General features: G+C 42.8%; 1 protein-coding gene and 1 pseudogene across 1 annotated transcript; one reads left to right on the top strand and one right to left on the bottom strand.

Moving 5' to 3' along the window:
• Positions 1-22,032: 22,032 nt before the first annotated feature.
• LOC144615243 (integrin beta-3-like) lies at positions 22,033-45,617 on the bottom strand. The gene is made up of 9 exons (XM_078442127.2): positions 45,524-45,617; positions 45,009-45,098; positions 44,171-44,305; positions 42,295-42,724; positions 36,119-36,341; positions 34,854-34,954; positions 32,313-32,432; positions 26,485-26,651; positions 22,033-25,151 (listed from the first exon to the last, which is right to left on the bottom strand). The coding sequence occupies exons 1-9, from the start codon at positions 45,596-45,598 to the stop codon at positions 25,086-25,088; spliced, it is 1,407 nt and encodes a 468-aa protein (XP_078298253.1). The 5' UTR covers positions 45,599-45,617; the 3' UTR covers positions 22,033-25,085.
• On the top strand, positions 33,229-33,383 carry LOC144615244 (U2 spliceosomal RNA; annotated as a pseudogene).
• Positions 45,618-69,386: the final 23,769 nt, after the last annotated feature.

The following is a 69,386-nucleotide window of genomic DNA, read 5'->3' as shown; positions in this document are numbered from 1 at the left end:
AATTATTTTGGCGGGGCGCCTGGGTGGCTCAGTCGGTTGGGCGGCTGACTCCGGCTCAGGTCATGATCTCGTGGTCCGTGAGTTCGAGCCCCGCGTCGGGCTCTGTGCTGACAGCTCAGAGCCTGGAGCCTGTTTCAGATTCTGTGTCTCCCTCTCTCTCTGACCCTCCCCCGTTCATGCTCTGTCTCTCTCTGTCTCAAAAATAAATAAATGTAAAAAAAAAATTTTTTTTAGAAATTATTTCGGCAACTTAATCCCTAATTCAGGACATCCATGTGAGTGATTTACAGAAAAGTTCTTCAGCAAGATATTCACGCAAGATATATATGAGATGCCGACATCTGGGTGATACATCCTATTTGAATGGCATAATGGTTTCAAACGCTGTAGTATAATCACATTTAAGGCCATAGTTACTCTGTTCCCAAATCCTTGAGATTCTGTTTGAGGGGAGCTCTAAAAGGCTTGTGTCCTCTCCTATGTCCACAACTGTGGCAGTGCTCTGATGAAATTTGCTCTCCAAATTTCAAATAAGGGGTCAGAGCCAAGGGTCAGGACTTCAGGAAAAGCCCCAGAAATCCCCTGCAGTCAAAAGCAGTTTTTGAGTTTCACATTTCCCAAAGGATGATAGAGCTAATGCCAAAGTCTTCCAAATTCTGCTGGTTGCTTTACATTATGGCTACAGTGGCTATGTCACCCTTGAACTTTAATCTCCACATACTTGAATTAAATCCTGCAGCTCGTCTGCAGTACTGGCATCTGTGATCTCTTCACAGGGTCTGTATTCCACAGCTATTTTACCACTTTCTGAAATAAAGTGAATAAGGATTGGAAAAAAAAAAAAAAAAAAAAGAGGGCGCCTGGATGGCTCAGTCAGTTAAGCGTCTGACTTCAGCTTAGGTCATGATCTCATGGTTCATGAGTTCAAGCCCCATACTGGGGTCTCTGCTGTAAGCACTAGAGCCCACTTCAGATCCTCTGTCCCCCTCTCTCCGCCTCTCCCCTGCTTACTCTCTCAAAAATCAACATTTAAAAAATAAAGTTAACAAGATCAATTCAGAATTTTCCTTGTTCTAAAACTAGCTGTATACAATGATAGCACCCAATAACTAGACATTCTTTTTATTTATAAAAGCAGAAAATAAAAGCATTTCCCTAGAAGTTTTCTCATCTCACACTTCAGTTTTTAATCATAACTATGTGTGAAAAAATACACATGAAGTTAACAACTGTGTGGTTCAAAAACGCTATCATCTTAAGAGATAGGAACTAAGGAATAATGACACAGGAAGTTAAAACTATGGAAACAACAATGTTCAAAATCAGATGACTAGACAGTAAGGCATTAGGTAGAGGTCAGTGTGAGTTCTGGAATAGAGACCATGGACTATAGCTGATACTTCATGTTAGAAACAAGGCAAGTGTCTACTCCCCGGAAACAAAATCCCACCAGATACGATGAACAATGCTTTGGAGGGAGGGGGAGGGGGAGGGGGAGGGAGAGAATGCGCTTGGACAGTTTATTGGCAGAAATGGCCCATGTCCCTTATAGACAATACAATTCCCCTTAAGGCAAAGTACAGCTACAACATTTTGATCGTGTACAAGGGATACCATAGCATGTTAGGGAGAGGTCAGCAACCCAAAGGTTTAGTTTGGTTCTTAAAGGTTGTTACTCAGAATTGACAGCTAATGGAGATTCTACCTGATGACCAGGGAAGTCAACTTTCACTGCAAGAGCTGTCCAGGCTGGAAGCCTGAGACCAATCCAGGGTCAACTCTTATGGGCAAATAAGGCCTCTGAAACTTAGCTAGGATTTCTCAGTCTCTAAGCCTGCAAGACTGTGAAGCGGCGAGGGTGGGGTGGGGGGGGGCAATTGTTTGGGGACTCGTTACTAATTATAAAATTCCCTTGGAGCACAGCCTGTAACATTCACACCATCGTAGAACTCAATAGAGAACACAATCGATGCTATTCAATAGCCTGACCACTTTCAAGGTTCACAAAAATATAGCTGACCCTAATATAAGAATCATATTCATGGCACAAAAACAGACACATAGACCAATGGAATAGAATAGAGACCCCAGAACTAGACCCACAAACGTATGGCCAACTCATCTTTGACAAAGCAGGAAAGAACATCCAATGGAAAAAAGACAGTCTCTTTAACAAATGGTGCTGGGAGAACTGGACAGCAACATGCAGAAGGTTGAAACTAGACCACTTTCTCACACCATTCACAAAAATAAACTCAAAATGGATAAAGGACCTGAATGTGAGACAGGAAACCACCAAAACCCTAGAGGAGAAAGCAGGAAAAGACCTCTCTGACCTCAGCCGTAGCAATCTCTTACTCGACACATCCCCAAAGGCAAGGGAATTAAAAGCAAAAGTGAACTACTGGGGCCTTATGAAGATAAAAAGCTTCTGCACAGCAAAGGAAACAACCAACAAAACTAAAAGGCAACCAACGGAATGGGAAAAGATATGTGCAAATGACATATCGGACAAAGGGCTAGTATCCAAAATCTATAAAGAGCTCACCAAACTCCACACCCGAAAAACAAATAACCCAGTGAAGAAATGGGCAGAAAACATGAATAGACACTTCTCTAAAGAAGACATCCGGATGGCCAACAGGCACATGAAAAGATGTTCAACGTCGCTCCTTATCAGGGAAATACAAATCAAAACCACACTCGGATATCACCTCACGCCAGTCAGAGTGGCCAAAATGAAGAAATCAGGAGACTATAGATGCTGGAGAGGATGTGGAGAAACGGGAACCCTCTTGCACTGTTGGTGGGAATGCAAATTGGTGCAGCCGCTCTGGAAAGCAGTGTGGAGGTTCCTCAGAAAATTAAAAATAGACCTACCCTATGACCCAGCACTAGCACTGCTAGGAATTTACCCAAGGGATACAGGAGTACTGATGCATAGGGGCACTTGTACCCCAATGTTGATAGCAGCACTCTCAACAATAGCCAAATTATGGAAAGAGCCTAAATGTCCATCAACTGATGAATGGAGAAAGAAATTGTGGTTTATATACACAATGGAATACTACGTGGCAATGAGAAAGAATGAAATATGGCCCTTTGTAGCAACGTGGATGGAACTGGAGAGTGTGATGCTAAGTGAAATAAGCCATACAGAGAAAGACAGATACCATATGGTTTCACTCTTATGTGGATCCTGAGAGACTTAACAGAAACCCATCGGGGAGGGGAAGGAAAAAAAAAAAAAAGAGGTTAGAGTGGGAGAGAGCCAAAGCATAAGAGACTGTTAAAAACTGAGACCAAACTGAGGGTTGATGGGGGGTGGGAGGGAGGGTAGGGTGGGTGATGGGTATTGAGGAGGGCACCTTTTGGGATGAGCACTGGGTGTTGTATGGAAACCAATTTGACAATAAATTTCATATTAATTTTTTTTTTAATTTTTAAAGTTGTATTTATTTATTTTTAAGATTTTAAGTTGATTTATTTATTTTGAGAGAGAGAGAGAATGAATGGAGGAAGGGCAGAGAGAGAGGGGGACAGAGGATCCAAAGTGGGCTCTGTGCTGACAGCAGAGAGTCTGATGTGGGGCTCGAACTCACAAACTGTGAGATCATGACCTTAGTTGAAGTCAGATGCCGTATGAACTGAGCCATCCAGGTGCCCCTTAATTTTTAAAAAAACTTTATTTAAATCCAAGTTAGTTAACATATAATGTAATAATGGTTTCAGGAGTGGAATTTAGTGATTCATCACTTACATATTACTCTCAGTGCTCATCCCAACAAGTGCCCTCCTTAATGCCCATCACCCATTTAGCCCATCCCCTGCCCACCTCCCTCCATCAACCCTCATTTTGTTTTCTGCCATTAAGAGTCTTTTATGCTTTGCTTCCCGCTCTCTTAAGAATCTTTTATGGGGGCACCTGGGTGGTGGTTAAGTGTCTGACTTCAGCTCAGGTCATGATCTCAAGGTCCATGGGTTCACCCATGTCCGGCTCTGTGCTGACAGCTCAGAGCCTGGAGTCTGCTTCAGATTCTGTGTCTCCCTCTCTTTCTGCCCCTCCCCTGCTCACATTCTGTCTTTCTCTCTCTCAAAAATAAATAAACAATAAAAACTTTTTTTTAAAAGAATCTTTTTATGATTTGCCTCCCTCTCTGTTTCTATCTTATTTTTTCCTTCCCTTCCCCTATGTTCACATGCTTTGTGTCTTAGATTCCACATATGAGTGAAATCCTATGATATTTATCTTTCTCTGACTTATTTTCCTTAGTATAATACACTGTATCTCCATCCACGTTGTTGCAAGTGGCAGAATATCATTCTTTTTGATTGCTGAATAGTATTCCATTGCATATATATTTTGCATTTTCTTTATCTATTCATCAGTCGCTGGACCTTTGGGCTCTTTCCATAATTTGGCTATTGTTGACAGTACTGCTAAAAACATTGGGGTGCACGTGCCCCTTTGAATCAGCATTTTTGTATCCTTTTGGTAAATACCTAGTAGTGCAGTTGTATCATAGGGTAGTTCTATTTTTAATTTTTTGAGCAAACTCTACACTGTTTTCCAAAGTGGCTGCACAAGTTTGCATTCCCACCGACAGCACAAAAGTGTTCCCCTTTCTCTGCAATGTCACTAACATCTGTTGTTTCCTGAATTGTTAATGTTAGCCATTCTGACAGGCGTGAGGTGGTATCTCAGTGTGATTTTGATTTGTATTTCTGTGATGATAAGTGATGTTGAGCATCTTTTCATGTGTCTGTTAGCCATCTTCATTGGAAGCCATGTCTTCATTGGGTAAGTATCTGTTCATGTCTTTTGCCCATTTCTTCACTGAGTTGATAAGTTGAGTTTGATAAGTTCTTTATAGATTTTTAGGAGCTGGTTCTTTTAAAAGATCAGCAAAATTGATAAACTAGCCAGACTCATCATCAAAAGAGAGAGAGAGAGAGAGAGAGAGAGAGAGAGAAAGGACTCAAACAAACAAAATCACCAGTGAAAGAAGAGAAATAACAAACACCACCACATAAATACAATTATAAGAGAATATTAGAAAAAACTATACACCGACAAATTAGACAACTGAAAAGAAATGGATAAATTCCTAGAAATATATAACCTACCAAAATGGAAGCAGGAGGAAATAGAAAATTTGAAGTGAATGATTACCAGCAAGGAGATTAAATCAGTAACTAAAAAACTCTCAACAAACAAGAGACCAGGATCAGATGGCTTCACAGGTGAATCTTATCAAACATTTAAAGAATAGTTAATGCCTATTCTACTCCAACTATTCCAAAAATAGAAGAAGGAAAAATTCCAAATTCATTTTATTAGGTGAGTATCACCTTGATACTAAAACCGGATAAAGACACCACTGCCAATATTTCTGATAAACATAGATGCAAAAATCTTGAACAAAATACTAGCAAACAGAACCCAACAATACTTTTAAAAAATCATTCACCATGATCAAGTGGGATTTATTCCTAGGATGTAAGGGTGGTTCAGTATTCGCAAATCAATCAACGTCATACATCACATCAACAAACGAAAGGATAAAAACCATATGATCATCTCACTAGATGCAGAAAAAGAATTTGATAAAGTACAACATCCATTCATGACACAAGCCCTCAACAAAGTAGTTTTAGAGGGAACACACCTCAACATAATAAAGGTCACATATGAAAAATCCATGGCTAACAAAGACAAGGATGTCCATTCTCACCACTTTTATTCAACATAGTACTGGAAGTCATAGCCACAGCAATTAGACAACATAAAGAAATAAAAGGCATCCAAATTGGTAAGGAAGAAGTAAAACTCACTATTTGCAAATGACATGATACTCTATATAGAAAACCCCGGAGCCTTGTAGTTTTTCATTGCTGAGGAGACCCCAGGAAAGACAGTGTGCAAGCTAATTTTGAGCTGCCTCTTTTTGTAGTCTTAAGAGAGCAGAGCACCTGTTGTCTGACTATTACCCTCTATGTTTCTGTAGACAAGTCTTATCTATACTCCTCACCATGGCTCAGCTCCAGACACGCTTCTTCATGCTTGTCTGGATTTGTTCAAAATCTCCAGACACTCTTTTGAACAACTTTTTTTTTTTTTTTTTTTTTTGGATGGGGGTGGCCAGGGTCTGCAGTCTTTTCATTACTAGCAGATATTGTTCTTGATTCAGAGATATCCACATAGCATTTGCCACAGGTGCTTATCTTTACTTCATCTGTTGATGTACAGAGATTCTTTTTTTTTTAAAGTTATTTATTTTGAGAGAGAGAAAGAGCAAGTGGGAAATGGGCAGAGAGAGAGGGAGAGAGAATCCCAGGCAGGCTCTGCACCATCAGCACGGAGCCTGAGATGGGGCTTGAACTCCTGAATCCTGAGATCATGACCTGAGCCAAAATCAAGGGTCAGACGCTTAGCCCGCTGAGCCAGCCAGGTGCCCAAGAGACTATGATACATAGTTACTTCTAAATTACAAGATTGTCATATAGTCTTCTTGTTGAAAAAGTCTTTGAACTAGAATAGGAATTATTCTTGTAATAAGAGCTTTGCAATACCAGTATATGGATGTTTGTTGTTACCCAAACAGTTGTATATTTTTCTAAATTTGTAGACTGAACATTGATTTCTTTTTGTATAAATCTAATAATTAAGTCATTGTTCTTAAGTTGAAGATGTAAGTGATTCAGATTTCAGATTTTTAAAAAGTAAAAATCCAAATAACTAGTGAGAGAATTCTTTCAGAAGTATTTTAGTTAATAAATGCAGGAAGAATGAAGAATTTTTACCATTTTGCAACTCCAAGTGAAATAATGGGTTTAAGTAGTGATTATCAATAGCTGCTAAAAACTATTAATTAGGTAAAAGGCTGACAGAGAATATTATGATGGATGGGATCAGAATGACATCATCAGAGTCCAGATGTAGATTTTCACATCATATAGAAAGAGATACAAAAAAAAAAAAAAAAAACAAAACAAAAAAACAAACAAAAACAAAAAACAAAAAAAAAAGAAAGAGATATAAGCTAATGCACTTCCTCATGTGATGCAATATGAAGCACATGATACTAGGTGTAAATATTCTTTCTGGGGAAAAAAAGCAAACCTGAAATCTAATCAAGTGTTTAGGTCTGCCTAGTGTACAGAATGTGTAGGTGGTAGAGGAACATTTAAAGAACTCCCTGGAGGGCTGCCTGTGTGGCTCAGTTGATTGAGTGTCTGACTTTGGATCAGGTCATGATCTCACAGTTCATGGGTTCAAGCCCCACATCAGGCTCTGTGCTCACAGCTTGGAGCCTGGAGCCTGGAGCCTGCTTCGGAGCCTGTGTCTCCCACTCTCTCTGCTCCTGCCCCACTTGTGCTGTCTCTCTCTCTCTCTCTCTCTCTCTCAACAATAAATAAAACACTTAAAAAAATTTGAGGAACACCCTGGAGATATAATCAATGAAATCTAGAATGTAAGAAATATTAGAACAGATGACCCAGTTTCTTTAATAAATGAATGGCAAGAAAAAAGGGAGGGGGAACTGTTAAAGTTTAAATAAAACATACTAATAAAAAAGAAAACCCTAAAGACTTCACCAAAAACTACTACAACTGATAAATGAATTCAGTAAAGTCACAGGATACAAATCAATATTCAGAAATCTGTTGTATTTCTATACACTAATGATTAAGTAGTAGAAAGAAAAATGAAGAAAACAATCCCATTTACAACTACACCAAAAATAACAAAATACCTAGGAATAAACCTAATCAAAGAGGTGAAAGACCTCTACTCTGAAAACTGTAAAACACTGATGAAAGAAATTGAAGAAAACACAAATGAATGAAAAGACATTCCATGCTCATGGATTGAGAGAACAAATATTCTTAAAATGTTTATACTACCCAAAGCAACCTGTACATTATTGTAATCCTTATCAAAATACCAACACATTTTTTAACTAGAAAAAAACCCTAAAATTTATATGGAACCACAAGAGACCCCAAATAGCCAAAGCAATTTTGAAAAAGAAAAGCAAAGCTGGAGGTATCACAATTCTGGACTTCAGGTTATATTACAAAGCCAGAGTAATCAAAACAGTATGGTACTGGCACAAAAAGACACATAGATCAATGTAACAGAATAGAAAACCCAGAAATAGAAGGTTCCGGAAGATGGCGGCGTAGGAGGATGCTGGGCTCACCGCGCGTCCTGCTGATCACTTAGATTCCGCCTACACCTGCCTAAAGAACCCAGAAAACCGCCAGAGGATTAGCAGAACGGAGTCTCCGGAGCCAAGCGCAGACGAGAGGCCCACGGAAGAGGGTAGGAAGGGCGGCAAGGCGGGGCGCGCTCCACGGACTGGCGGGAGGGAGCTGGGGTGGAGGGGCGGCTCGCCAGCCAAGCAGAGCCCCCGAGTCTGGCTGGCAAAAGCGGAGGGGCCGGACGGACTGTGTTCCGACAGCAAGCGCGACTTAGCGTCTGGGAGGTCAGAAGTTAACAGCTCTGCTCAGAAAGCGGGAAGGCTGGAGGACAAAGGGAGGGAGAGCTGCTGAGCCCCCGGACGGCAGAGCTCAGCTTGGCGGGGAACAAAGGCGCTCGCCAGCGCCATCTCCCCCGCCCATCCCCCAGCCAAAATCCCAAAGGGAACCAGTTCCTGCCGGGGAACTTGCTCGCGCAGCGCAAACACCCAACTCTGTGCTTCTGCGGAGCCAAACCTCCGGCAGCGGATCTGACTCCCTTCCGCTGCCACAGGGCCCCTCCTGAAGTGGATCACCTAAGGAGAAGCGAGCTAAGCCTGCCCCTCCAGCCCCCGTGCACCTTGCCTACCCACCCCAGCTAATATGCCAGATCCCCAGCAACACAAGCCTGGCAGTGTGCAAGTAGCCCAGATGGGCCACGCCACCCCACAGTGAATCCCGCCCCTAGGAGAGGGGAAGAGAAGGCACACACCAGTCTGACTGTGGCCCCAGCGGTGGGCTGGGGGCAGACATCAGGGTGGACTGTGGCCCCGCCCACCAACTCCAGTTATACACCACAGCACAGGGGAAGTGCCCTGCAGGTCCTCACCACGCCAGGGACTCTCCAAAATGACCAAACGGAAGAATTCCCCTCAGAAGAATCTCCAGAAATAACAACAGCTAATGAACTGATCAAAAAGGATTTAAATAATATAACAGAAAGTGAATTTAGAATAACAGTCATAAAATTAATCGCTGGGCTTGAAAACAGTATACAGGACAGCAGAGAATCTCTTGCCACAGAGATCAAGGGACTAAGGAACAGTCACGAGGAGCTGAAAAACGCTTTAAACGAAATGCAAAACAAAATGGAAACCACGACGGCTCGGCTTGAAGAGGCAGAGGAGAGAATAGGTGAACTAGAAGATAAAGTTATGGAGAAAGAGGAAGCTGAAAGAAAGAGAGATAAAAAAATCCAGGAGTATGAGGGGAAAATTAGAGAACTAAGTGATACACTAAAAAGAAATAATATACGCATAATTGGTATCCCAGAGGAAGAAGAGAGAGGGAAAGGTGCTGAAGGGGTACTTGAACAAATTATAGCTGAGAACTTCCCTGAACTGGGGAAGGAAAAAGGCATTGAAATCCAAGAGGCACAGAGAACTCCCTTCAGACGTAACTTGAATCGATCTTCTGCACGACATATCATAGTGAAACTGGCAAAATACAAGGATAAAGAGAAAATTCTGAAAGCAGCAAGGGATAAACGTGCCCTCACATATAAAGGGAGACCTATAAGACTTGTGACTGATCTCTCCTTTGAAACTTGGCAGGCCAGAAAGGCTTGGCATGATATCTACAGTGTGCTAAACAGAAAAAATATGCAGCCGAGAATCCTTTATCCAGCAAGTCTGTCATTTAGAATAGAAGGAGAGATAAAGGTCTCCCAAACAAACAAAAACTGAAGGAATTTGTCACCACGAAACCAGCCCTACAAGAGATCCTAAGGGGGATCCTGTGAGACAAAGTACCAGAGACATCGCTACAAGCATAAAACATACAGACATCACAATGACTCTAAACCCGTATCTTTCTATAATAACACTGAATGTAAATGGATTAAATGCGCCAACTAAAAGACATAGGGTATCAGAATGGATAAAAAAACAAGACCCATCTATTTGCTGTCTACAAGAGACTCATTTTAGATCTGAGGACACCTTTAGATTGAGAGTGAGGGGATGGAGAACTATTTATCATGCTACTGGAAGCCAAAAGAAAGCTGGAGTAGCCATACTTATATCAGAAAAACTAGACTTTAAATTAAAGGCTGTAACAAGAGATGAAGAAGGGCATTATATAATAATCACAGGGTCTATCCATCAGGAAGAGCTAACTATTATAAATGTCTATGCGCCAAATACCGGAGCCCCCAGATATATAAAACAATGACTCATAAACATAAGCAACCTTATTGATAAGAATGTGGTCATTGCAGGGGACTTTAACACCCCACTTACAGAAATGGATAGATCATCTAGACACACGGTCAATAAAGAAACAAGGGCCCTGAATGATACATTGGATCCGATGGACTTGACAGATCTATTTAGAACTCTGCATCCCAAAGCAACAGAATATACTTTCTTCTCGAGTGCACATGGAACATTCTCCAAGATAGATCACACACTGAGTCACAAAACAGCCCTTCATAAGTATACAAGAATTGAAATCATACCATGCATACTTTCAGACCACAATGCTATGAAGCTTGAAATCAGCCACAGGAAAAAGTCTGGAAAACCTCCAAAAGCATGGAGGTTAAAGAACACCCTACTAACGAATGAGTGGGTCAACCAGGCAATTAGAGAAGAAATTAAAAAATATATGGAAACAAACAAAAATGAAAATACAACAATCCAAACGCTTTGGGACGCAGCGAAGGCAGTCCTGAGAGGAAAATACATTGCAATCCAGACCTATCTCAAGAAACAAGAAAAATCCCAAATACAAAATCTAACAGCACACCTAAAGGAAATAGAAGCAGAACAGCAAAGGCAGCCTAAACCCAGCAGAAGAAGAGAAATCATAAAGATCAGAGCAGAAATAAACAATATAGAATCTAAAAAAACTGTAGAGCAGATCAACGAAACCAAGAGTTGGTTTTTTGAAAAAATAAACAAAATTGATAAACCTCTAGCCAGGCTTCTCAAAAAGAAAAGGGAGGTGACCCAAATAGATAAAATCATGAATGAAAATGGAATGATTACAACCAATCCCTCAGAGATACAAACAATTATCAGGGAATACTATGAAAAATTATATGCCAGCAAATTGGACAACCTGGAAGAAATGGACGAATTTCTAAACACCCACACTCTTCCAAAACTCAATCAGGAGGAAATAGAAAGCTTGAACAGACCCATAACCAGCGAAGAAATTGAATCGGTTATCAAAAATCTCCCAACAAATAAGAGTCCAGGACCAGATGGCTTCCCAGGGGAGTTCTACCAGACGTTTAAAGCAGAGATAATACCTATCCTTCTCAAGCTATTCCAAGAAATAGAAAGGGAAGGAAAACTTCCAGACTCATTCTATGAAGCCAGTATTACTTTGATTCCTAAACCAGACAGAGACCCAGTAAAAAAAGAGAACTACAGGCCAATATCCCTGATGAATATGGATGCAAAAATTCTTAATAAGATACTAGCAAATCGAATTCAACAGCATATAAAAAGAATTATTCACCATGATCAAGTGGGATTCATTCCTGGGATGCAGGGCTGGTTCAACATTCGCAAATCGATCAACGTGATACATCACATTAACAAAAAAAAGAGAAGAACCATATGATCCTGTCAATCGATGCAGAAAAGGCCTTTGACAAAATCCAGCACCCTTTCTTAATAAAAACCCTTGAGAAAATCGGGATAGAAGGAACATACTTAAAGATCATAAAGGCCATTTATGAAAAGCCCACAGCTAACATCATCCTCAACGGGGAAAAACTGAGAGCTTTTTCCCTGAGATCAGGAACACGACAGGGATGCCCACTGTCACCGCTGTTGTTTAACATAGTGCTGGAAGTTCTAGCATCAGCAATCAGACAACAAAAGGAAATCAAAGGCATCAAAATTGGCAAAGATGAAGTCAAGCTTTCGCTTTTTGCAGATGACATGATATTATACATGGAAAATCCGACAGACTCCACCAAAAGTCTGCTAGAACTGATACATGAATTCAGCAAAGTTGCAGGATACAAAATCAATGTGCAGAAATCAGTTGCATTCTTATACACTAACAATGAAGCAACAGAAAGACAAATGAAGAAACTGATCCCATTCACAATTGCACCAAGAAGCATAAAATACCTAGGAATAAATCTAACCAAAGATGTAAAAGATCTGTATGCTGAAAACTATAGAAAGCTTATGCAGGTAATTGAAGAAGATATAAAGAAATGGAAAGACATTCCCTGCTCATGGATTGGAAGAATAAATATTGTCAAAATGTCAATACTACCCAAAGCTATCTACACATTCAATGCAATCCCAATCAAAATTGCACCAGCATTCTTCTGGAAACTAGAACAAGCAATCCTAACATTCATATGGAACCACAAAAGGCCCCGAATAGCCAAAGTAATTTTGAAGAAGAAGACCAAAGCAGGAGGCATCACAATCCCAGACTTTAGCCTCTACTACAAAGCTGTCATCATCAAGTCAGCATGGTATTGGCATAAAAACAGACACATAGACCAATGGAATAGAATAGAAACCCCAGAACTAGACCCACAAACGTATGGCCAACTCATCTTTGACAAAGCAGGAAAGAACATCCAATGGAAAAAAGACAGTCTCTTTAACAAATGGTGCTGGGAGAACTGGACAGCAACATGCAGAAGGTTGAAACTAGACCACTTTCTCACACCATTCACAAAAATAAACTCAAAATGGATAAAGGACCTGAATGTGAGACAGGAAACCATCAAAACCTTAGAGGAGAAAGCAGGAAAAGACCTCTCTGACCTCAGCCGTAGCAATCTCTTACTCGGCACATCCCCAAAGGCAAGGGAATTAAAAGCAAAAGTGAATTACTGGGACCTTATGAAGATAAAAAGCTTCTGCACAGCAAAGGAAACAACCAACAAAACTAAAAGGCAACCAACGGAATGGGAAAAGATATTTGCAAATGACACAACGGACAATGGGCTAGTATCCAAAATCTATAAAGAGCTCATCAAACTCCACACCCGAAAAACAAATAACCCAGTGAAGAAATGGGCAGAAAACATGAATAGACACTTCTCTAAAGAAGACATCCGGATGGCCAACAGGCACATGAAAAGATGTTCAACGTCGCTCCTTATCAGGGAAATACAAATCAAAACCACACTCGGATACCACCTCACGCCAGTCAGAGTGGCCAAAATGAAGAAATCAGGAGACTATAGATGCTGGAGAGGATGTGGAGAAACAGGAACCCTCTTGCACTGTTGGTGGGAATGCAAATTGGTGCAGCCGCTCTGGAAAGCAGTGTGGAGGTTCCTCAGAAAATTAAAAATAGACCTACCCTATGACCCAGCAATAGCACTGCTAGGCATTTATCCAAGGGATACAGGAGTACTGATGCATAGGGGCACCTGTACCCCAATGTTTATAGCGGCACTCTCAACAATAGCCAAATTATGGAAAGAGCCTAAATGTCCATCAACTGATGAATGGATAAAGAAATTGTGGTTTATATACACAATGGAATACTACGTGGCAATGAGAAAAAATGAAATATGGCCTTTTGTAGCAACATGGATGGAACTGGAGAGTGTGATGCTAAGTGAAATAAGCCATACAGAGAAAGACAGATACCATATGGTTTCACTCTTCTGTGGATCCTGAGAAAGGTAACAGAAACCCATGGGGGAGGGGAAGGAAAAAAAAAAAAAAAAAAAGAGGCTAGAGTGGGAGAGAGCCAAAGCATAAGAGACTGTTAAAAACTGAGAACAAACTGAGGGTTGATGGGGGGTGGGAGGGAGGGCAGGGTGGGTGATGGGTATTGAGGAGGGCACCTTTTGGGATGAGCACTGGGTGTTGTATGGAAACCAATTTGACTGTAAATTTCATATATTAAAAAAAAAAAAAAAACAAAAAAAACCCAAAAAACTATATGCACCCCTATGTTTACTGCAGCATTATCTACAATAGCCGAATTTTGGAAGCAGCTCAAGTGTTAGCAGCCCATCTATCCATTGATAGATGAATGGATAAAGAGGTGGTATACATATACACACACACACAAGCACACACACTGGAATATTACTCAGCCATAAAAAAGAATGAATAATCTTGCCATTTGCAACAGCACGGATGGAGCTAGACAGTATAATGCTAAGTGAAATGTGTCAGAAAAGACAAATACCACAAGATTTCACTCATATGTTATGAAACAAAGGGAAAAAAAGGGACAAACCAAGAAACACTCTTAACTATAGAAAATAAACTAATGGTTACAAGAGGGGAGGTGGGTGGAGAATGGGTCAAATAGCTGAAGGGATTAAGAGTACACTTATGATGAGCACTAAGTAATGTATACAATTGCTGAATATTGTACACCTAAAACTAACACTTTATGTTAACTATATTGAAATTTAAATAAACAAACTTTAAAAGCCGTAAATGAAGTCGGGGAGGAGTGCTTATTGTTACATGAAATCATAGAATCCACAACAGAGCTAGGATGATTTCAGAAATCTTTCTGGTCAGGGGTGCCTGAGTGGCTCAGTGGGTTAAGCTTCTGACTTCAGCTCAGCTCATGATCTTACGGGGCGGGGGGTTTCGAGCCCCACATCGGGCTCTGTGCTGACAATTCAGAGTCTGGGGGCTGCTGCAGATTCTGTGTCTTCCTCTCTCTCTGCCCCTGCCGCACTTGTACTCTCTCTCTCAAAAATAAACATTTAAAAAAAAAGAAATCTTTCTGGTCCAATACCTTAGTTATATATAAGGAAGCTGATACACAGAAAGATTGTGATTTGCTCACACAACGTACACAAAATAGTAGCAAAATTCAGGTCCCTGACTCCCAAATCCAGGGATACTTTCACTAAATTTACACTGCTGCTTAGTAAACCCAGAGGCACAGCTAGGCAGAAATATGGAGAATCTAACTTTATTTTGTTTTTAGCGCTCTGATGTTTGCACTGCGCTTTCACAACTGCACTTTCTCACTTGCTGAGTTACCACCACCTCCACATCTGCTTCCCTCCCATCACCCACCACTTCTGCAAAGTACTTTCTACTCTTTCCATTTGGGTTCCCTTCCAAACCGCCCCTCACTTCCTCCCTCACTTCCCTTGCAGCGATGACCGCAAACGTCCATTAACAGCAACTGCAGACACCTCTTCACCGCACCTGTTGCCCTTAACGTTCACACATGACCGGCACCACCCCCAACTACCACCTTTAACAATACTGACTGAACTTCCACTTCATGGAAGAACCTGTGCTGTGGAACATTCCAACAGGCCCTGCTCGTTTAGCCTTCTGGCGAAGAAAGTGAGTAGACCTGTGAACACGTTAAACCACTCACCAGATGAAAACAAGTGCTCTACTAGAGGTCTGAGGGTTTGCTCAAGAAGCAGGGAAGCGTCCCAGCCACCATGACCTCCACCCTTCTAGAACCACCACCATTTCCGAGGCACCACGGGATCCAGCCGCGTCTGCCCCTTTAGTGCCCGGCCCGCCCAGTCACATCGCTGCCCCTTCTGGAACCTTCGTCCATCTCCGTAATTGTTCTACTTTGTCCCTCGCACCGGGTGGCACGCTCCTCGGCAAGTCTTGCCTCTCCACCTGTGTCCCCCCGGGGGGGGGGGGGGGGTGTCCCACCGTGAACCCCCTCGGGCTCCCAAGGGTGTCCCCGTCCTCCCGCCTCACGGGCCGAGGCCCTAGCCCAACGGGATCCGAAGGTCCTAGCTGCAGGCCGCTCAGCCCCCCCGCGTGGCCCGGCGCTCTCGCTGCGCCGCCTTCCCGGGCTCCCACGCGACGAAGCCCCGCCCCCAGGTCACCTGACCGAGGCCGACGCTCCGCCCACTGAGAGGCCCGCGCTGGAAGAGCGCGGGACCCAGGGCACGGCCACCGCCACCGCCTCCGCCACCGCGCAGGGGCTCCGGGGCAGCCGGGAGCGGCTGAGCTCGCCGCCGCCTCCGCGCCGACTGGACGGCGCTGCGGCCCCGCGGCTCCACCCCACCTCACAAGGGCCTGTGACCTCACCCGGCCCCGCTCGGCGGCCCAGACGCGAGCTCCTCCCCGCGCGCTGTCCTCCCGGCACCTGGATTTCGCCGTCCATCCCGCACTCCCTACCCTTCCTGCAGCTGTCTTCGTTCCCTGGTGCAGTGTCCCGCCCCAGTCTGACATCTTTTCAGGATTATCCTGTATCCATCCTTTGAATACTTCCCGCCCTGCCTTCGAAAACATTCCATCCTTCTTGGTTTCTACCGCTCTGTACCGGACAACAGCGCAGAGCTCTTTGTCCCGACACTTTGCTGAAATCTGTTCCAGGCTGCCCTTCAGAGGACTAACGCTCTCTTTGGGAAGAGATGCTTTGTGTTTCTTCGAAGATCAATTTCTTGTGTGTGTGCGTGCTGCAGATGAAATGTTACTGGTAAAAGACAACAAAGCGATTTTTCACGGCTTGCCCCAAATATTATGTCGCTAAAACGTTGTACGAATCCAAGACAGTGAAATTAATCATTTTTAAGGTTTTTGCTACACTAGAGTCGTAATGTTCTGTCAAGCGGAGAGCGTTTTGCAAATATTTTCCCTCTAAAGCTCATGATTTGAGGTGTAAAGGTAAATTTTCAAAAAGGTAAAATTCACATTGATTGAGCCAACCTGAGCTCTCCGTTGTTAACATTGTGGTGAGCAGCGTGGGCTTTAGAGCTGGATCTATGCAAATTCAATTATTGAGTCAATTATCCTAATTATTTACTGTATGCAGTGGGGCAAACTAAGCTCTCTAAGCCTCAGTTTTCTCATTCGTTCAGAATTGTGATAATTCAAAAATGTTTATGCAGTGCTCAAAAAATGTTAAAACATTTAATTACTTCAGAGATACTTGTGCCCATTTATATCTCAAATCCTGTTGTGTAGGCATTCTTTAGTATTCTTTAGTATTTTTAGTATTCTTTAGTATTTTAACATGTATGTGTTTTATCTCCCTAAACAGTCTGTAAGTAATGAGTGCTGAGACCATGTCTTTTATTTTTGTAAACACCCCACCCTCCATTCCCTACTTCCCCACCTACCCACACACACTGTTTACAGTCCACCTCTATTAATGAGCTGAGCCCATTTTCCATCTATTCATAAGACATCAACTTCTAACGTGTAAGGATTATAATGGTTTCAGTCTGTCTGATCACCAGATTGTGGACGCTTCACAATCTTGAGCACTTGTAGTTTGTTAGTACTGAGTCTATTGATGAGTTAGTTACTGTATTAGTCAGTTTCAGAGACGCTCACCAAATAGCACCAAGAGTATAGTAGTTAGGATTAGATTCTTTCACCTAACAGAAAATCCCTAAATAACAGTGGCCTAAGCAAGATACAATTTTATTTCTCACATTCAAGAGGTTCAGAGATGGTCACTCAAGGGTGAATATTGCTAACCATAGTTGCAAGGACACAGTCTTCTATTTTACTGCTCCACTGGCATTTTTTCCAGTGGTGGCTTAAGGGAGATATCACAGGCAAAAGACTCTCAAAAGATTTTAAGGTTATGCTTCTTGGATCCTCTCATTCAAATAATATGGCTTCTAAGAAGCTTAAGGCTTTTGTCCTTCTGCAGAAGCCCGAGGTAGCAAAAGATTTAGCTCAAAGATATTTATGGGTAGGGCTTTTATTTTATGGGACTGAACCCCAATTAAGATTTGCAGGAGATTCATAATTTTTTTAAAAGAGTATTGTAATTGTCAGAAACACTGCCAGCTTGGGCTGAAGGAGTCAGAGCATGAAAAGGAAAGAGGTCTTTGGACCCTCAAGCTCTATAAGCAGGAAGCAGGCTGAGAAAACTATTTCCATGTAAATATATGCTACCTTTAATGGAATAAAGATGGCTTAAAGGGTAAAACCAAAAGCCTAGAAGATAGAATGAAAATCCATGGAGAATTATTCCCAGGCCTTTCATATGGAACTGCCAGCCTATACCCAAGTGACTTTCAGAACTGCTATGGACTGGGGGCTTCTGCAAACCTGTTTTCTGCCCCTTGAAACTGGAATGTCTATAACAGTTACCCTATCTGTCCTGCCATTTTAATTGGTTGTTGCAGGAAGAGAGCATTATAGCTTTTTCCTTTAGTTCACAGGACTTCAGATTAAGAGGCACTATACTCAAGTAGCCAAATGTAAGGAACTATATCCAAGAAGACTCCTCTGCCCCAGGACCTATTTAGAGGACAAGACTCTGGACTTTGAGTGAATGCTATAATGAGATAAGACCCGGGGTCCTTGGGAAGGGGGAGCACTTGTTGCAAGTGAGGGAACTAGGAATAAGGAGTGACCAGAGGGTGGACTGTGGCAGTTTTGAACTATGTCCACAAGTTCTTTGGTGTATTAGTTTCTTGTTACTGTAACAACTTACCACAAACTTCAACAACAATGTATTACATTTCTGGAGGTCAGAAGTCCAAAATTGGCCTTACAAAGGCTGCATTTCTGGAGGCTCTAAAGGAAAATCTACTCCTTCCCTTTTCCCGCTTCTAGAGGCTTCTGCATCCCTTGACTCGTGGCAACCTCACACTGACCTGTTTCCATCATTACATTTCCTATTCTCACTCTGACCCCCTTATGATTGTATTAAGGCTATCCACATAATCCATGAAATTTCCCTGTTTCTGCCCTTAATTACATCAGCAAAATTCTTCATTCCATGCCAGGTAACATATCCGCTGGTTCTGGGGATTAGAACATGGGTGCCTTTGGGAGAGGGGGATGGGCAGGGGCAACAATTTTATCTACCAGGGTGCTCATACCTTCAAGAAGTGGCATCTAGGTTCATGAGTTCTAGCCCCGCGTCAGGCTCTGTGCGGACAGCTCAGAGCCTGGAGCCTGCTTCAGATTCTGTGTCTCCCTCTCTCTCTTTCTGCCCCTTCCCCACTCATACTCTGTCTCTGTCTCTCTCTCTCTCAAAGCGTAAACATTTAAAACAATTTAAAAAAAAAAAGTGGCATCTGGTCCACGCTTCTTGCATGTGGACTAGTTGTAGCGGGCTGCTTAACAACGAATAGAGTATGGTGGAAATGCTGACGTGACACGTACAAAACTACGTCACAAGAGATATTGCAGCTTCCTCCTGGCTCTCTCTTGGCTTCCGCACTTTGGGAGAAGCCAGCTAACATGCCGCAAAAACTGCAAGATCGCGTTTGTGGTTTTAAGCTGCTAAATCGTGGGGTAATTTATTATGCAGCAATAGATAACTACCACAATCCCTCAGGTCCCATCCTGTTCCGTGAGGTCTGCTTAAGTTCTAGCTATTGTCTCTACAGTCGGCCTACCTGAAGAAGGAAGGGGAGAGGGGAGGCATGCTCCCTTCTTAAATGGCACGCGATGGAAGTGGTATGAACCTCTTCCATTCACATCTGTCTACAAGATGGACAGGGCAGCCTAGGAGAAGCTTGGAGACATAGTATCTATTCCAGGCAGCCATGTGTCCAACGGGAAATTAGGAGTTCTGACTATGTGAGAAGAGGAAAACACATATGGGGGCACAATTAGCAACCTCTGTCACAATGGGGGATTATAAGGGTCAGGAGAAGCAAAGTTGAGCATAGATCCATTAACATTTTTCCTAACCAATCTCTTCATTGGCCACCGAATGATATTTACACACCCAGCACTGTGATCTCTCCAAAGAAATCATGCCAATTGTATGAGTCACAGGAAAACCCAACTAATAGAAAAAAAAAAAAAAAACCCACAATGAATTGCGAAATTTTTTTTTTCTTACAAAGCTCTTTTCAGGGACACTGATAAAGAATTTACTGTGGAGATTTTGCCTGAAGGCTGTTAAATCTCCTAAATGTTGCTTTCTAAATGCTTCTATTCTGTGAGCATTCTCCCGTGTATTGTCAGAAAATACACAGCTGATGGAAAATGTCTTCTCTGTGCAAAAGTTTAGAGAGACAGCACTATGGCAGCAATCGCAAGGAACACAATCATGTTAACTGACCTATAATTTTCTTTTCACATGCTAACTATTCTTGGATAGTCTCATTAAGTGGATTTTTAAAAAAAATTTTTAAGTTTATTTTTGTGAAAGAGACAGAGCAAGTGGGGGAGGGGCAGAGAGAGGGAGAGAGAGAGAATCCCAAGCAGGCTCTGCACCATCAGCACAGAGCCCAATGTGGGGCTCAAACTCACAAACTGTGAGATCATGACCTAAGCCAAAACCGAGTCGGACACTTAACCGACTGGGCCATCCAGGCGCCCCTTAAAATTTAACAATATAGATAACCCCAATCACAAGCATTTAAAACTGCCTGTGTGCTTTAGTCAAACTACAAACTATCAGAAATAGATATTTCAAGAAATATGTTACAAAACCAAATAGAAATTATTTTTCAACAAGCATTAAATGGTTTTCTTGCACAGCATATGTTACTGTTTCCTTACATCAGTGTGAAAAATGAAAATTATAGTTGCACTATAATTCCAAGGCAACTTGCTTGTAATTGATCCCGGTGGTCATTACATGGCTGTCACTATAGAGTTCAGACTACACAGGCCAAGAGTTAGGGGATTACAAATATGATTTGATATATAGCTTTTCATTTCATTTTCACATAAAGTCCTCCATTTTACCCAGATATGTAGTCATCAGTTACCATGAAGTAAATAAAACACAGTGTACCTACAAAATTTCACCATAAAAGGTCTCAGTGTGTGTTCACATAATCCTTTTATGACGTCATGCACCGTCATGTTTTTTAAAAATGCACGTTATTTAAGGAATGGAAGACCCAAAGGCAAAGATGATGAGTGTGCCATAAAGTACTTCAACCCCACACTGTCAATGCTCAATACATTTTAAATAGCAAAAAGTGAAGTTGCAAATTCTAGAGTCTTACCCTATAAAGTGATAATGCTAATAATTTCGATATTCATCCCATCTCCTGTGAATTAAAGGTTTTCTTAGATGCCTGCCAAGTATCCTGTTAGTTGGGTTTCTTTCCCTGTGATTTTGATCTAGTACTTCTTTTAGTTTTTCATGGGAATTTGTGGCTGTGAGGGAACCAGAAGCCTCTGATCACTTAATTTGGAAAATGGATCAAAAGTGCATTTTCATTTTGTGTGGGTAGATATTTGGTTCTCTTAATATACCCGCCAAGCTGTATTCATAATCTTTTAGTAACTGAGATGATTTAACTGCAAACTTAGTAAGCCAGAAGGACAGGTAAGTGACTTCTTAAGTCAGTGGTTCTCAAACTTGAGTAAGCAGCAGAATCACAGGGAGGGCTTTGCTGAAACAGAACACCGGGCCCGGCCCCATCTCAGATTTTCTGAGTTAGTAGCCCTGGGGCGTGGCCTGTGCATTTTTATTCCTAACAACTTCCCAGGTGATATGGAGGCTGCTGGTCCTCAAACCACATTTTGAGACCCAATTCCTTAAATAAAAGTTGGGCATTTTTCCCCCTAAAGCTGGGCATTTAAATGATCCTGTCAATAATCTGCCATCAAGCCTTTATTGTACTGATTTATGCCTCCTGCAAACAAAACCTAGGCCAAACTGACAGTCTGTTCTATTGAGATTGCACAAGTTCCTAAAAAATCCCCAATTAAAAGACAAAAAACTCCAACTCTTAGAACAGCAATAACCTACTCAGTTTGAAAACATTATGAAAGTCTAAAGAAACGCTCTGGGTTCTGGAGTAAACTTCAGTCCCCGTGGTGGTCATCATTTGGTTACATTTGGAAACAGGCTTGTTCTAAAATAATCATTTTTGAGGCGATGACATTTACTCTTTTCACCCAAAGAAAACAGAAATAACAACACAGGAAGAACTGGGCAGCCTTAGGTCAATTCTTTTTGGAAAGCACATTTAATTTACTGTTGCACAATTCAAACAGAGGGGGTGGTTAGGAAGTCAGGAAGGCACTTAAGTCATTTCAACCAGGAATACCTAACAAAGAGAGGGATCTTGAAATCATGGATGGTCTAGGAATATCTGAGAGAGAAAGAAGGGATTCGTTATGTGACAACTTGTCAGGAGCATCCCAAGCTTCCCATTACTATCCACACACCCTGAGACTGAACATACATTCTCTCCAGATGAGCTGAGCACAAATAAATAACTTCTTTGGGCTGTGCTGATACCAAAATACTATTTAGATGTTCACCCTACGTGATGCCCAAACTGACTGCCATTTGCTGTCTTGCGAACGCAGCTACAGGTTCTCCCCGCATACAAAGAGTATTGGTCTTTTTTTTTTTTTTTAATCTTTATTTATTTTTGAGAGAGCGTGAACAGAGAAGGAACAGAGAGAGAGGGAGACACAGAATCCGAAGCAGGCTCCAGGCTCTGAGCTGTCAGCACAGAGACTGATGTGGGGCTGGAACTCACGAAATGTGAGTTCATGACCTCAGCCAAAGTCAAACACCTAACTGAACCACCCGGCGCCTTTTTAAAGCCTAGGAGTCTCTTTCCAGAAGCTCAAAGAGTCCTACTGATTTTTTCATCCTTTAAATATATGTTCTTCCTCCTTTGATATAGTGTCTTCATATAAACCATCTTATCTAAAGAAAAGGTCCAACTACTGCTTTAATGGACTCTTGTCTCAGTAGCCAAAGGGTATAGTTAGGTTCTAAACTTCTGGGATTCATTATCGACCCTCCCCTCCCCCATTTACCCCTCTACTGTACTACCATCCCTTTCAGTAAAGAGTAATCCATGGGTGAGACAAGGCTCAGTCATTTGCCCTACTCCTAATTCCAAGGCTTATTCTCAGTGTTAACACACGAATACAGAATACACATTTCAGCTACTTCTTAATGGATTCCTCTCCCTTATATGTGGATGCAAACGTGTGCAAAGTGAGCTAAGGAATAATAAACTAAGTGGAGCTTAAGTGCTACATTAGGAAATGTGACTGCTAACAAACATTGGAGAAGGGGCTCTAAGAGAGGACAGAATGAGGCTTTTTCATTGAGAAAGGTGATGTGGAATGACATCTGCTCTTGCAAAAGCTGGTCTCTCAGATCTCCCAACTTAACAAAAAAAGTAGTATCAACATCTCATGGAATCTTGACTGTATGTCTGATGCCACAGTAAATCCCAGCATCTCAGATTATCAATATTGAAAGACACCTTCCAGACTGGCTGGTCCAAACTATCATTTTTCAAACTAGAAAACTGAGCCCCGAAGGGAAGGAAGAGAGGCTTGCCTTAATTAAGGGTAAAACTTCCTCAGCTGCAACAATGAGGCCAGGACTTACATTTTCTGATCGTCAGACCACAGATCGTCTATAGCTCTTTCCTTTTTCTTGATGAATGGGGGGTGAGGGTGGTTGTTAATGTTTAGACCAATGTGAACACCAAGGAAGCAACTGCTAGGAGAAAAGAACCACTTGTACCCCTCCTGCTCAGAATGGCCCAGCATGCCCGTGGGGCCATCCCCACAGGCTCCCAGGATGAGAGAGCCCCTACAGATCCAGCAAATGGGCAGCAACTCCCTATGAATGATGCCAAGTGGGAGGGTCTGTATCCATCCCAAGTCTATGTGGGGTTGTTTGTTTGTTTTTAAATATGCTCCTTCCTCCTCAAATAAAACTACAAAATATAATGCAAATGTGTTTCTGTACATGTTCCTTTAGATTAAGCAAGCCTCATCATGGTTTCAGGTGACCCAATGAGAAAAATAAAATAAAATTGCACTTGTGGCCTCTCAGATTAAAGACTGAGTTAAAATGAGGTTGCCCAGCCCGTAGGAGAATAGGCCACACACGCTGATACAACTGGCCCATCATTCTAAATGTGGCACATATGCCCAGCAGACTCAGAGACCCATGGGAATGATTCCTTCACAAGACAGCCAAGAGGTAGATAAGTGCAATCAGCCCCATGGATGGATGTAGCACACAGAAGCACCAGATTGGGTGTAGGGGCGGGGGGGTGCCTTGGACAAGGGGCAGAGGGCCTGAAGGGTGGGGCCAGATCTCTGGCTCTCATCACAGCACTCTCCCTGGGAGGAAAAGCGTCCGGTCATGAAAGAAATTCCCAGTATGTAGCAAATGTCTACAGCAGTGAGAGTGTAGACGTAGCAGGTAAAGAGGTGATGCTGGTCTAAGGGTAACACGCGTCCTCCAATCGAACTTCTAGGGTGGGGTGCCAAGGAGACAAATGTGAAGGGTGATGATTATGAACTGGGGGACTCTGGCACATTCATCCAGGCCATGCATGACCCCTGAGTGGCCTTCCCATCCTCACTCCCAACAGAATTGCTGGCAAGGGCTCCCCTTGTGAGAGAACCATACTGGATTGAGGGGACAGCAAAAGACATAGGCAACTCCGATGGCTGCTCTTGCTTCTGATTTCTCCGTCAGCCTGAGGGAAGGCAAAGGAGATCAAAGTCCAGATGACACGACAAGGCTGCGGAGCCCAGCATTTGCTATCAGAGCTGCTGAGCGTCGGACCCAAGAACCGTCAACTCAAGGCAGAGTCAAGGCCCCTTCCTCTGGAACGAGAGGCTCAGCCCTGCCCTTCTCTTCGGGAGAAATGGCCGGAAAAGGAAAGCTGGCTTCTCAGTGAGGTAATGAACAGTACCTGCTCAGCTACGTGGGTCACCCTAAGGTTAAGCAGGAAGGATCCCTGAAGGAGGCATTCTGCGGACAAAGGCTGAGGAGCTCCACGTGTCTGGACACACCTCAAGTTTTAAATTACACACTCCCCCACATGCAGCACACTCACGCGCACACACGCACAGAGACCCACACCTCCACATACTGACATTCTTGTAACCCACCCCACTCCCAGCCCCCGATCCTGCCCCACGGATTTCGTTCCCTGTAAACATGACAGCAGATGTGTCCACAATTCTGGGACAGCCTGACAGTGAACTGAGGATGACTGCTTGTCATTAAGTGCCCCGGTAGGTGATGTTGGTGAAGGTGGATGTGGCCTCTTTATACAGTGGGTTGTTGGCCTGCGGAGAGAACAGAAATGTGTCTTACAGTGAATTCCTCAATTGTTCCCTGCCCTCAATGATTACATTTCGCCTGAAGAGTTTACCCAAGACACCTTTCTCCGGGCTACACCATCCATGAATCGCTTAATGCTCATTGTAACCCCATATTCGCTCCTGAGATGGGAGTGGGTAGGAAATAAGAGGAGAGAGAAAGTGGAATGCCATTGTGCTGCTGTTTCGAAGGGGTTGAATTCAACCCATTACTTTTTGGTGATCCCCAAACACCTCAGTACCACTTGTAGCCAGTATCTATTTCCTGCTTCTCTCCTGAACTCTCTCTTTTGCCCTTCTCCAATTTTTTTTTTCTTTTGTTGTGACTATGCTGGCGGATGCGGGCAGAGACGAGAAATGTAGCAGGTGGTAGCTGAAACAGAGAGGATAGCTTTCACTCAAAATAATTTTAATTTGTTCTCATCTCATCCTTCCAAGCGCTACCCACTGTCATGTTAGCAGGAAAAAATAAGACCCTCACTGGGTTGCCCAAATTATTTTCTAACAAAAAGTGATAAATCCCATAAGATCTGGCCGTCTTTAGGAGTCCCATTTCAAGAAATACAACACATTCTCATGTGCCGCTGAGATTCCAGATTTCTACACTGTACGAACAGAAACATCTCAAGTTTCTTGGGACCCTTGAGTACCAAGGCCTGAGGTGACCATCAAATGAGAACAAACTTTCAGCCTCCCGCTAGACATTCATGGACTCAAACAGCCATTTTGGAAGGTCCAGAAAAAAAAGTCAGAATGTGGAAGATGAGCCAAAGGAGAACAGAGCAAAATTAAGTATATAGAAAGTTCTCAATAGATGCTTGATTGAATGCAATCAGAATAAATTGCAGAGAGGATATGTTTTAAGAGGCTGGCCCAAAGAGTCATTTCTATCATAACTTGATTCTCTCCCACAATTGGGCAAGCTGTTGAACGTCTCTGTGCTCAGTTTTCTTATCTACAAACTGGCAATAATAACGTTCCCCACCCCCCATCATTTGTCCTGTCTTCCTCAATTAGAGAATATGTTTCCTTTTGATTATGTCAGTGTCCAGAGCAGAGCTGGGCCCTACCTGTACTCAGTCAGTTCTCACCTATGGGACCTATGGTCACTGTGTGGCAGTGAGAGACTCAGGTGGTTTTCAGGAATAATAAAGACAACAGGACCATCTCCCAATTTCCACAACAGAGACTAACTGGGAAATTATGGTGCTGGCTGAACCTGGCTCCCCTAAGTACCTACTATTTCCAGTTGAGGCTCTCAAACCAATGACTTAAGAAAATGCCCAGCCCCGACTCTTACTGTGTCCCATTTTGCTCTGGCTCGCTCTTCCTCAAATTTAGCAAACTCCTTCCGGTCATGGATGGTGATGAGGAGCTTCCAGATGAGCAGAGTAGCAAGGCCGATGAGCAAAATGGCCCCCATCACTGAGAGTAGGACCACCAGGATGTCAGGACCCTTGGGACACTCTGTCAGGAGAGAGCACAGAGCAGGGACGTTGTAAAGGCAACCTGACCAAGTAAGAAATTACTAGAAATCTCTCTGAGGGAAACAGGGCTTACAAAATAAATCAAAATTTTTAAAGGGGGGGGGGGGAGCACCAATATTTAAGACAGCAATAATCTGTCCTGAGTAGTTTAAATTAGAGGTCATAAGCAGGTCACCCCCGGTAGAATCTAACCTACTCAAGTGTTTATTAAAAAGTTGATTTTATGTTAACTCTACTGGATTTAAAACAAAAGCTTGATTAAATTTTTATTTTGTTGGCAGCATGGAATAATCAGGAGATTATCCCCCTAAAACTTCAGATTCTTCTTCTTCCCTTTAAAAACATGAATAAATAGAGGCGCCTGGGTGGCTCAGTCGGTTGAGCGTCTGACTTCGGCTCAGGTCATGATCTCACACTTTGTGGGTTCGAGCCCCGCATCAGGCTCTGTGCTGACTGCTTGCTCAGAGCCTGGAGCCTGCTTCAGATTCTGTGTCTCCTTCTCTCTCTGCCCCTCCCCTGCTCACGCTTTGTCTCACTCTGTTTCTCAAAAATAAATAAAAGTAAAAAAAAATTTTTTAAACATAAATAAAAAGGTCTGGAAACACTGCACCCACAGGGCAGCTCTGGTTAGATGTGAGTAGCTGCTGTCCCCTTTAGATGGGACACATTTTCTAGTTTGCCAGACTTGTCACCACCCTCTTTTCTCCACTAAACAGAGGCAACATGTTAACTTGTCATGGAGGCTGTGCTACTGTGGGTTCTGGAGCTAGACCGCCAGGGTTCGAATCCTGGCTGACAACTTACTTTGCTATGTGACCTTTGATAAACTATTTAACCTTTCTGGGTGTCTGTTTCCTATCTCTCCATGTTTAAAATGGAGAAAGTAATAGCACTGAATTCCAAAACTTATGAAGCATAGTTAAGTTAAATATATACTTTTAAAAATTGTTTTTAACGTTTATTTATTTTTGAGAGAGACAGAGCATGTATGGGGGAGGGGCAGAGAGACAGGGAGACACAGAATCCGAAGCAGGCTCCGGACTCCGAGCTGCCAGCACAGAGCCCAACGCGGGGCTCGATCTCACGAACTGTGAGATCATGACCTGAGCTGAAGTCGAACACCCACTGCGCCACCCAGGCACCCCAACTTATTTATTTTTTTAAGGATTATTTCTTTTTTAGAGAGAGAGAGAGAGAGTGCGCATGAGTGGGGGAGGAGCAGAGAGAGAGGGAGACACAGAATTTGAAGCAGGATCCAGGCTCTGAGCTGTCAGCACAGAGCCCAATAGGGGCTTGAACCCACGAACTGCAAGGTCGTGAGCTGAGCTGAAGTAGGACGCCTAACCAACTGAGCCACCCAGGCATCGGGCTCCATGCTGATCATGAAGCCTGCTTGGGACTCTCTCTCCCTCTCTCTCTGCCCCTCTCCCCAACTCGTGCATGCTCTCTCTCTCTCTCTCTCTCTCTCTCTCCCTCCCACAAAATAAATATTTAAAAAAAAAGAAACCTGTAAAAATAAACAAATAAGTTAAATATATTTAAAGAACTCAGAACACTGCCTAGCACAGACTCAGTGCTCAATAACTATCAGCTACCATTATTACTCGTGTTCTTGTTACACCTGTTTTCACTAATTTATTTACCTAGCTCCTTAGGCATTTGTATTTGTTTCTCTGGTTTGGATATGTACATCTCTGAGGGCTGGGAACCTAATGTCCTTGTTAGCACAGAGACCAGGAAGCCTGCCAACCCAGACAATATTTTGGGTTCCTTCCCAAAATATTTCGTCATCTTTAATCCTAACCCTATTGAAAGCCGACTTCCTGTTCAACCCTAGTCAACAACCAACACAGACAGAGGTGCATCACCCCTCTGAAGACCAAGCTGACTGTGCTCTGCAGAGCTCTGCTTCCCATAAACCACAGGTGTCTGATGGGTGACCTCACTCCAGTAACTTCTCAGGTGTTATGTAATTAGGTGTTTGAATATACGGGTATTGATGGGTCTGGAGAGGTGGTCATGCCTACTTTCCACACTGTCTCCCACCTTCTTCTCTAAACATACACCCTATGCTCACCACACATGACCCAAAAACAACCACCGATGCAGACCCAAGCTGGCTATTTCCCAAGCTACCAAATTATAACCTGTCTATAATTAAAGGAGCATCTGGAGAGAGGCTGTGAGGTTCCAGTGTCTGAGTTCCCAGGAGTGAAGGGCACCAGCTTTTCCGGGAACAACAATTATGAATTCTTGGGAAGAGAGGGCTGACCCTCAAACCTCAGAGTGAAATCTCTTCAATTCTGCATGTCAGTATGGGCAGGACAAGTAGAATGTCAAGAGGTCTTCAGGCAAAAACATCTATTAAGCATTTGTCCTGAAAGGAGTAGATGGCAGGATTCCCGGAAGAAGATGATGAGATCAGCTAGTCTCTAGAGAGCTCTCTCAGCCACGGTGATGAGGACCCATCGTGGAGACCCAAGGTCAGGAAAGACTGGGCAGGGCTGGCAGGTTTGACAAAAGCACAGGAAATCCAGTTAAACTTGAATTTCAGATAAACAATAATTTTTCAGCCTAAGTAGGTACTAAATGTTGAATGGGACATATTGTATTCGACGAGGCAACTCTATCTGGGAGTGATAAGGACCCAGCTCAGCGGAGCCCACTCCACATAGTAGGCTGAACACCACCCAGTCAAGGCCAAGCCCTTTGGCAGTGCTGTCTCTACTGCCTTGCAGTGGCCCAGCCCTTCAGGGAGACCATCCGCAAAGGCATGAGTTGGGGAAGAGAATGAGAATAATCCCCTCCTATGCTCTGGGACCTCAGATGACACATTCTGCACAAAGCCAGAACCCCTGAAAATAGTTGGGGGCGGTAGGTGAGAAGAGAGGTCAAATTCAGAATTCCAGGGCAACAAGATAGGGAATATGGGTCTGGGGTCCCATCTCCTCATGTGGAGGATGGAATCTACATCAGAAAAGCTACTCCACCCCCCACCCTGGGGGGTTATTTGTACCAGCTCAGGTTATCACCATCTTTCTGCCCCATAATTCCAAGTAGTGGATTCCATCTAAGAATATCAAGCCAAAAGATTTTGGTGTTACAGCAGAAGCACCTGCAAGGATTGTTATAGCAGAGATGAAGTAACGTTAAACCCCAAAGCAAGAACGTACTGCCCTTCAAAAATGAGAAAGCACAAAGGTGCAAATAGGGCGGGTGTGGAAAAATCCATGAAACGTGTTAACACAGGTGGGCGGGAAAGTGTGAGGGGTCATGGCCAAATAATCCACATGTGCTCCCCCACAGATACATACCCAGACTCTGCCCTCTCCCCTTCCCATGTCAGCTTTCCCTTGAGTCGCTAAATAAAATTAAGGTCATACCCTTTCCTTTACCTTCCTTCTCCCTTCTGAAGGGTGAGAGCCCTGGGAAAGGCAGGTGAACAATATCACGGTAGGGGGCGCCATGCTCTCCGGTACCCATGCAGCCAGCAACACCCTGGCTGACCCGGATGTAGTAGAGCTTCTTTCCACTGTCACCCGCTTCCTTCTCCAAGCAGCCAAAGTTCTCCGAGCAGGTTATCAACATGTATGCAAGCCTGCCTGTCAACTCGAATAATCAGTCCTAGTAACTCATTCAAAACCCGTTTACTAAGTATCTTCTCTGTAGATGACTGAGCCAAGTATGGAGATATAACGATAGATAAGACAGATGGTTCGTGTGTTCGTGGGGCACGTGATCTACTGAGGGAGATGGGTGATTAAAGAAGCAAGTTAATGGTGGAATGAAGGCCCATCTAAGGGAAACACAGCTGCTCTGGGACTCAAACAGGAGCACCCAACCGAATCAGAAGAAAGGATGATGGAGGAGGTCTGAGAAGGCTCACTAGGGGAAGTGATGTGTCCAAAGCAGAGGCACTCAAATATTGGGGCGTCTCACAACTGCCAGGAGCACTATTCAAGAACACAGAGGCTGGGGACACCTGGGTGGCTCAGTCGGTTAAGTGTCTGACTTTGGCTCAGGTCATGATCTCACAGTTCATGGGTTCGAGCCCTGCGTTGGGCTCAGAGCCTGGAGCCTGCTTCGGATTCTGTGTCTCCCTCTCCCTCTGCCCCTCCCATCTTTCTCTCGACTCGTGCTCCATCTTTCTCTCAAAAAATGAATGAACATTTAAAAATGTAATAAAAAATCAAATAAAAAGAACATAGAGGCTCATGGAAGCAGCATGGGGCTCAGGACTCTCGATTTTTTAGCAAGGGGAACATAGAAAAGTTGGAGACCCACTTTCCTAAAGCAGGGGCCAGCAAGCTATTGTCTGGGAGCCAAATGTGGCTTGCCACCTGTCTTTCTAAATATACTTAGGCTTGTGCATTAAATATAGACTATGGCTGCCTTCCTGTTACAATGGCAGAGTAGTCATGGCAGAGACCACAAGGCCCACAAAGCCTAAAATATTTATTTTGAGACAGAGAAAGCACGAGTGGGTGAGGGGCAGAGAGAGAGAGAGAGAGAGAGAGAGAGAGAATCCCAAGCAGGCTCCACACTGTCAGTGCGGAGCACAATGTGGGGCTCAAACCGATGAACCATGAGATCATGACCTGAGCTGAAATCAGGAGTCACACACCTAACCAACTGAGCCGCCCAGGTGCCGCCAAAGCCTAAAATATTTAACCCCTGGCCCTGAACAGAAAGTGTTTGCTGGACCCTGGTCTGAAGGAGGATTTGAAGAAATTTCTACAGCTGTAGGAATCAACTGACGAGCAACCAACTGACTTAGTCTCTGCCTTCAGACATTGTTCCTTCACTCATAGAAGCTCCTGTCTACCCCCCGCCTTGGCACAGCCCTTGTCCCTCAGCAGTATCACTATCAATTTACATGTCCCTCTCCCCCTGGCCTGTGAGTGCCACATCTGCTTGATTTATTGTTATATTCCCAGCACCTAGTCTACTGGCTGATATACAATAAGTACTCGAAAATATTTTCTAGTGATTCATCGCTTCGTCTGTTGTGTAAGAGAAAGGAAGGAGACGGGGGTGGTAAGGGGAAGAGAGCTAATCTACTACACTGGATGGCGACAAACCTGTGGTTGGTCTGTGTATGACGGATGAGCTCCTCCTGCTTCCAGAAGGCTGTGAGAGCAAGCACTATCTTTTCAGTGCTCAGAACACCTTGGCTTGGTGCCTCAAAGCCAGTACTGTGTCTCATGGTGACCCTGGTAAGGTCAACACCTCAAAGCATCAGGCCTTCCTCTGAAGCAGCGAACAGGTTGCCCTTGGCAACCACCTGACCTTAAGTGGAGCGGATGTTGAAGAGTCCCAGACTTTAAATTCCTCACTTCTTAATACTGTCACCTCAAAAAAATGCCAGGATGTATTTTGTCCCTTCGTGGGATCCATATCTACCTTCTTCCTTTCCTTACTCACCTTCTTTTTCTGCCTCCTCAATTAGCAAGTCACTTTCTCACAAAGATTGGTATTTAAATATCTCCCACCCCCAGATGACAGGCCCTAACTTACCACTTGTAAGGTAGTCTTAACTTGGCTGTTCTGTGTAAGAGGCGTAATGGGTGGAAATTGCTGCCTAACGTGGCTCTCCCTCTCCCTATAGGTGCAGTGTCAGGGGCCCTGGCGGTTCACGTACCTGGCTCCTCTACCACATAGAGAATGGACTTTCCACTGGAGTCTTCATAGTACTGGAATCTGACAACACAGTCATCTTCATTCTTGTACGTGCAGTTCACTGCATCCTTGCCAGTATCCTCTGAGGAAGGGGAAAATATGGGAGAGTGAAAAACAAGGCAATTCCTGGAAGACGGGGCCATCCCCAAACCCCAGTCATGGGACTTCTGAGAAAGTATGCAACAGGAAACCCTATGCCTGACATTAGGCAAGATGCCTAGACTTGAGATGGCTGTTGTGCCTGGCAATTGCCTCTAGATGACCCTCGCTGCTGAATTTTGTCCCTCCCAGACCCTTTTTGGTTCGTATTCCTTCCCTTGGAAGGGACATGACAGAACACATGACACAGTGTGATTCAAAGCCTGGCTCTACCACCTGTCAGCTGCGTAATATTGGGGAAGTTACTTGACCTCATTGGCTCTTTCTTCATCTATGAAAGGAAAAGGATAACCCACCTCACAACACTGGTAGAGAACTAAATGATGTCAAGTGAACAGTACCTAATAGAGAAGGGTGTTCCCTTCCCTCTCTTTCCTTTCCCTCCTGGCTCAACTATTCTCAATAGTTTGTTGGCAAAGCCCTTACATTTCTTCCGTTTCTGCGTCTGATCCAGTGTTCCTCTCCAGAGCCAGCCTCTCTTCTCTGACTCCCATCACTTTTTTGTAGGCTTCACCCCTTCTAATTCTGAAGCCTCTTATTCTGACAGGGAAACTATAGGTGCCCCTCTATCATTTGCACCACGTCCTATAGTGATGCAACCAGACAGGTAAAACTGACACACGATGATGTTAAGCAAATGCACCAAGATCACAACACAAGTACGTGATGGAACAGAACTAAAACAGGAGTCTCAGAGCACACCAGACTTGAACTCAATGATTGTTTCTCGGCCTTTTGGCTAAGATCAAGTGTAGTATCAGACTTGAACTCAATGAGCCGCCCGAAAACTAGTGGTATAAGAGTACAGTGGAAAGAGTAAGGATTTCCAGATTCATTCTAAGCTTAACTTGTTCGGGCAAGTTATGTAGCTTTCCTGAGATTCAGTTTCCTCATCTGCAAAATGAAGATAACAACAGTACCACAGTTCTACTCTACTAGGTGGCTGAGAAAAAGACAAGATCATGTGTATGAAAAGATACTTGCCTAACTTTTATAAGTTACACAATTCCATACAAACAAGCATTTATCTTTATGATTATCATGGCACGGGGGTGGGGGTAAGAGAAATACTTTCAACTAACCTGAGATTCCCCTCTGGTCTAGGTAATAAAAACATCTCACATCTCTCTCAGCAGTCTTGCCCGCCTGAGCTAATCACAGCATACCGATTCTCCTCAGGAGGAAAAGCCGTCTCTTCAAACTCAATCCCCAAATCATGCCCCTCACCCCCCCCCCCCCACCAGCCCCACTTCTGATATTAGCCAAAGGATCCAGAGAGCTGACCCTTTTCTGTAACACCCCAAGCCAGAAGCCGACTGACTGGCTGTGTCTCACTGTGGCTCTCACTGAAAACATGTTTCCTGCCTTCGTGAGAGACAGCTATCTCAGGAGAGATTGCCATCTCCCTAGACCAACCAATGCCTAGCTGACCCAGATAACATCAGATGTGCTGACAGCAACAAAGATTATCCCCTTTTTGGTCAAGGTGAAATTCAAACTACAGGGGCGCCTGGGTGGCGCAGTCGGTTAAGCGTCCGACTTCAGCCAGGTCACGATCTCACGGTCCGTGAGTTCGAGCCCTGCGTCAGGCTCTGGGCTGATGGCTCAGAGCCTGGAGCCTGTTTCCGATTCTGTGTCTCCCTCTCTCTCTGTCCCTCCCCCGTTCATGCTCTGTCTCTCTCTGTCCCAAAAATAAATAAACGTTGAAAAAAAAAAAAATTAAAAAAAAAAAAAAAAAAAAAAAAAAAAAGAAATTCAAACTACAATGACTGCAGGCAAGAGTTTTGCTCACCACTGTATTTTTATCTGTCTTATTCTAGGAAGGGCTCCAGAGAGCCAAAAAAGGCTACAGCATTATGATTTTAGCTAAAATCCATAAGGGTGAAGGTTTCCCTCCAAACCAGCAGAGCAGTATGCCTGGGCATTGCTGAACACTCTCAGTTAAGTAAACTCAGTAAATGGTTACTAGCCTCCTAAACTGACATCACCTAGCCTAGGTTTCTTCATCCGTAAAATGGGATGCATTGTCTTCCTCTCCCTGGGGAGGTCAAGTTAGGGTTGATTTCTACATACTTTAAAAGTTATCTGTAGGGTCTTGCTGAGTCTGTGGGTGCCGGGAAGCAGCAGAATGGGGAGGGACTGTGGAACAAATTAGCAGAGGGCACAAGAGGACTCAGGGAAGCTGGCCTTTATTAAGTGCCTAGTGTGCATCAGGTCTGTACAACATGCCTTTGAGGCAGGGATTACTCTTCCATTTTACTGATGAGACATAGACACGTTTTGGGATCAACTGAAAACTTCAGCAGCCGCGTATGTGCACAATTCTAAGACATGCTGAGCTTACTGAGCTCCTTCACAGGCTCAATCTCATCACGACAGTAACGGCTGCAGGTATTTTCTTTATGTAGGTCTCCTCGGTCAAATTTCTTACACTCCACACACTTCCTAAAAGAGAGACGACACAGAGATTAAGACAAGGGAGGAGAGGGACGCCTGGGTGGCTCAGTCAGTTAAGCATCCGACTTCGGCTCAGGTCATGATCTCGCCGTCTTCGAGTTCGAGCCCTGTGAGTTTGAGCCCTGCGTCAGGCTCTGCGCTGACAGCTCAGAGTCTGGAGTCTGTTTGAGATTCTATGTGTCCCTCTCTCTGCCCCTCCCCAATTGCACTCTGTCTCTCTCTCTCTCTCTCAAAAATAAAGAAACAAAAAAGACGAGAGAGGAGCAAACCTACGTGTGTGTCAGTCCAGCTCTGACATCCACACACCAGAAAGCTGCCCCACCTTGGAAAACAAACACCGAAACAAAAACCCCTGTAAGACAATTCTGGGGGACCCAGAGGGTCGGGTCTGGAGTTCAGGGGTGGGAGTTCCTCCTCACCCAGAGGCAGGGCCTGGCAGGCAGAAGGCCCCAGTCCCCTCATTAAACTTCTTCATGTCCCATCCGAGAGTGTGACAGGAGGTAAGGCGTGTGCCACTTCGAGGAGCCTTAAAGGCAGAACCGGTCATGTAATCTGGGGACCCAGCACAAAAGAAGATGTCAGGCCCCTTGTTCAAAAATCCCTAAGCATTACAAGACAGTGCCAGCAGAGCGGTAAACCAAGCATGGGGCCCTTCTAAGCACAGGGCTCTGTACAAATGCACAGGTTGCATGCCTATGAGCCCAGCCCTGCTGAAAGTGGCAAGAGAAATGGCAGGAGCTTCCCCTGACCCCAGATGAGTGGAGTTTGTACTAGCGAACATCTCCTGTTTCACAGAATCCTTCATAACTCCAGCCCAACTCTCCCACACGATCGGAACATGAGAACGTTCCCCAGAAGTTCCCTGGTTTAGCCTTCCTCCCAACTCAGGGATTCAGGATGCCATCCCAGGAGAGGGGTTTCTCCAACTGGAGTCCAGCGGGTGCTACTTTGGCCCCTGCATGGTTGGCTCTCCCTCCCTCTTTGCCCAAACTTTTCCGTGGGAAGAGGAAAGCTAGCCTCTTAGCTGCAGCGGACGCCTCCTCCTGAAGCTTTGGTGAGTAAGAACCTGGAGGGTTGGGGATTCTAGCCTGGGGGACCCCCTCCCTCCTTCTAGCACCCGACTGGCTCCAACTCACTTCTCTGCCCACTCACTTCTTAAAGGTGCAGGCGTCAGGGCAGGTGGGGCACTTCTCACAGGTGTCCCCGTAGGAGCCGGGCTGGATGCACTTGCAGCTGCCGCACTTACACTCGCCCCGGCCGCTGCACAGCAGCCCGTTGCTGGACATGCAGGTGTCGGTGCGCGTGGTACAGTTGCAGTAGAAGCCGGTCCAGTCGGAGTCACACAGACAGTCCCCACAGCTGCACTGGCCGTGACCTGAAAGCACACAGCCCGAGGGGGCGGGCAGCAGGTGAGGGGCCCCAACCCGTGGCTCAGCCTGCTCTCCAGCTTTACCCTCATCCACCCTCCTCCCACGGCCACTCATTAACACCCCACGGAAGCGTCACCACCTTCTATCCTTCTAGCCTCATGCTGCTAGCTCTGCCTTGACGCCCTTTCGTCCTGTGATCGCTACCAAACTCCCACTTACCTTTCGAAGCTCAACTCAAAAGTTCCTTCCCCTCCATAACTTTTTCTGACCTCCCCGGAGCAAATTGTCTACTACGTGTTCTCCCAGCACTTACATATGCCTCTATTTTAACCCTCATGACCAGCCCATTTGCTTGCCTATCTGTTTCTCTTTCTAGATTTTGAGCTCCACAGTGAGAGAGGACATATCAATTTGTCCGTCGGCAGGGATTAGCGTAACGTCTGAAATACAGTAGGCATGCAATTAATGTTTCTTTATCCATTTATGCAACAAATATTTATTGAGCTCACACTGGGCACTGGAGATTCGGCAGTGAATGAGACAGGAAAGGTCCCTATTACCGTGGAGCTTGTGTCCTAGTTAAGTTCCTGGGTAGGGTGCCTGGTGGCTCAGTTGGTTAAGCATCTGACTCTTGATTTCAGCTCAGGTCATGATCTCACGGTTTGGTTAGTGAGGTCAAGCCCTGCATCAGGCTCTGGGCTGACAGCCTGGAGCCTGCTTGGGATTCTCTCTCTCCCTCTCTCTCTCTCACACACAAAATAAGTAAATAAACATTAAAAAAGAAAAAAAAATCCTGGGAACCACACACACATTCACCAGCATGTGCCCTGTGTTGTATCATCACAGTACTGCAGAGAGCCATCAGCCCTAGTAGGAAAGACCTACTCACTTTACTGCATGAATGTAGGAATGGGAAAGAGAGATTGGGGTAGGGGGTAGATTGGTTAAATGCAGGTGTTAACTCTCAGTGCTACATCCCCCTAATCACTTAACAAGGCTTGAAAACTTGGCTCTCCCAAACTCAGAAGAAAGGGTGACTCATTCTCAAGGATTCCGAATCAGGAAGAAGTGGATGAATAATAAAAATCTGACTGTTAATCAGAGGAAAGGCAGGGAGCCAAGGGGAAGTAACCTCAACGGGTCTCAAAATCATGTCACTGTGTGAGCGGATGGGCCCCAAGATGGTGGAGGAGAGCGAGGTGCATAGGCTCAAACAGACACTAGCTGGCATCTTCTGCTCCCCAGGGACCCCAGTGGGTCTGACTAGAGGCCCTTGGTCAATGAGTCTCTCTGCCAGTGATCCTAGCACCATCCTCTATTCAAGACTCAGACACACCTTTGCTGCCTTGGAAAGAGATGTCTGCTTCTTTCTGGATGGCAAACATAAGGTCAGCTGCCCCAGCTCCAAATATCTGGAGAGTAGAGCCCGCTCCACCCGGAGGCAAAGGGAATGGTCTTGTGTAACCTTTGTCCACCAGTCATTGGCCCAGGTCTGAGGGCAAGACAGCTCCTGTCAGCTGAAGATAATTCCAAGGAAGGGGCAGCTGTGAGCCATTATCAGCAGCCCTAACAGCAGCTGGAGGGGCCCCACAGTGTCTACTACAAGCAGCTTTCAGTGATGGCTCCCGAACAGGGAAAGGCAGACGCCACAGAGGTCTGGCAGCACCCGGAGGCCTCCGCCTCCTCAGAAACCCTTGTCCCATAGTGTTTCCTTTGTGAGGCCAAACAAAGTAACCTTTGAGAAGATGGTCTGCCAGGCCAGCCACGGAGCGAGGCTGGAAGTAGAGTGGCGGGCCGGAGCCGGCAGGCCGAGCCCGAGCCCTGGCAGGGTCAGCCCTCAGAAGGAAGCTACAGTGCGGTAATGTCACAGGACTGGCATCCCTCCAGCAAAAGGGTGGCTGAGCCTGGGTTCACAGCAAAGTCAGAGGAGGAGGGTGAGAAATGAAGAGAGAGTGTAAGAAAGAGGAGGGAAATAGAAAAGAAGGCAGCAGGGGAGGGGTGGAGATGAGGGAGGGGGAGGGGTAAGGGAGGAGCAAGTATTTTAGGTCAGAGGGAATGACCTCTCCCTATAGAGCGTGACTCCCAGGCCGATGTCAGCCCCACTCCTCCCTGCCTTATGAGCCGACCCTTTGTCTGACATCCTACTTCCTCCATGAAGCCACCCAGGCCTCCTCTGTTCACACTGGGTCTCTCTCCAGGAGACTCCTATAACATTCCCCAGGGACAACTCACTTCTTTTCTTTAATTTTTTAAAAATGTTTTATTTATTTTTGAGAGACAGAGTGAGAGTGGGTGGAGGGGCAGAGAGAGGGGAAGACACAGAATCGGAAGCAGGCTCCAGGCTCTGAGCTGTCAACACAGAGCCCAACGCGGGGCTCAAACTCACAAACCACGAGATCATGACCTGAGCCGAAGTTGGACGCTTAACCAACTGAGCCACCGAGGCGCCCCAAGGACGCCTCACTTCTAAGATCTGGCACGTTCTGCCTCATGTTGTGAATTATCCTCAGGTAAGTTAATTAAGGGCAAAACTGTCTTATTCATGCCTCCCTATCCCACAACACTACAGCACAGAACCTGGCTCAGGGGTGTCTGATCAATCTATGCTCATGGATGTCCCTCGGGGAGAAGGATGAGTCCCTCGGGGAGTCCCTCGGGGAGAAGGATGCACTCCCTGATGTTTCCGAAGGAAGTGCTGATAACAGATGACCACAAAAGACCATGCCTCCAGCGGGGAGGGGGAAGGCCAGAGGCTGGGGAAATGGCTAAGTCATAGCATGCCCCCCTCGTGAGCCACTGCTTGCAGCAAAGAACAGACCAGGCCAGCAGCCCAGGGAAGAGACAATGGTGAACTGGTCTACAAACTGAGTGGTCAGGAATCACGCATGCCCCCTGTTCACCCGTGTGGACTGAGCGCCTGGCACAGAACAGGTGCTCAATAAGTGTGTGTCCCTGAGCATCCGTCACTGGGGAGTGTGACGGCAGCACCACAGGATCCAGACCTGCAGCCAGTAGGCACACAACACCCGGGCTGGCAGTGGGGGAGGGAGGCCTCTGAGCTGCTGCCTGGGGTTCCCTCCTGAATTGGGTGGAGCGCATTGCTGACGAGCTGTGCTTGCACCAGTGAGAGGCAGGAAGCAGGCTGCTGAACCCGATGGCTTTGTTTCGCAGCATCGGTGGGGCCAGCAGCTGAAGGAAACACACTCTGCCCGCGGTCCCTCCCACCCTGCCTCATACCAGACCAGGAACCAGGAGGCTTGGAGGACAAGTGGCCCTCCCTCTGTCCCTGGTGCCCCCAAGGGGCTATCTGTAGGCCTCACGTAGGACAACCCTCTTCCCCTCAGCCCCACCCTACTCCCCGTGGTCTCCCACATCAAACTTACCATTCCTTTTGGTACTCTGAATATGATGTAAGTACTATTCACTAGTAAAATGAGCTGAAATGCCTCCCTCACCCTCTAATTCAAACTGCTGTTGGGGGGTCCGTGCCTGATCTCTTTCTCCCCTAATCTCCCTGCTACCATTTTTTTCCAATCTCTGTCAAATTTTGCTGACATGAATAAAGGAAACAATGTTGTAGATAATAAAAAGAAGTCTTTTTTATGTGACTTGGGCATGTTTTAGAATGACATAGATTTATGGGGCACCTGGGTGGCTCAGTCAGTTAAGCCTCCGACTTCAGCTCAGGTCATGATCTTAAGGTTTGTGAGTTCGAGCCCCATGTCGGGCTCTGTGCTGACAGCTTAGAACCTGGAGCCCACTTCGGATTCTGTGTCTCCCTCTCTCTCTCTCTCTCTGCCCCTCCCTCACTCATGCTCTGTCTCTGTCTCTCTCTCTCTCTCTCTCTCTCTCTCTCTCTCTCAAGAATAAATAAACATTAAAAAAAATTTTTTAAGTTTTTTTAGAATCAAATTGTTTTTTTAACATTTCTTATTGAGAGACAGAGACAGAGCATGGGCACAGGAGGAGCAAAGAGAGAGGGAGACACAGAATCTGAAGCAGGCTCCAGGCTCTGAGCAGTCAGCACAGAGCCTGACGCAGGGCTGAAACTCACAAACTGCAAGATCATGACCCGAGCTGAAGTAGGATGCTTAACCAACTGAGCCACCAGGTGCCCCCTTTTTAATTTTTTTTTTAAAAGAATGACATAGATTTACCTTTCTAATCAAGTTTTCATATACATATATATATATATACATATATATATATACATATATATATATATATATATAAATTTTAAAGTTTATTTATTTGAGAGAGAGAGCGAGCTCAAGCAGGAGAGGGGCAGAGAGAGAGGGAGAGAGAATCCTAAGCAAGCTCCACAGTGTCAGGGAGGAGCCCATCGTGGGGCTTAAACTCACAAACCCTGAGATTGTGACCTGAGCCGAAATCAAGAGTCAGTTAACCATCTGAACCACACTGGCAGCCCTTTCTAATCAAGCTTTCTTAAAGGCAGATGTTAAAGTGAACATCTGGTTGGATTAGTTCGGCTCCTTTAAGCCCCATTGCAAAGGAAGCCAATCTCCGCCATAGATTTGATCACCAAAGAAGCCAATTATAATCTGTGTTAATTAACCACACAATACACCCATAAACCAATCCTAAACAACTTGCAAATGTCTTTGATCTCTCTGTCACAAGAGGAATCAAGCCTCAGAGACCATAATCCAGCGAAAACCTATCCCCAGTGCCCCAGGAACTACTCAGGCTGCCTAGTTGCCTCTGCAAGTATTGTCAGCACATACAGACGACATTCACATTAGTTCCACTTGGTCTAGCTGGGGAAGTAGCCTAGGAGCAGTCTTTAGGGCAAGGAAAGACCAGGTTGAGATTTTCCGTGGGCCTCAAGACTTTACTGAATTTTGTAATGAGAAGGACAAAAAGTATCCTGCAGGTAGAAGGAGCCAAAATCGTAACCCCCAGTTTGCAGGCTGGGCCTCTCAATGGCAATCCTTTCCCATGTCTGTGCTGTCCAGCATGCCACGAGCCACGTGGAGCTCCTGAGCAACAGAGGAAATGAATTTTTCATTTTTCATTTATTTTTTACATTTTTTTAAGTTCATTTGAGAGAGAGGAAAAAAAAAAAAACCTCCAATGGGGGAGGGGCAGAGAGAGAGAGAGAATCCCAAGCGGGCTCTATGCAGTCAACACCCTGGCAGTGCAGTCAGAGCTTTAACCTACTGAGCCACCCAAGCGCCCCTCATTTTTCATTTAACTTAAATTTATTTAAATTTTATTTAAGTTATAATTCAATGTGACTAATTTACAAATAAATAGCCACACGGGGCTACTATATCTGACAGCACAGATCTAGAATCCAAAACGTTATAGTGCCAATAGCGATAACAAAATAGTGCCAGCATGTAAAAAGAGCTTATGATTTTCCACTCATTGTTCCGAGTGTATTGGCTGTTAAACGTGCTCCATTGCCTTGCTTTTTTACTATTTTCCAAGTCTTGTCATGAAAAGACAAATTCATGTAAAATAATTACTACCAACTTTACTACGCATTCTGATACCATGCAGTTTCCGAATCTGTAACTACTAAAAATCTAATTACCAGCAGCCAGAGATTTTTTTTTTTAACCTAAAAAGGGAGTTGTTCCGCATCCTTGAAATGATCAAGAGCCAGTGATTTAAAGTATTAGCAGGATGGCAGGTGGAAGAAAAGAAAATAACGGTCTTCACCTTCAGGCTCCCCCACTCGTTCCCATGCTCCAGGAGAGCAGAGGCTCCCTTCCGCTGTGTACCCCAGGAGCAAGGACGCGGGGAGCAGAGCGGAATTACAGAGAACCTCCTTCCTGTCTTCTGCCGTTGGAGTGGAAGGACCATCCACTCGGCTCTGCCTGCTGGGCCTTCCTGTGCCCACCTAAGCCCCGGCCTAAGTTTCCAGAGGCTGTGGATGTGCGAGCGAGCGTGCGCGGGTACAGGGGCGGGAGGGTGTGCAGTTTCACTCACCTGAGCACATCTCCCCCTTATAGCGGACGCAGGAGAAGTCATCACACTCGCAGTACTTGCCCGTGATCTTGCCAAAGTCACTGCTGTGGCAGACGCACTGGCCACACAGGCACTCGCCCCGCTGGCTGCAGGCGGGCTGGCCCTCCCGGGGGCTGCACTCTTCCTGCTGCGAGGGGCGGTAGTCCTCTTCGGAGCACTCGCACTGGGACCCCAGCCACCCGGGCCCGCAGCGGCACACCCCACACTCAAAGGTCCCGTTGCCATTGTTGCAGCGGCGGCTGTAAGGCTCAGCATGGGCCTGGCACGCACAGTCACAGTCGAAGGTGACCTGAACGGTGAGGCTGTCTTTGAAGCCTACAGGCTTGATGGTGAAGGACTTCTCCCTCTCCTGCGGGCAGCCTCGCACCTTGGCCTCAATGCTGAAGCTCACCTGGGTGGAAAGGAAGACCGCATTCAAACACAGGCGCACCCTGTTATCACTCCAGCCCTGGAGGGAAAGAAGCCCCGCCCTGCCCCGCCCTGCCCCGCCCTGCCCTGCCCGGGAATATCCAAACTGGGTGTCTCATCCCCCAGCAACCTGGAGTTCCTCAGCCTCCAAATGACCAAGGTCTGCAAAGCAAAAAGAAAAGCCTGGGGACAGTTGTCCAGTTGTATCTGGTTGGGTGCACAGACATAATTTACAGTCAGGAGAGAGGTTGGTTTTGGTTTTTTTTATATATATATCTATTTTTTGGGAGACTGCAAGTGGGGGAAGGGCAGAGAGAAGGACAGAGGATCTGAAGCAGGCTCTGCGCTGACAGACTGACAGCAGTGAGCCTGAGGTGGGGCTCGAACTCACGAACTACAAGATTATGACCTGAGCTGAAGTTGGATGCTCAACCAACTGAGCCACCCAGGTGCCCCTGGATATGTGTGTGTGTGTGTGTGTGTGTGTGTGTGTTTTAATTCCACCTGTGAAATAAGCCAGCTCAAGCAGAACAGAACCTGTGATCTTATAAAAATTCTTCTCTGGCCAATGAAGCCAGCTGGACTGATTATACACAAGGTCAGTCAGCCAGACACACAAAGCACTATATGGCACCACACGATGCCACACAGTGACCAAAGGCTCAGGATCTACTGTTTAATTTCCATATAGTACATCATCACTTGTGCAGTCAAACACCTTTCCGGCCAATATTTCTTAGACAGGATATGTGCACATGTTCTAGAATATAGATAGGTGTACGGACAGATGGATGGACCTAGATACAGAAATGATAGAGATACAGGTGATACCGGTGATAGAGATATAGCTATCCCCCTTTCTGCTTCCCTCCCTCTTCACCAACCCCTCCCCCCATCGGCAGAAGCAGAAGAGAACCAGTAAGGAAAGAAAGCCATAGAGGCCACAGAGGGACCTGAGAGGCAAAATGAACATTTGCGTTCTGGAAGTCTATGACAGTGGGTATTTGGTATTTTTGCCTGTTCCATTTGCTGTTGAATCTCCAGCAGCGAATGATGCCTGGCACAAAGTTGGCGCTCAGCAACTATCGGTAGATGTGACTGCCATTTCACATTGTAGAGGAAAGACAGGTATTACCTTAGGGGAGGCTGGAGACTGGGCCAAAGGTAAGAAATATTTTCATTTGCAATCAGCTGTGCATAAACAAACAGAGGTAAGCTAAACGCAAGTTTTTTAAAGATCTCCACGTAGCGGAGAAGTTTAGACAACAGGAGTCAGAGGAAAAGGTTGGCAGCTCCGTTATATCCAACTTGTAATGACCTTCGGGAAGAAGGTGCAGGGGAGGAATGGAAGGGTGCCCACAGACGCTCAGGGGCAAAGGCCAGGGCCAGAGCTGAAGCTTCAGCCCCTGCCCAGCCCAGCCCACCTCACCGTGTCTCCAATCTTGAGTCCGACACAAGACTTGAGCCCAGGGATGACCTCGTTGTTGAGACAGGTGGCGTTGAAGGATAGAGACAGCTCCTCGGGGAGGTCCCGCACTTCCAGCTCTACTTTAGAGCGGATTTTCTGAGCAGAAAGGGGGCAAAAGAAGGTTAAGGAGATGAGCCGAGAGGAAGTAGACAGGAACCAATTCCACCCCAAGTAAAATACCAGGTGGCCATGGACTCACCGCGGCAGTGCTGGGTGCTGGGGTTTGCTTAGAAGCTGCCAGAGGAGAGCATCCTTAGGAGCCTATTTCTTACAATATTTCCTGCCCAAGGTCTGCTCCTCTCTCTCTCTCTGTGCCCCCTGGTGTCTAGTTGAATCTGGGTAAAATCTAAACCAGCCACACCCTCCTGCAAGCCTCAGAGACATGCAAAAAGGGAGGGCTAGCACTGGTCACCTTGGATAGTAGCTTTTTTTACCTAATTTTTAACCAACCTCATCTTCCCCTTGGCTCAGCTCCCTCTTCTCTCTATTGTTGGAGCCCTATCCCTCACCCTGTCCTTCCTCATCACCACCCCCAACCTCTCTTTCCTTTCCACCTTCTCTAAGCTCTTCCACCCACTGCTCCTGACACTCCCTGGCAATTCTTTCTGAGCCATTTCCCTCTCAGAAGGCTGCATTCCTCCCAGTGCTGGCCACCAGCCAGCCTCTAGAAGAATAAGAGGAAGGCAGTGAAGGCTGCATCGTGGACTCACATCCAGGACTCCAAAATCTGCGTTCCCTCCTGGGGAATGCCGAGTGAGGTGGATTCTTAGCAGACCCAACCCCAGTGCGAGACACTTACCCCATAAGCATCAACAATGAGCTGAAGGACGTTGCTGGAATTGGCAGACAGAACCCCCACTGTCGTCCCTGGGATGAGCTCGCTATAGTTCTAGAAGGTAAGACAGAGAGATGTACAAGGCTGACTAAATGAAGAGGGTGATCTCAAAAGCCCTCCCCAAATCAGAATGAGGGTCTTGAAACGAAGATTGAGGGAAGGATGGGATATTTTACTTGTCACTTCCAGGAACAAACCTAGCAGTTTTGCAGCCCTGAGAAAAATTATAAAGAACTTCTCACACCCCTCTCCCCCAATAAATTACTCCCCTCCAGCACCACAAACACCAACACACCCATCCCGTGAGGTTCAAGGTTGGAGGAGAGAGACCATAAAAAGGAGCCATTTGCCCCTGGGAATAGGCTGGAGGAGGGGCTTTCCTGGTTGGGAAGCATGGCCCGTGCTAGTGTGCCTGGGTTCCCAGAGACGGCTCCACCCAATACAGACCCCACTCCCGAAATCCCTGAAGGCACAGTCACCTGGTAGAGACTGACTACATTTTCCGTTACAGCAAAGATCAAATTGATGTTTTTCTGGGATAGCTTCTCGGTCATCAGCCCCAGAGAGGGATAATCCTGTAAAATGGGAGGATGTGGAAGTCAGTTAAGAATTCACCTGAATTCTACACCTTAGAACTTGGCTGATTTGGGCTGTGGCCCAGACGGTGGTGGTGCTGAAACCTTTTCACGCCATGATCAGTGTGAGGCAATGGACTAAGTGGCAACACAAACCCAGTTGTGAACTCCAGGGACAGATGAAGAGGCAAAGGCTGGTCAAAGCCAAGCATCTCAGGGCACCTGGCTGGCTCAGTTGGTTGAGTGTCTGACTCTTGATTTTGGCTTAGGTCATGATCTCACAGTTCATGAGACTGATCCCCGCATCAGGCTCTGCACTGACAGCGTGGAGCCTACTTGGGATTCTCGCTCCCTCCCTCCCTCTCTGCCCCTCCCTGCACACTGCGTGTGCTCTCTCTTTCTCTCAAAATAAATAAATAAACATTAAAGAGAACCCAGGCAGCTCAGTTGGTTGACGGGGTCATGATCTCACGGTTTGTGAGTTGAAGGCCCTCATCAGGCTTGCTGCTGTCTGCACAGAGCCCACTTCTGATCCTCTGTCTCCGTCTTTCTGCCCCTACCCCACCCATGCATGCGCACGTGCGCGCTCTCTCTCCCTCTCTCTCTCAAAAATAAATAAAACGTTTAAAATAAATAAGCATAGGGGTGCCTGGGTGGCTCAGTCGGTTGAGCATCCGACTTCGGCTCAGGTCATGATCTCACGGTCCGTGAGTTCGAGCCCCGCATCGGGCTCTGTGCTGACGGCTCAGAGCCTGGAGCCTGCTTCCGATTCTGTCTCTCTCTCTCTCTCTCTGCTCCTCCCCCGCTCACACTGTCTCTCTCTCCTTCAAAAATAAATAAACATTAAAAAAAATTTTTTTTGGGGGCGCCTGGGTGGCGCAGTCGGTTAAGCGTCCGACTTCAGCCAGGTCACGATCTCGCGGTCCGTGAGTTCGAGCCCCGCGTCAGGCTCTGGGCTGATGGCTCGGAGCCTGGAGCCTGTTTCCGATTCTGTGTCTCCCTCTCTCTCTGTCCCTCCCCCGTTCATGCTCTGTCTCTCTCTGTCCCAAAAATAAATAAAAAAAAACGTTGAAAAAAAAAATTAAAAAAAAAAAAAATTAAAAAAAAGGAATTGAAGATGTAAAGCTGAGGGCTATCACTCTTGCCAGCCTCAATTTTCTTAATGAATTAAAAAAAATCTGGTTGAAAAAAATGATGTTCAATGAATGCTTAGGGAATTCTGGTACTGGAGGCAAACATTATGTAGTTCTAAACAATAGTAGGTTGACTTTTGATGAATGAACTTCCAATTTAGTTTTTTCTATTTATTAAGTTCTCTGAATCACTGCTAATCATTTATATTTTTTCCCATGTAAACATGAAATTTGATATTTCTCTTCCTGAAAATTTCGAATATGACAAGAAAGTGTGGTGCTTTACTTCCAAGATAGAACATCAGATTCAACTGCTAAAATAAAGATTGAGGTCCAAAAAAGCATACATTTGCAATCAGTACATATGACAGATGGCAGCATTCAAATTCATATCTTGGAAACAGTATAAAATGAAGATCTCATATTCATTTGTATTCTTATTATGTTTCTCACTCACCTTTAAGGGACTTCACACCATCTAGCAACCTGTTTTTAAAGACCTTGTTATCATCTATAAAAAAGAACACAATTAAGGTCATAGAGAAATGATGTGGCTATTCACTAAAACTCTAGTAAAACTGAGATTTTCATGATTTGCCCTAGAAACTTCCCTCATTAAAATAAAGTTTGAGAGAAAATTAGGGAAAGTTTATAATATGGTAAGTCTATCTAAAATTTAGCATACAAGGCACTCTATAACATGCACAGCTTTTTTGGAAAATATCACCTCTGACCTTTTATCCCCTTCCGGTCTAACACCACTTCTTTCCCTTGGTTGCTTCCCACAACTGCCTATAGGTATCTAAAAAGGTAAGGGTAGCCTCAGAAATGTAGTCCCCTTGATGGCATGAGTCAGCATCATGGGGATGATTATTCCAAAACAGAGAGTTAAACTGCATAGATGGAAATTTCCCTCTACAATAAGTGAACATTTAAATTATTTTGTTTGGCATTTGCTTGTTTATTTACTGTTGCATCTTAGCAAATGGGGATAGTTTGAGTTTCTAAAAAAAAAAAAAAAAAAAGCTTAAGAGGGGACAAAACAAACACGGGGTAAAAAAGAAAGGCAAACCAAGAAACAGACTCCTAACTATAGGGAACAAACTGATGGTCACCAGAGGGGAAGATGGTGAGGGAAGGGTGACACGGGTGATGGGGATGAAGGAGGGCACTTGTGATGAGCACAGGGTGATGTGTGGATGTGTTGAATCACCAAATTGTACACCTGAAACTAGTATTACACTGTATGTTAACTAACTGGAATTTAAATTAAAAAATCTTTAAAAGCTTCAAAGAACACTTTAAGGTCACATCAGTATATAAATGCCTACCATTGAGGGGCGCCTGGGTGGCGCAGTCGGTTAAGCGTCCGACTTCAGCCAGGTCACGATCTCGCGGTCCGTGAGTTCGAGCCCCGCGTCAGGCTCTGGGCTGATGGCTCGGAGCCTGGAGCCTGTTTCCGATTCTGTGTCTCCCTCTCTCTCTGCCCCTCCCCTGTTCATGCTCTGTCTCTCTCTGTCCCAAAAATAAATAAAAAAACGTTGAAAAAAAAAAAAATTAAATGCCTACCATTGAAAGGCAGATTTTTCAGCAGCTTCAAACGTTCCTTATCTGTGAACTCTATTCCCATGTTTTTCAGAATAGCTTTCACATCTTTGACATCAACCTCCCCTCCTTAAAAAAATAGACATCATTACATATACGAATTTAAAGGATCATCTAATGACTCCAAACAGGGAAAATTAATCTATGGCTATATAGATTGAATCGGTACAGAATAAAGAGCATAGGCCAATGAGACCTCTCCAAATATACTGACGATGACTTTCACAGAAAAAGAATTTGATCTCTAAGTGCTAATAAAAGAAGTCACAGTCACAATGACAATGGCAAGGCAACTCTGAACCCTGTGAGATTTACATTATGTATCTGCTATTCAATTGGAATATTATAAATTACTTATTCAAATAAATGTATAAAATAAGGTAAGATCTGTTAGTCTCATTTTTTGTCAGTTATCTGTAGTCTTTATCAAAATTTTACTTCATATATTATTTCACTAGTACAGAGTTTGGCCATTCTAAAAAAGAGAAGAACAAAATATACAAATAAAAAATATACCAGAAAACAAATGAGTTGCTAGTAATTTAATGAACCAAGAAATAAATGCCATAACTAATATGGCAATTGAGGAATAATGATGAAATGTAATTATTATAAATACTAAATGTTTTAGATTCATAATTTCTTTCTTACCTGTAGTAGCTTTTACTCCATCCATCACCTCTTTCAGACCAACCATTCCATTAGCTACAAGAAAAGGCACAATGAAAATAATGTCAGAAGCCCAGAAGACAAATTTAAGACATATATTTTAAGGAAACAATTCCATTAAAAATTCCTTACATCTTCATTTTACCTGAGACCATTTGGAAAATGCCTGGATCTCAGGGAGTTAAGATGATCTCCATCAATACAAAGGTCTCTTGTATACTAGAAACTGGGTCAGGAAAAGTGTGCTCTTCCTAGTATTTTGGATGCCATTATAAGCCATAGCTGAAGATACTATTGGAGTTGGCCAGGTATTCTGGTAACTTTACTTCATGTACCCACAAACAGCTGAGGAAGGGACCACTAATCCAGCTTGGTATGTTCTAAGATTGCTTCCTGCAGGAGATGTGTGTGAACTACATTAATGTATCAGAGCAGTTGATACGAAATATGGAAGGATGGAAGAGCCTTCACATGGAGGAGAAGTTGAGAAAAATGTCCAGGGACATCATGCTATGTGGGTAAAACTACAAGCAGCTCAACATGGCTGGAACAGTAGAAAAATGAGAGAAGATATGTCCACACAGGCAGATGGAGCTTGAAGGTCTCATGCACTATGATAAAAATCTTTGAACACGTTTTCGAATGAAGATTTCATTAGACAGGAGGATAGATAGAAGAATGGCTTGTTGACTTCTCTATAAATAGATTTTCAGATCCCTATTATTTTGCTTTCTTATTGTTTAGACTATTAGAGTCCTGACAGCACCCTCTGCAGTTTTTGGTATATTTACGGAGAGGTGATGCTGTTTTAGGTTAATTGTAATGAAGATCCAAGATTTATTCTGACTTTAAAATTGGGCTCTCCTCCAAGTGTCCATCAATAGATGAATGGATAAAGACGTAGAACATGTGTGTGTGTGTGTGTGTGTGTGTGTATGATGGAGTATTATTCAGCCTTAAAAAAGAATGGAATCTTGCCATTTGCAACAACATGGATGGAGCTAAAGAGTATAATGCTAAGAGAAATGTTAAAGACAAATACTATATGATTTCACTCATATGTGAAATTTAAGAAACAAAATGAGTAAACAAAGAAAAAAAAAAGAAGAGAGAGACAAACCAAGAAGTAGACTCTTAACTATAGAGAACAAACTGGTAGTTACCAGAGGGGAGGTGGGTGCGGGAATGGGTGAAACAGGTGATGGGGACTAAAGAGTATACTTATCACATATATATAGAATTGTTAATATATTATATACCTGAAATAATATAATTTTCTATGTTAACTATATTGGAATTAAAATTAAAGACTTCAGTAAAAAAAATAAAATTGGGCTCTCCTCCAAGCTTTCTAACATGTATCTGTCAATTAAATCTATTTTCAAACATATCAGATATAAAGGAAAAATTAAAAAACGGCCTGAGGTCATCTGTAGTGTTCACCATCAACTTGTAGATTTTTTGACAGCTTTGCAAGTTCCTCTTCCGTGAGCTCAAGTCCCAATTTTTTAAGGGTGTTGTCCAGGTTATTGACATGAACCTTTCCCCCTTAGGAAAGATAGAAGGTAGGAACATGAAAAAAAAGTGTATTATGCCAAAATTCTGCATGCATATCAACTTTCTATTTATTTATTTATTATGTTTGTTTGTTTAAGGTGAAGTGATTTTTTCGTGCATAGAGAAGGGGTGTACAGAGTTGAAAAAAAATGCAAGTTCCATATGGAACTTCCTACAAGATAAAATATACGCTGTTATCAGTTAAAATGTGGGTAGACTGCAAGAATCATAAATAAGGAATGATACCAAAGTGAGGAGCCAGGATTCATAATTGGAATAAAATTGTCAAGTTGGGGAATGTCAGACAGTATGACTTTTAATTAGGTCTTACTCACCATTGAGAGATTTCACACCCTTTAGCAACCTGTTGTGATATACCTTTCCAGCAGCTGTAAGAAAAGCCATAATTCATGCAATGGGGAAATTAACATGAAATCGCAAAAATGGTGTGAAATAAATAATAATTTAAATAAACAATTTCAAAAATAACATTTTAAGAAGAGTTGTCTCTAATTTTTAGTTTATTTCATCTAATATAATGAAGGTTGGAAACAGAAACCTCTCTCCTTGTGACAAACCTCTTTATTCCAGTACCTGAGGAAGTCTCCTTGCTCAAACATGAGTATAGCTTCCCTTTGCTTTTAAATTTCTGCTTCCCATCTTTATTTTTTTTTCATGGATCTCCAATCTTTCTTTTTTTTTCTCTTCTCATGATATGAACAAATTAGTAGCTTGATAGGTAACAATATGTTTATCTGTTAATGTCAACTCTTGTCTAAAGGGTTATTTAACTTCCAGTATAAATTCTAAGCGACAGTGACAGGTTGCTATATACTTATAACTCAATTTAATATTTTTTCTTTTATACTTTTGGGGAAAAATAAATAGAAACAAAGTTGAAAATATTTGCACAGACCTAAAGACCAACAAAAGACCTCCATGACACCTCTATCAATCTCACCATCAATTGGCAGTGTTTTCAGTAGCTTCTCTTTTTCCTGATCTGTGAGCTCAATCCCCAGGCTTCCCAGGAAAATTTTCAGGTTATTAGAATCAACCTTCTCATCTTTTAAGAGAGGGAACAATAGACATATAAGCTTTCGGAACTCTGGTATTATATCAAGTTGTAAAATATGTACTATGAAGTTTAATGATATCCTAATTTCAAGATGAGGTGTTAGGCGAAGATATTCTCAATTGCAGAACCCTTGAGCATATCTTATGGTAATAAAGCATATCTTTATGAGCGTATCTTATGGTATCTTATGGTAATAAAATACCACATTTATTATAAATTGAAGACCATTTTTCCTAAAGCTGGAAAAAAACAACTTTCAGAATAAAATCTGATGAGTGAATTAAGATAACGCAGATTCTTATATAAATTATTCTTCAAAAACATTTGCTTTGGTAAGAATTATTGATGATATCAGGAATACATTATCTTGATCATTTCTAAGCTTCACCATGCCATTTTCTATACATTTCTAGATATTTTTCATTTAAACATTTGTGACCCGAAGCATATTACTTGCACAAGTAACAGAAAACTTAGGATTTAAAATTGACATATAGTCTTGTATCCTAGTGTAGAAACTTTCCTAATGTCAATCCATGATTCATATATTTAAAAATAAAACATCAGAATTTATAAGATACCAGAAATACCACTGAAAAAAACTATTATAAAGGACTGAAACCCTAGATTTACATCAACTTCTCATTTACCTGTAAAAGTTTGCAGTTCCTTCATCGGTGTTTTAGGAGAAGTCCTCCTATCAACTGTAGAAGAAAATTAAAGTCATAATGAGATATAAAAGACTCATGAAATATTGTGAAAGACAATGTCGGAGTAAATATAATAAATCCTAACTTACTATGTGCCAGGCATTATCTTAAGTACTTTATATATGCTTACTTAAGAACTATTTACTGAAGAATATCTTTCTAGGCTATTAATTTATTCAGTTTTCATTGGCTTCATTAATACTAGAAAGAAAAGCCTAAACATAACAACATGCCATTTCAAAAATATTAATTTTACTTATAGTTCTATACTATTTCAAAGCTATATGCATTAGTAATGGGAAGAAATTCAGAAGTACTGTCATCTAAGTGGCCTGCATTTTTCTTTTTAAAATGTGGAAGACTGTCTTCTAGTGACCATAATATGGGTAAAGAACATAAAAGACATTCATACAAAGGGCAATGTTTTCACGGTGACTTGGTAGCTGGCTGCTTATATGCTCTTTACATGCTTTGCCCATATTTATAGCTTCTTACTATCAGTGTAGATTACCATTCCTAAGGGCCCTTTCCCCGCAACCTTTATTGTCCAAGCTCTCCCAACATGGAACTATGGTATCTGGAAACTTGCTCACCATCACCAGGGAGATTTTGAGTCAGAGCCTCAAGTTCCTTATCTGAGAGCTTGATTCCCATATTATCCAGTATTGCGTTCAAGTCGTTGACATTGACTTTCCCATCTAAGGAAAGAGAGTCCATGAAGAAAATTATGTAACTTCAAAAAAGAGGTTCATAAACCTTTTAGAGACACATGCCCTGTTGTGAATTTCATGAGCTATATGCTAGTGTTCACAAAGATTACATATCATTTCAGGGGGGGGCATATATTCTCTAAAGCCTATTCACAGACCCCCCTTAGTAGTAAGGTTAATAATCCTTGTTCTAAAATGTGGAGAAAAAAAAACCACAGCAATTTTAGAACAAGAGACTAAGGACCTTATTATGCCTATAGAGAAAGTCAACTATGACATTAGAACGAAGGTCACTTCTCGTGAGATTTGTCTTGGGGATCAGACTACAAAATACAAAGTTTTAAATATCATTGAATAAATGCTAAGTGAATTCTAGTTCTGGAGGCAAACATTTTTTACTTCTAAACAATAGGTTTTGATGACTGAATTCCCAGTTTAGTATTTATCTGCAGCTGATTAAATTCCCTGAATCAGTACTAATTCTTGTCTGTCACATTTTGCTATGCAAACTTGAAATCTGGTATTTTTTCTCTTGAAAAGTTTGGAAGAATCTTGAGAAAGTAGAAGGCTTTCTTCCTAGATATAAAGTAAAAGATCAGCAGCTACCGTGAAGCTTGATCTTCAGTGGGAGCATAAATTTGCAATCAGTATATACGATCAGTATAGCAGCAACCACTGATACCTTGGAAACAGTATAAAAGCAAGGATCCCATATTGGTCTACACTCTCATTATGCCGCTCACGTACCTTTTAGAGACATCACAACTTCTAGCAACCTGTTTTGAAAGATCTTGTCATCATCTGTAAGAAAAGGCAGAATTTAAGTCACAGAGAAATGTGGAAAATCACAGAGAAATTAGGAAAAATGACTTTTCGAGAGTTTTCTCTTATTTTAATAAAATTTGAGAGAAAATTGGGTGAAATTTAGCACATCATGCACACCTCTGTTCTTCTTCCCAATCCTGCCTTTATTCACTTCCAATTATTAATCCTTTCTTCTTTCACAAATCCCAGTTTAACCTTTGTTTTTTCCTTTTTTGTTTTTCCCTATTGATAAAAAGACTCATCATAATGGAAATGCTGCTTCCTAATCTAAAAGTAAAACCACCTAGGGATTCATTTCAGGTATAAGTGGACTTTCTAAAAAAACATTTTTTTTTTTTTTTTGAAATGGATTTTCTATATCCTAGAACTTAGGAAATGGAGGTAATTTTAGAGCTTCTCGCAGACGCAGAAATCTAAAACTTCTTTTTGGGGACAGCTGGGTGGCGCAGTTAATTAAGCATCCAACTCTTGGTTTTGGCTCAGGTCATATCTCACGGGTTGTGAGATCAAGCTCCGAGTCCAGCTCCGTGCTGACAGTGCGGAGCCTGCTTGGGATTCTCTCGCTCTCCCTCTCTCTCTGCTCCTCCCCAACTCACACATGCTCTCACCTTCTCAATATGAATAAATAAACTTAAAAAAAACCACTCTTTGAATACATCAATATTTAAAATGCTTACCCTTAAAAGGAAGAGTTTTCACCAGCTCCAAGCATTCTTTACCTTTGAGCTCGATCCCCATGTTTCCCAGAACAGCTTTAACGCTACTGACATCAACATTTTCTCCTTAACAAAAAGATCAAAACAATGACATACATGGAATTTAAGTACAATCAAATTATTGCAAATAATTAAACTAAATTATGATGCTAAAACAATAGGATTATGAGCTGGGGAAAGTAATGATCACTGAGCTCTGCCCAAATACATGGAGATAATGTCATTTATGGAAACATAATTGCCTTTTTTTAAAATAAGTTTATTTATTTTTGAGACAGAGAGAGACAGAGCATAAATGGGGGAGGGGCAGAGAGAGAGGGAGACACAGAATCAGAAGCAGGCTCCAGGCTCTGAGCCATCAGCCCAGAGCCCGACGCAGGGCTCGAACTCACGGACCATGAGATCGTGACCTGAGCTGAAGTCAGACGCTTAACCGATTGAGCCACCCAGGTGCCCCAGCTTTCTAAAGGCTAATAAGAGATGGCACTCTCACTCTTAAATACTGAGAACAATACTGAGGGGTGATCGGGGGTAGGGGAGAGGGGAAAGTGGGTGATGGGCATCAAGGAGGGCACCTGTTGGGATGAGCACTGGGTGTTGTATGGAAACCAATTTGACAATAAATTATACTTAATAAAAAAACAAGAGAGAGAGAGATGGCACTCTCAACGGCGGTCATGAGAATGTATCCACAGGAGTTCCAACTATGGAGAACATAATTAACCAAGGGCCCCACCTTCTGCTTTGAAATTAACCTGTGTTTTTTTGCACTAATGCCATATGTATCATTGGCACTGGCCAATCACAAGTGCAGCCAAGATACTAGGGGAGCCCTGTTCCTGGAAGATACAGAATGGTGATTCTAACCAGAGGATTCTTGAAAGCACTTTTGCCAGGCCCTCCTCAGACTGCATGACAATCTAGGATGCTTCCGCCCAAACATTTCTTCCTCTTTCCTTCACCTGGTGCCAGATTTGCCCTGCAGTCTGACAGCCTCCCAGCCTTTCAGGCATCCTCCTTATTTTCTCTTACGCAGGCATTTCCCCTAATAATGTCCTGGCATGTTTAACCCTGCCCCGGCTTTTGCTTCTTGGGAGGCTTGGACTAACATACTCAAAATGACAATGACACAAAGTGGGTATTATAGATCTCTTTTGCCAATTTTCAAGCTGCAGATGGCTTATCTTCATAATTCTATTGACATGAAGAATGTATCACCTCTCCTTTAAGTAATTACCAGGGTCTTTTCCAAAGATTCATTTCACCCTTTATTGTACGTTTTGGCTGTCTTAAAATAAGGAAAATGAAGCGTATTCGTGAAGAATACATCAGAAAATTCTCCAATTTCTGGGCTACTGGCTATGAAAACCTTAAACAAATAGGAGGTAAAAATGATAGAATTAGCCTAGCAATTAAGGCATGAAGAAAAACAGTACTGTAAAAATTAGGATCCTATGTTTACATTAACTTCTCAATCACCTGTGACAGCTTTCACGCCATCCATCACTTTATTCAGATCAACTTTTCCATTAGCTATGAAGAGAAGGGACAATTGAGACATGTAATCAATGTCATGAGCTCCAAAAAACATATACAAAGGATATATGTTGATGGAAAATTCCACATAAATTCCATTAATATCATAATTTTATACATACTTATATTAAATCTGTGAATTTCAAGGATTTAAGCTGATCTATTTTTCCAGTGTTTCTGGATCATTGGTATTTATCAGCTCTCTGGTAGCACTTCAGGTACTGCTGTGAGCCATGAGTGCCATAGCTCATATAGGAACCACTAATTCAAACTAGACTGTTAAATGTATACATCATAGAGTATGTAGTGCCAGGACAAGTTAAAATATCAGATTTTAACTAAAGGAAAGGGGAATGCATAGAAAGAGTCTTCTACATGGAAGAGGGGCTGAGAAATATAAAGTAAAACCACACCTGGGTACAACATATACAACATATACATATGCAGTGCATGGAGAACTATAGTCGGTTCAGCACTGCAGAAGAATAAAGTATGGATTTGGGAAAGGAAAGTTCATACAAGAGAGGTAGGTTGGACTCAGATTATTAAGGGATTTGTAAGTAATTTTAAGAAGCTTAGCCTTTATCTACTAGGTTATATAGAATCATTGAGTGGTTATAAGTTCAGGAATGATATGGACCAATTTGCATTTTATTTTAATTTTCTTTAACTTTAAATTATAATTAATTTTATTATTACAAAATTACATTTATATTGAAATATATAGAGAGTGATGTCATCAAGACGGTGACATAAGTTTTTCCTGACTTCAGTCCCCCTCACAAAAAGACCATCTTGCAAGTATCCACAGACAAGACACCATTGTGAAAATCCCAGGATATGGTTGTGAGGCTGATGAATCTCCCTGAACCACAGAGACTGAGAAGGACCACATTAGAAGGGTAAGACAATCAGCTATGCTCTGGCTGCACTGCCCCTCTCCCAGGCTAGTATAGTGCTGCACTGAGAGGGCTTCCCAGAGCTATGGTTTCTCTGGTGGGAAAAAGAGAGCCCAAGGTAGACATCCAGCTCCTCCAGAGTTGGGGGTTGCTTCCTGGAAGGCCCACCTGGGTCCTGTCCCATAGGTATTGGGGAGGGGGGGGGAGGTATCCGTGGGTCTTAACCATTTGAGATCAGAATGAGATGGAGAAGGGAAACATGGCTTACATTAACCAGCACGTGGATCTTGGCAGATTGTTTCTCCTAGCAGCAGTGCCTGAGTAGATATCTGACACAGTGGTTTTGCCCATCTGCAGAGCCAAGATGGTGGTCCCTCTGGCCAGGGAACCATTCTGCTTGAGTTGGGTCCCGAGCCAATAAGCCTTTCTGACCTTGGAGCCTCTTCTATCACCCCATCCAGATGAGGAAGCAAATTCATGGCTCCTGCCTATTGCTGAGTATAGATAGTCCTCTGTCCTGCCTGACCAGAAAACCTATTGAGAGCATCCCAGAGACTGTGTAGATTACCCTACAGCCCCTCTTACAGCAGTGCCTGAGTGAAGAGCCCACTCATTGGCTCTGCCTCTCTGCAGAACTGAGCTAGTGGCACTATCTGGCCAGGGATATTGACGGATACTCCTGCCTGACTCAGGTACCCAGCCAATAAGACTTATCAGCAAAGGAGCCTATGATATAGAGACTGGGCTGGGAAGGAAATTCAAAGTCCTGACCAGGGATGAATATAGCTTCCAGCCTTATCTGACCAAGAAGCCTAACCAGAACACCTGGGAAGTTGCATAGTCCATCCTACAGATCTGGTTATAATGGTGCCTGAGCAGAGACCCCAAAATTGACAACCTAGAAGAAACGGATAAATTATTCCTAGAAACATACAACTTACTGAGATTGAATCATGAAGAAACAGAAAATCTGAAGAGACCAAAAACAAGTAAGGATATTGAGTCAATAATCAAAATCTTCTTCCCCAAAAGTCCAGGACAAATGGTTTTATTGCTGAATTTTTACCATTTAATGAAGAATTAATACCAATCCTTCTCAAATTCTTCCCAGAAAATTTAAGAGAAGGGAACACTGCCAAACTCATTTACAAGGTAGCATTTACCCTGATACCAAAGCCAGACAAAGATACTACAAAAAAATTAAAACTATAGGCCAATGTCCCTGATGAATATAAATGCAAAAATTCTCAACAAAATTCTAGCAAACCAATTCAATAGCACATTAAAAGGATAATATAGCATGATTAAGTGGGATTCATCCCTAGGATGCAAAGGTATTTCAACATGTGCGAATCAATAAATGTGACATACTGCATTAATAGAATGAAAGATAAAAATCACATGATCATCTCAATTGATGCAGAAAAAGCATATGACAAAATTCAACATCCATTCATGATAAAAGCTGTCACTAAATTAGGTAGAGAAGGAAAGAATCTCAACATAATAAAGGCCATGTATGACAATACTCAATACTTAACATCATACTGTAACAGTGAAAGGTTGAAAGCTTTTCCTCTATAATCAGAAATAAGACAAGTGCTCACTCTTACCACTCCTATTCAGTATAGTACTAGAAGTGTTAGCTAGAACAATTAGGCAAGAAAAGAAATAAAAGTCACCAGAATCAGAAAGAAAGAAAGAAAGAAAGAAAGAAAGAAAGAAAGAAGTAAAAGTGTGTCTATTTGCAGATGACATTATTTTAAGTATAGAAAATCCTAAAGACTCAACCAAAAAAAAAAAATAACAACTTGTTAAATTTAATGAATGAATTCAGTAAAGATGCAGGATACAAAATCAACATACAAAAATCAATGGTGTTTCTATATACTAACAATGAATTATCAGAAAAAGAAATGAAGAAAATAATCTCACTTACAACAGCATCACAAACTCTAAAGTACTTAGGAGTAAATTTGGAAGAGACACAAATAGAAAGATATCCTGTGTTCATAGATTAGAAGAATTATTAACATTAAAATGTCCACACTAAGGCAATGCCATCTATAGATTCAATGTAATTCTTAAGATTCCAATGGCATTTTTTACACATACATAAAACATAATCCTAAAATTCATTTGGAACCACAAAAGCTAAACCAATCCTCAAAAGAAGGGTAAAGCTGGAGGATCACAATTTTTTACCTCAAACCATATTATAAAGCTATAGTAATCAAAACAGTATGGCACTGGCATAAAACCACACACTTGGACCAATGAAAGAGAATCAAGGGCTTAGATACAAACTCATACATATATGGCCAACTTCTATTTGACACAGAAGCCAACAATATTCAAGCAAGCCTAGAATACCCAATGGAGAAAAGAGTGTCTTCATTAAATGGTGTTAGGAAAATTGGATATTTATATGACAAAGAGTGAGATTAGACCACTGTCTTAAACTGTTCACAAAAATCAACTCAAAATGAATTAAAGAATTAAATGTAAGGCCTGAAATCATACATAAAATTCCCAAGGGAAACGGAGAAAAAAGCTCTTTGATGTTGCTCTTGGGAATGATTTTTTGGATGTGACTCCTATAAAGCACAAGCAACAACATAAAAAATAAACAAATAAGTAGGGCTACATCAAACTGAAAAGCTTCTCTGCATGGCAAAATAACCATAAGAGACCCTTAAATACAGAGAACAAACTGAGGTTGATGAGGTTTGGAGGGGAGGTAAATGGGTGACAGGCACTGAGGAGGGCACTTTTCAGGATGAGCACTAGGTGTCATATGTAAGAGATGAATCTCTGGGTTCTACTCTTGAAGCTAAGACTACACTGTATGTTAACTAACTTGAGAATAATAATAATAAAAAAAGAATCAACAAAATGAAAAGACAGCCTATGTAATGGAAGAAAATATTTACAAACCATATATCTTATAAGAGGTTCATATCCAAACTATATAAGGAACTCATATACCTCAATAACAAAGAAACCAAATAACACAATTTAAAAATGGGTGAAATATCTGAGAAGACATTTTTCCAAAGAAGATATTCAAATGGCCAACAGGTCCATTAAAAGGTGGCTCATCCTCACTAATCATCAGGGAAATGTAAATCAAAACCACAATGAGGTATCACCCCACACCTGTTAGAATGGCTATCATCAAAAAGACAAGAGATAGAAAGTACTGGTAAGGATGTGGGGGAAAGGGAAGCCTCGTGCACTGCTAGTGAAAGTGTAAATTGGTGCAGTCAACGTGAAGAGTATGAAGGTTCCTCAAAAAATTAAAAATGGAACTACATATGATCCAGAAATTATGACTTGGGTATATATCTAAAGTAAACAAAATCACTGTCTTGAAGAGATAACTGCATCTTCACATCCATTATAGCATAATTTATAATAGCAAAGACATGGAAAAAACCTAAGCATCCATTGATGGAGGAATACATAAAGCAAATGTGGGGTATATATACAATGGGATATGAGGGTATATATGGGGCATATATACAATGGGAATGAGTTTTGGAAGCATGTGGGTGTTTAGGAATTTGTCCATTTCTTCCAGGTTGTCCAGTTTGTTGGCATATAATTTTTCATAGTATTCCCTGATAATTGCTTGTATCTCTGAGGGATTGGTTGTAATCATTCCATTTTCATTCATGATTTTATCTATTTGGGTCATCTCCCTTTTCTTTTTGAGAAGCCTGGCTAGAGGTTTATCGATTTTGTTTATTTTTTCAAAAAACCAACTCTTGGTTTCGTTGATCTGCTCTACAGTTTTTTTAGATTCTATATTGTTTATTTCTGCTCTGATCTTAATGATTTCTCTTCTTCTGCTGGGTTTAGGCTGCCTTTGCTGTTCTGCTTCTATTTCCTTTAGGTGTGCTGTTAGATTTTGTATTTGGGATTTTTCTTGTTTCTTGAGATAGGCCTGGATTGCAATGTATTTTCCTCTCAGGACTGCCTTCGCTGCATCCCAAAGCGTTTGGATTGTTGTATTTTCATTTTCGTTTGTTTCCATATATTTTTTAATTTCTTCTCTAATTGCCTGGTTGACCCATGCAATCTTTAGTAGGGTGTTCTTTAACCTCCATGCTTTTGGAGGTTTTCCAGACTTTTTCCTGTGGCTGATTTCAAGCTTCATAGCATTGTGGTCTGAAAGTATGCATGGTATGATTTCAATTCTTGTATACTTATGAAGGGCTGTTTTGTGACCCAGTATGTGATCTATCTTGGAGAATGTTCCATGTGCACTCGAGAAGAAAGTATATTCTGTTGCTTTGGGATGCAGAGTTCTAAATATATCTGTCAAGTCCATCTGATCCAATGTGTCATTCAGGACCCTTGTTTCTTTATTGACTGTGTGTCTAGATGATCTATCCATTTCTGTAAGTGGAGTGTTAAAGTCCCCTGCAATTACCACATTCTTATCAATAAGGTTGCTTATGTTTGTGAGTAATTGTTTTATATATTTGGGGGCTCCTGTATGCGGCGCATAGACATTTATAATTGTTAGCTCTTCCTGATGGATAGACCCTGTAATTATTATATCATGCCCTTCTTCATCTCTTGTTACAGCCTTTAATTTACAGTCTAGTTTGTCTGATATAAGTATGGCTACTCCAGCTTTCTTTTGACTTCCAGTAGCATGATAAATAGTTCTCCATCCCCTCACTCTCAATCTGAAGGTGTCCTCAGGTCTAAAATGAGTCTCTTGTAGACAGCAAATAGATGGGTCTTGTTTTTTTTATCCATTCTGATACCCTATGTCTTTTGGTTGGCACATTTAGTCCATTTACATTCAGTGTTATTATAGAAAGATACGGGTTTAGAGTCATTGTGATGTCTGTAGGTTTCATGCTTGTAGCGATGTCTCTGGTACTTTGTCTCACAGGATCCCCCTTAGGATCTCTTGTAGGGCTGGTTTAGTGGTGACAAATTCCTTCAGTTTTTGTTTGTTTGGGAAGACCTTTATCTCTCCTTCTATTCTAAATGACAGACTTGCTGGATAAAGGATTCTCGGCTGCATATTTTTTCCTGTTCATCACATTGAAGATCTCCTGCCATTCCTTTCTGGCCTGCCAAGTTTCAGAAGAGAGATCGATCATGAGTCTTATAGGTCTCCCTCTATATGTTAGAGCATGTTTATCCCTCGCTGCTTTCAGAATTTTCTCTTTATCCTTGTATTTTGCCAGTTTCACTACGATATGTCGTGCAGAAGATCGATTCAAGTTACGTCTGAAGGGAGTTCTCTGTGCCTCTTGGATTTCTATGCCTTTTTCCTTCCCCAGATCAGGGAAGTTCTCAGCTATGATTTCTTCAAGTACACCTTCAGCACCTTTCCCTCTCTCTTCCTCCTCTGGAATACCAATTATGTGTAGATTATTTCTCTTTAGTGCATCACTTAGTTCTCTAATTTTCCCCTCATATTCCTGGATTTTTTTTTATCTTTTTCTCAGTTTCTTCTTTTTCCATAATTTTATCTTCTAGTTCACCTATTCTCTCCTCTGCCTCTTCAGTCTGAAGCGTGGTCATTTCCATTTTATTTTGCAGCTCATTTATCGCATTTTTTAGCTCCTCCTGACTATTCCTTAGTCCCTTGATCTCTGTAGCAATAGATTCTCTGCTGTCCTCTATAGTGTTTTCAAGCCCAGCGATTAATTTTATGACTATTATTGTAAATTCACTTTCTGTTATATTGTTTAAATCCTTTTTGATCAGTTCGTTAGCTGTTGTTATTTCCTGGGGATACTTTTGAGGGGAATTCTTCCATTTGGTCATTTTGGATAGTTCCTAGAGTGGTGCGGAACTGCAGGGCACTTCCCCTGTGCTGTCTTGAATAACTCGCGTTGGCAGGCGGGCCGCAGTCAGACCTGATGTCTGCCCCCAGCCCACCGCTGGGGCCACAGTCAGACTGGTGTGTGCCTTCTCTTTCGCTCTCCTAGGGGCAGGATTCACTGTGGGGTGGCGTGGCCCGTCTGGGCTACTTGCACACTGCCTGGCTTGTGGTGCTGGGGATCTGGCGTATTAGCTGGGGTAGATAGGCAAGGTGCATGGGGGCGGGAGGGGCAGGCTTAGCTCGCTTCTCCTTCTGTGATCCGCTTTGGGAGGGGCCCTGCGGCAGCTGGAGGGAGTCAGGTGCGCCGCCGGAGGTGTGGGTCCGCAGAAGCACAGCGTTGGGTGTTTGCGTGGTGCAAGCAAGTTCCCTGGCAGGAACTGGTTCCCTTTGGGATTTTGGCTGGGGGGTGGGCGAGGGAGATGGCGCTGGCGAGTGCCTTTCTTCCCCGCCAAACTGAGCTCTGTCGTCCCGGGGCTCAGCAACTCTCCCTCCCATTGTCCTCCAGCCCTCCCATTCTCCAAGCAGAGCTGTTAGCTTATAACCTTCCAGATGTCAAGTCCCGCTTGCTGTCGGAACACACTCCGTCCAGCCCTTCCGCTTCTGCCAGCCAGACTCGGGGGGCTCCGCGTGGCCGGCGGGCTGCCCCTCCGCCCCGACTCCCTCCCGCCAGTCCGTAGCACGCACCGCCTCTCCGCCCTTCCTACCCTCTTCTGTGGGCCTCTCGTCTGCGCTTGGCTTCAGAGACTCCGTTCTGCTAGTCTTCTGGCAGTTTTCTGGGTTATTTAGGCAGGTGTAGGTGGAATCTAAGTGATCAGCAGGACGCGGTGAGCCCAGCATCCTCCTACACCGCCATCTTCCCCTCCGTCCTAACTCTATTATTCACTGATTTAATACAGAATATTTTTCCCCAACATAGAAGAGGTGTCATATATTAATGTCAAATTTAAAAAAAAAGAATTTGCTACCAAGACACAGAATTGAAATTATTTATTCTTATTTATTATTTTGAAAGAGAAAGAGAGACAGAGAGAGAGAGAGAGAATGAGTGAGGGAGGGGCAGAGATAAAGAGAGGGACAGAAATCCCAAGCAGGCTCCATGTTTTCAGGGCAGAGCCCCATGTGGTGCTTGATCTCATGAACCTCAGACCATGACCCGAGGCAAAATCAAAAGTCGTCTGCTTAACCAACTGAGCCACCCAGGCACCCCAGAATTTAAATTTTATTACTAACATGCAGAGATTTAAAAGTCTAACTCTAAGAAATTAGATAAAAAACGATCTATTAAATGAAGGATAAAATGGTAGAATAAGCAAAGAAATAAAAGTCTTTGAAATATAATTTTGAGTATATTCTTAGATTTATATTAACTTCTCACCTGTAAGAGTTTTCACTCCATCCATCAATTTATCAAGATCAACCTTCCCATTATCTATAAAAAAAAAGGTAAAGATAAAAATAATAAAATGATGCAGACTCAGAAAAACAGAGTATGAAAACCTTATATTGTGAAAGTCCACTTCTCTTCGTTGTGCTCTATGTCAATCCTCAACTTATAAATCCAGTTCTTCAGAAATCCTATGATAGAAGACGTGCCCTATTCCCTGTCAGACATGAGCCAACTATCGTCCATTGGCCAAATCCAGCCCACTGCCACGTATCTTTTTATTTTTTCACCACCTATTTTTATATGGCCCATGAGCTAAGAATCATTTTTACATTTTCAAATGATTGTAAAACCCAAAAGGATATTATTTGTGACACATAAAACTTACACAAATTTAAAATTTTAGTGTCCATAAATAAAATTTTATTGGAACACAGCCACACTGATTTGTTTACACATTGTTTACAGCTGCTTTTGTACTACACCAACATAATTGAGAAGTATGACATCATCCACAAAGCCTGAAGTATTTATTATTTGCCCTTTATAGAAACATTGCTGACCCTGCCCTAGAAGATAGAGTCCACTCAGAGGCAATTTATACTCCTGAATTGTTTAGATTCACCCTACTTTATAAACCTGGAAGAAACTATTATTGATGTTGGCCATGTTCTATGACCCTCCTCAATTATGGTATATCCATAAATCCTACCTATCATTGTATAATAAAAGGAAAAATGAAGTAATCTTTCATATATTCCCAATATAATTTTTTTAAAAAGTCTTTTCAATTACTATGATAATCATGGAATGGCTAGTGACATATGACTGGTGTATTTTTGAAGCAATTGTTAAAAAACTTCATTCATCTCATTATAGGCAAATTTCCCTTTTTTTTTGTTCTTATTTTCCACTACTTTTATTTACTTAGTCATCATACATTAGTTACTGACAAGTGGTCAAGAAGTTCCTAAGAAGAGGTATGGTATTTAACAGGATCACAAAGATTGCCACTCAAACTGCTAGGTTGGCTCGTCACATTTCCACAGATTTTGATGGTAATGAGACAATGAGCCCAAATGGATTAAGATAGTTTATTACTTATACCCAAGAAGTAAGATCAGCATGGTGTTGGATCTCTGACACTTTAGTCCCAGAGTACAACACGGAACCAGCTGGACAGTGGACTGGTGGGACATACGATGAGTTGTTCTGCTGCTGGGGAGCTCACTCAAATGGTACGCAGCAAGTTTTATAGACTTATACAGAAATCTGCAGCTGTATCCTAAGGGAGAGAGGCGGAAAGTTGTGTTCAACTGAAACTAGGGAGATGAATGAGAAATGACCTGTGACTGTCTCCTGTAGATAGGGAAACAGATGGAGACACTGCTTGGTGGCAGCTCTTCACAAGGCTGTCTACTTCTCCTTATTCCAGGAGGAAGTGTGACGCTTTCAAGAAAGACTTTGGTAAGATTGTGGTCAAGATATATTTATGTGGCCTAGGTGGAGATGTGCAAAGTTGTTAGAGAAGAACCATTTCCCTCAAATTACATATCTAATATTTGAAATATGCTAGGTCTTAAGGGTACAAAGATAATTAAAGTACACTTTCTACTTTCAAGGACTTCAGAGTTTAGAAAAACTGGTATGCTGAGTAAATAAAATTCAGAGATAGTGTACTTTTATGGAAGACTCTGATCAAATTGCCTGAAATTTTCCCATATACACCACATAGTAATTTTCCTTTTCCATAAATAACAAGTTAAATTAGGAGATTATTATCTATTATTGTTGAGTCAAGTATTTTATTTATTTATATATATATTTTAATAGAATTTACTATCAAATTGGCTTACATACAACACTCAATACTCATCCCAACAAGTGCCCTCCTCAATGCCCATCACCCTCTTTCCCCTCTCCCCCACCCTCCATCAACCCTCAGTTTGTTCTCTGTATTTAAGTATCTGTTGTGGTTTGCCTCCCTCCCTCTCTGTTTTTAACTATTTCTTTTTTTTCCCCTTCCCATCTCCCATGGTCTTCTGTTAAGTTTCTCAAGATCCACATGAGTAAAAACATGTATCTGTCTTTCTCTGACTTACTTATTTCACTTAGCATAATACCTTCTGGTTCCATCCACGTTGCTGCAAATGGCATAATTTTATTCTTTCTCATTGCCAAGTAGTATTCCATTGTATATATAAACCATATTTGCTCTATCCATTCATCAGTTGATGGACATTTTGGCTCTTTCCATAATTTGGCTATTGTTGAAAGTGCTGCTATAAATATTGGGGTACATGAGCCCCTATGCATCAGCACTCCTGTATCCCTTGGGTAAATTCCTAGCAGTGCTATTGCTGGGTCAGAGGATAGTTCTATTTTTAGTTTTCTGAGGAACCTCCACACTGTTTTCCAGAGCGGCTCTACCAGTTTGCATTCCCACCAACAGTGCAAGAGGGTTCCCATTTCTTCACATCCTGGCCAGCATCTATAATCACCTGATTTGTTCATTTTAGCCACTCTGACCACTCTGATCACTTGGTGTGACGTGGTATCTCAGCGTGAGTGTGGCTTTGATTTGTATTTCCCTGATGATGAGTGATATTGAGCATCGTTTCATGTGTCCATTGGCCATCTGGATGTCTTCTTTGGAAAAGTGTCTATTCATGTCTTCTGCCCATTTCTTCACTGGATTATTTGTTTTTCAGGTGTGGAGTTTGCAAGTTCTTTATAGATTTTGGATACTAGCCCTTTATCCGATGTGTCATTTGCAAATATCTTCTCCCGTTCCGTTCCATCGGTTGCCTTTTAGTTTTGTTGATTGTTTCCTTTGTAGTGCAGAAGCTTTTTAACTTGATGAGGTCCCAATAGTTCATTTTTGCTTTTAATTTCCTTGCCTTTGGAGAGGTGTCGAGCAAGAAATTGCTGTGGCTGAGGTCAAAGAGGTTGTTGCCTTTAAGCAAAGTATTTTAAATATACATATGTCCTATTGTAAAAGATAGATTACAAACTGTAAGAAGAATATGAAAATCATCTAGGCCTGGAAATCGGCTAACTTGCTTTTTTTTCCTTATAATTTAGAATATTTATTTTATATCATTGAATGATGTTTAGAGTTAAACCGATTTTTAAAATATCACTCTTATGCAGGGGCGCCTGGGTGGCTCAGTTGGTTGAGCATCCGACTTCGGCTCAGGTCATGATCTCGCAGTCTGTGAGGTCAAGCCCCCCACCTCGGGCTCTATGCTGACAGCTCAGAGCCTGGAGCCTGCTTCAGATTCTGTGTCTCCCTCTCTCTCTGCCCCTTCCCTCCTTGTAGTCTCTCTCTCTCTCTCTCAAAAATAAATAAGAAACATTAAAAAAAATTAAAAATTAAAAAAAATTAAAATGTCATGCTTATGTAAACATAAAAATATGCGAGATAAACTTGCAATTACTATAATTTCATATTTAGAATCTAATTCTTTTAAATTGCCGTTCAGCTCTTCAACTCAGAATCACTGGTGTCTGCTTTTGTCTCCAAAATATTGTCCAGTGTGCTATCAACAGCACTGGTGACACACCATTTCTTAGATGAGGGCTCCACTAGAGTTTTTTATTTAAAGCTAACAAGAAATTAAAAATGTTTTTTGAGAGTAGTTGACACATAAGGCTACATTGGTTTTAGGTGTACAACGCAGTCATCTGATAGGTTTTTACACGTGATGCCATAGCACCACAGGTCTAGCTACCATCTGTCACCATACAACACTATTACAATACAATTGACTATATTCCTTATACAGTGTCTTTTATTGCATGACTTATTCATTCCATTACTGGAAGCCTGCATCTCCTACTCCTCTGCATCCATTTTGCTAATACTCACATCCCCACCCCTCCGGCAATCAGTTTGTTCTCTGCATTTACAGGTCTGATTGTTTTTTTGTTCGTTTATTGACTTTTTTTTTAGATTCTACGTGTGAGTGAATTGATATATTTGTCTTTCTCTGACTTACTTCACTTAGCATAATACCCTCTAGGTCCATCCGTGTTGTCCCAAATGGCAAGATTTCATCTTTCTTGATGAATATGGCTGAGTAATATTCCAGTGTGTGTGTCTTCTTTGTCCATTCATCTATTGATAGGCACTTAGGATGCTTCCATATTGTGGCTATTATAAATAATGCTGCAATAAACATAGAGTGCATCTATCTTTTTGAATCAGTATTTTTGTTTACTTTGGGTAAATACTCAGTAGTGGAATTATTGGATTATATGGTATTTCTAGTTTTAATTTCTTGAGGAACCTCCATACTGTTTTCCATAGTAGCTGTACCAATTTACATTCCCATCAGTAGTGCACAAGAGTTCTTTTCCTCTACATCCTCACCAACAATTGTTATCCTCACCAACACTTATTATTCTCATTGTTTTGACTTTAGCCAGTCTGACAGGTCTGAGTTGATATCTCATTGTGGTTTTTATTTGCACTTCTCTGATAGTGATACTGAGCATCTTTTCATGTGTCTTTTGGCCATCTGTATGACTTCTTTGGAAAAGTATCTATTCAGATCCTATGCTCATTTTAAAAATCAGATTTTTTTTTTTTTGGTGTTGAGTTGTATAAGTTCTTCATATATTTTGGATATTAACCCCTTATTGGATATATCATTTGCAAATATTTTCTGCCATTCAGTAGGTTGCCTTTTTGTTTTGTTGAGTTTCCACCACTGTGCAAAAAAGGCTTTTATTTTGAGGTAGTCCCAATAGTTTACTTTTGCTTTTGTTTCCCTTGTGTTAGAAGACATATCTAGAAAAATGTTGCTACAGCTGATATCAAAGAAATTACTGCTTGTGTTCTCTTCTAGGACTTTTATGGTTTCAGGTCTCACATTTAGGTTTTTAATACATTTTGAATTTATTTTTGTGTATGGTATTAAAGAGTGGTCCAGTTTCATTATTTTATATGTAGCTGTCTAGTTTTCCGGACAAATGGTCCAACAATACCATTTGTTGAAGAAACTGTCTATTCTCTATTGTATATTCTTGCCTCTTTTGTCATAGATTAATTGACCATGTCATCACGGGTTTATTTCTGGGCTC

Source organism: Panthera onca (genome assembly GCF_046562875.1).
Source record: "Panthera onca isolate mPanOnc1 chromosome E1 unlocalized genomic scaffold, mPanOnc1 haplotype 2 h2.Chr16_ul_3, whole genome shotgun sequence".
In the NCBI taxonomy this organism is placed as follows: Eukaryota; Metazoa; Chordata; class Mammalia; order Carnivora; family Felidae; genus Panthera; species Panthera onca.
This window is presented reverse-complemented; position numbering and strand designations above follow the sequence as displayed.

Excerpts from the sequence above, each read along its gene's own strand:
- LOC144615243 (XM_078442127.2), bottom strand. The coding sequence starts at position 45,598 with ATGACCGAGAAGCTATCCCAGAAAAACATCAATTTGATCTTTGCTGTA. Across the intron at positions 44,306-45,008 it reads TCATTGTTGATGCTTATGGG|AAAATCCGCTCTAAAGTAGA; the intron begins GTAAGTGTCTCG and ends CTTTCTGCTCAG. Across the intron at positions 42,725-44,170 it reads GACTCAAGATTGGAGACACG|GTGAGCTTCAGCATTGAGGC; the intron begins GTGAGGTGGGCT and ends CTTTCCACCCAG.